General features: G+C 42.2%; 8 protein-coding genes across 8 annotated transcripts; all 8 read right to left on the reverse strand.

Annotated features, from left to right (window-relative positions):
- Nucleotides 1-19935: 19935 nt before the first annotated feature.
- Nucleotides 19936-23630, reverse strand: LOC309326880 (olfactory receptor 4Q3-like; the record flags this gene model as incomplete). Its single annotated transcript, XM_081835912.1, has 3 exons — nucleotides 19936-20891; nucleotides 22662-22805; nucleotides 23579-23630. 3 exons carry the CDS (start codon nucleotides 23628-23630, stop codon nucleotides 19936-19938), a joined length of 1152 nt encoding a protein of 383 aa, XP_081692038.1.
- Nucleotides 23631-27185: 3555 nt separating this feature from the next.
- Nucleotides 27186-28130, reverse strand: LOC309326881 (olfactory receptor 4Q3-like; the record flags this gene model as incomplete). Its single annotated transcript, XM_081835913.1, has 1 exon — nucleotides 27186-28130. The coding sequence occupies one exon, from the start codon at nucleotides 28128-28130 to the stop codon at nucleotides 27186-27188; it is 945 nt and encodes a 314-aa protein (XP_081692039.1).
- Nucleotides 28131-32369: 4239 nt separating this feature from the next.
- Nucleotides 32370-33293, reverse strand: LOC309326628 (olfactory receptor 4Q3-like; the record flags this gene model as incomplete). Its single annotated transcript, XM_081835498.1, has 1 exon — nucleotides 32370-33293. One exon carries the CDS (start codon nucleotides 33291-33293, stop codon nucleotides 32370-32372), a length of 924 nt encoding a protein of 307 aa, XP_081691624.1.
- Nucleotides 33294-39196: 5903 nt separating this feature from the next.
- On the reverse strand, nucleotides 39197-40141 carry LOC309326882 (olfactory receptor 11H6-like; the record flags this gene model as incomplete). Its single annotated transcript, XM_081835914.1, has 1 exon — nucleotides 39197-40141. The coding sequence occupies exon 1, from the start codon at nucleotides 40049-40051 to the stop codon at nucleotides 39197-39199; it is 855 nt and encodes a 284-aa protein (XP_081692040.1). The 5' UTR covers nucleotides 40052-40141.
- Nucleotides 40142-43921: 3780 nt separating this feature from the next.
- On the reverse strand, nucleotides 43922-44881 carry LOC309326612 (olfactory receptor 11G2-like; the record flags this gene model as incomplete). The annotated part of the gene is made up of 1 exon (XM_081835480.1): nucleotides 43922-44881. One exon carries the CDS (start codon nucleotides 44879-44881, stop codon nucleotides 43922-43924), a length of 960 nt encoding a protein of 319 aa, XP_081691606.1.
- A 3443-nt stretch (nucleotides 44882-48324) lies between these two features.
- On the reverse strand, nucleotides 48325-53868 carry LOC309326883 (olfactory receptor 11H6-like; the record flags this gene model as incomplete). The annotated part of the gene is made up of 3 exons (XM_081835915.1): nucleotides 48325-48330; nucleotides 48966-49001; nucleotides 52978-53868. 3 exons carry the CDS (start codon nucleotides 53866-53868, stop codon nucleotides 48325-48327), a joined length of 933 nt encoding a protein of 310 aa, XP_081692041.1.
- Nucleotides 49715-50674, reverse strand: LOC309326611 (olfactory receptor 11G2-like; the record flags this gene model as incomplete). The annotated part of the gene is made up of 1 exon (XM_081835479.1): nucleotides 49715-50674. One exon carries the CDS (start codon nucleotides 50672-50674, stop codon nucleotides 49715-49717), a length of 960 nt encoding a protein of 319 aa, XP_081691605.1.
- Nucleotides 53869-58654: 4786 nt separating the features above from the next.
- LOC309326624 (olfactory receptor 11H6-like) lies at nucleotides 58655-59593 on the reverse strand (the record flags this gene model as incomplete). Its single annotated transcript, XM_081835494.1, has 1 exon — nucleotides 58655-59593. The coding sequence occupies one exon, from the start codon at nucleotides 59591-59593 to the stop codon at nucleotides 58655-58657; it is 939 nt and encodes a 312-aa protein (XP_081691620.1).
- Nucleotides 59594-60948: the final 1355 nt, after the last annotated feature.

The following is a 60948-nucleotide window of genomic DNA, read 5'->3' on the forward strand; positions in this document are numbered from 1 at the left end:
CCTGAAACTGTTCTTAACCTGTAGTACCACATTAGCTAATGGGGCCTCCCCCTGCCACCGTACTATTTCTGTTCTCATCCTGAAGCAAAGTTCTTAACCCGAGGTACTATTTCTGGATTAGTGGGGTCTGTAACCTGAAGCATCTGTAACCCAAGGTACCACAGTATGCTCAATAAACAGGTCATCTGCAAGGGACCACGATCAACATTTCCCATGTGTCTAGTGGGGAATGCAGAAATATCAAGGGGCAACCCCATGGATGCTCTGTGGGAGGCTAATCTCAGCATTCCAGCTTGCCCTTAAACAGAGGTATGCTTGCTATGAGAGGGTCTTGTTTGTCTGCCCTCTTGCAATAAAATTGTGCATACATTTGGATCTGGAAAGCAGCTATGAGATGCTGCCCATCAAGATCCACAAGACCCTGTGTGTTATGGGCATGTGTGATTAGCCAGGGTCTTTCATGACCCATCTCTACAGCCGCTCACTGTGGCTATTTATGCAAGGTCTGAAGCCGCTCTGCTCACTAAGTAGAAGAAAGATGTTGCAAATCCTCTTTTTCCTGCTGGCCTGCCTATATGAGCAGGGGCTATCGGCCCCAAATCCAAAGGGTGAATATTGATGATCAGCCATGGATTGGTAATAAATTCTTTTAATACAGAACAAGAATGTCTAGTGCAGGGGTGGGAGGACCTTTGATTATATATACATATATAGTTCTTCATTTAAAGTCATTTAAAGTTCTATACACTAGTGTTCAAAATTCCGGAAACCGGTGCAGGGAGTACCTAAAAAATGGACACAGAGATTGGTATTGGGTTGTATTAGGCCACAATTTAATGATTACTGAAAACTGTTGGTTTGACTAAGGGCTGGGCATGTAGCCATCATCAGGCAACTTGCCTGCTACCTTATAGGAAACATATTTGAGGTCATCCTTGTGTTCAGGAGTCGTCGTCCCACGACATGTATTGGGTGCCATGACCCTCCACAGGCTGCCATTGGGAGAGGTGTATTTGCCCATGTGGACTCATGGACAGAGTCATCTCTCCTGCATCCCTCTAATGGTGTACCCATGTGACTAAGGATCCAGCCCAATGCCTTATCCACCCAAATTGTGGTAGTTGCTATGAGGTATGGAAAAGCCTGCAAAAGATTCAATTTGTTTCCCGGAGAAAATTCTGTTCTGGCTTCGAATATGGAGCCTTTGTTGTCATACAGCCTCAGACTGTTTTAGGAAGTCCGCTCTGGATTTGTGTAGGGTTTCCTCCTTAGCCTCTTCTTCCCACAAAGCTATCCTGCAGTAGAGGCAGTAGAGGTTTAGGATCAGAGATTTCCTTCTTTTAGATGGGCGGCATTCCCAGATTGATGTACCCCATTTTAACAGTTAAGGTCTGACCTTGTGATTACTGTAGAAGACCATAAGAATGGTTTACCAAAGGTTCTGTTGAGGATCCAATAATTTGGACAGGTAGCAGGCTTTAAATTAAATAAAAATAAAAATAAGACCTTGGTGAAGAATGTGACAGAACAATATAAAAAGGATTTACAACAATTTACAGATATAGGTATACATAAGAAAGTTAAATATCTGGGTGTATGACTGACATCTAAAATATTAATATATTTAAAGACAGATACATAAATACATGGAAAGAAATAGAGAGAAACTTAGAAATTTGTAGAAGGAAGAATGGGGGAAGAATATCAGTTATAAAAATGAATGAATTGCCATGTATGATATTTTTATTCCAGTCAATACTAGTGATCACCAGCACAGGAAGCCTCAAGGAATGGCAAAAAGATATTTCTAGATTTATCTGGCAGGGGAAGAGACGAAGAATAAATAAATATAAATTGTTAACCGATGCGAAAGAAAGAGGGGGCTTCACATTGCCAGATTTAACACTATATTAAATCTGGCAGAATTGTTTTGCAACCATGAAGGTCCGGTATATCTTCCTCTGCAGGTCAATGTGTTAATGACATACTTGATCTCTGCCCCATGGATGAATTTATTGGTCAACGGGGGGACATCCCCCCAAACCGTAACATACATTTTTCAAAAGGTTATTAATCTTAAGCATGAGCCACTCATAAAAAAACTAGTTTTGCTACCTTCTGCTGAAATTTCCCTGCTTTGCTTCCCTGCTTTCTCGCAACTGATTTTACAGCTTTTTGCTTTGTCTCTCATTTTCAGAATCTGGTCTTTGGCTGTTTTTTCCCCTTTTATTATTTATTAAACCAGTGGAGAACATCAGAAGAGCCCTGTTGGATCAACCACAATAGGTCAGCTTCCTGTTCGCAGAGTGGCCAACAGATGCCTGTCAGTGAATACTGGTGGCATAGAACCATAGCCAGGTGACTTGAGATTATTGAGTTCATGAAGATGTGAATTAATTATACAATGCATATCTATGTCCCATCCCTGAAGCCAGTGAGTTAAGTAACTAGATGACACAGGACATCTTCCAGCCCTATGTGAGGATCCTGGGTATTGAACCTGGGATGTTCTGCATGTAGTGCAGGCTCCCTGCCATTGGGCCATCACCCTTCTGGAAGCAGGAGGCAAGAGAGAATGTATGCTCAACAAGCAGGTCATCTGCAAGGGACCACAGGCAACATTTCCCATGTGACTAGTGGGGAATGCAGAAATATCAAAGGGCAACCCCATGGATGCTCTGTGGGAGGCTACTCTCAGCATTCCAACTTGGCCTTAAACAGAGGTATGCTTGCTATGAGAGGGTCCTGTTTGTCTGCCCTCTTGCAATAAAATTCTGCAAACCTTTGGATCTGGAAAGCAGCCAGGAAATGCTGCCTATCTGGATCCACAAGACCAGGTGTGTTATATGCCCATGTGATTAGCCAGGATCTTTCAGGACCCTCCTCTACAGCCCCTCACACCTGCTATTTAATAAATGGCTGCAGCGCTTCAGAGCTCTAAGTAGAAGAAAGATGGAACAAATCCTCTTGTTCCTCCTGTTCTTCATATGTGATCAGGGGCTTTCAGTCCCAGCTCCAAATGGTGAGTATTGAACAGTTTGAGCTTGGTAATGGTTTCTTTTAAACAGAACATTAGTGTCTAGAGCAGGGGTGGGGGAAAAACCTTTAAATTTATATAGTGTTTTTTAATTAAAAAACTACTAGACTGCTATTTCATAAATAATATCAAAGCAGTGATGGTATCTCAGAGGTGAATGTCATAGATCCTGTAGCGAAATAGCACAATTTGTGCACAAATAATCAGAAAATATCAAGAGGCCAACAGAATATCCTACATTCTCACAGTACAAATATCAGGAATGTGTGGGTTGGTGTAATTAATTGGGAGGGAAAACAACACCGTGAGACCTAAGCTTGCTGAATTGCCACAGAATGTTGACTGACTGTTGAGGGTGTGGGGAATGGAAAGCACACAGGAGATGGAATAGAATGGAGTGTCCTGCAGGAGGGCATTTAGAGGATGGCAGAGAAATATAATCTTTGCCTGACCTATGCCAGGTGAGTCAATTTCTGACTGGCTTTTGCTGTAACTAGATAAGAAAACAGGTTTTTCTCTAAGAAATATGCATTGGGAATAGGTTGGTGCAAGGACGCTGAACAACAATTAACCAAGTGAGAGAACTAATTAGCCATTTCTTCCTTCCTTCTAAAGAGGTCCATGGAATACTTCCCAAGAGCAAAACCAAAGGAATTGATTTCTGTGGTGTGGACAAGTATTACTACATTGTCCGTTCCGACCTGGGCTGCTACTTGAGATCTACTGATTTCCATGCAGGGAAAGACCTGGAGATATTTGGTCTTCACAACTCTGTCCGTGGTGGAGACCACTATCTGGCCGATAAGGATGACTTTTTTTACATCATCAAGGGGAACTCTTACCGCCGAGTGACCAACCTGAACACTGACGGTGATAGTAAGACCTACACTCTCCATCGCAACTGCCAAAACGGAGACCATTACTTCTCTTTTGATAAGTACTTTTACATTATATTCAAAAAGAGGGGGTGGTACCGCCGTGTCACCAATATGCATACAGACCAAAATGCCATTGAAGCTACTATTTACGCAACTCTCAAAGACGGTCTGTATTACTGGGGAATCAAGGACAAAATATACCTTGTGAAACCAAATAACAAATGGGGAGTTGAGTTTTACCGAGTCGAAGACATGATGGGTAAAAACCCTTCCACAATTTCCTTCCATGCTAATGTGCTCAACTTCCTCCCTGGAGGCGTGTCTATAAATCATGGTCAAGCATTTGGTGTATGGCAGTCTGTCAAAACTGTCAGAAATGATGCCAAAATAAGTGTTGCTTGGGAACAGCAAATTACCAAGAAGGTTGGATATGCTAAGAAAGAGATGCACAGCATGGAACACAACTGGAAAGTAGCTTCGAGTGTTACAGTTGGGGCAGAAGGTCTCACCAAATTACTGTTGACAGCACAATTCTCCCTGTCAGCTCAATATGGTGGGAAAAGTATTGACAGCACAGAAGAAACATGGAGTGATGCAACTGATGTCTCTGAAAAAGTCAGCTTCACTCTGCCTCCAAATACCAACATTTATTTCTGGCAATACAAGCTGGGTTTGGGCAAGGATGACATATTGTACTGCCGTGACCTGGCTTTTACTGATGATTCTAAGCCACCTACTTATGTCCCATTGCCACCGGCAGCTGCTTAACCCCAAATAACATACCAATAGGCTGCCAATTCTTTCCTCTGGTTTATGGTACTTTAAAATTGTCTCTGTCCAGGCTCTTGTACTTCACCATCAGTGTTTCTCTTTACCTGCTTTCCTTACTTTGGGGAAGGACCTAAGCATAATGGTAACACATATAATTCACATTCAGAAAGTCTCAGGTGCAGACTCTTTCTCTGAAACCCTTGAAAGCAGCTATCAGTCTGCATATGCCCAGTGTAGATTTTACTGAGCTGGACGGATCAACAATTTGACTCTGTATAAGACAGTTCCCTATATTCCTAAATTCTAAAGCTCCAAGAATCAGAATGGACTGAACATCCATTACTTTTTAGGTGGGGTATGGCAGAATTGGTTGACAAATGAATGCAAAGAAACCTCTTTTGAGATCCTGGATTTCATGGAATGATAGCTGCAGTGGTTTTTCTATCAGGGCAGCACTTCCAGTTTTGGGGTATGCCAAAAACAAATCACTAGTATTTTGTGGGTGGTTGGCCTGAAAGAAAAAGGGGTGCACTTCTGGGACTGCCACTTCCTCAGCCAGTGGTGGGGATTCTTTAACCCACAGGCCAAATTTGGCTTAAAAGAGGTCCTAATTCAGCCCACAAATCTATTTCCAAAAGTTACCTGCCCTATAACTGATGGCATATGTGGAAATTTTCAGAAGCCATAAAGCTCCTAGTGGTTGGCTTCTGATATTTTCAATTTACAGAATATTTAGTTGGCTACAGAGGAGTCCTCTTTGTCCTCTCCTGCTGGAAAACAAATGTCTACAAGGGACTGCGCCTTAGTGCAGGCCCAATAGTTACAATTTTTGATCTTACATAGAAATTATGCAGAGTATGATGCAGCCCTTTCATGGCTGTATGCTTATGGTTGCAAAAGTGAACATGTAAAATAGCACCAGTTTTGATTATCTGCTGTTAGGGCTCAACTAAATCTCTCAGCACCTCTCTCTGAGGGCTTTTCTTTTTTATTTTGAAAAATTGTTAAATGCATGCATTTGTTTCTGCATGCATATAATCAGGGAAATGATATGTTTAAGAAAAATATCAATCATTGTCTTTCTCTTTCAGATTCTAATTTCTTCATTTGATATTTTTCCCTCAATATTTAGTAAAGTCAGGATCTGTTACTTTGTTTTTTGGAAATTCAAATTTGCAACTAGAGTCATCTCCTCTGGTCTGCTATTGGTTTCTTTTAAATTTTAAATCCAAATGGAGCAGAGTTGGCAGGCAGAAGATTCCTGCCTCTGAACATCAAGTCTGCTAGTTTTGAGGGAAATTGGACAGAGGGCTCTCATGAGAGAGAAAAGGGAGGAAATATTCTGCCAATCAGGAGAATGTTATCCAGTGTCTGTCAGTGGTTGTTGGGCAGATTTTGCTTGGAAAAATCCTCTGGGAATCTTCTCAGCAATACTGACAGAGAATGGGTAATATTCATATGTCTGACAGTAAGAACCACTCAGCAGCTGAACCTTCTCCTTTGAGGGTTCAATGGTCATTGGTCACAGATTTTTTTAGCTGTGATTCCTTCATTGCACAGGGTTCAACTAGATGAAGCCTGAAGTCCCTTCCAACTTCACAATTCTGTGATTCTTCTGCTTGGCAGATTATACTTCCTCACTGAGAAATCAAAAGAAGTGTACTGGAGGACAGCTTCCTCTTTATGACAGCAGTGAGGAAACTTTTTCAGCCTGAGGTCCATCTTCCTTTATGAGCACACTTCCATGACCACATGACAGCAATGTGCAAGGCCAGAGCCCAAAGTGGGGTTAGTCAGTGACAAAGGTTGCAAAGCAGCAAATGGGAATGTTACCTTTGCATGACAGGATACCATCTAACACCTTCACCCATTCACCTTCACCCAGGGGTTGAATAACACCTGAGGTTTCAACCCATTTCATTATCTCTTAAACTGGGAAACATTACTGATGATGGCTTGATTGATTTCTCCTGGTGGAAGTTCCCCCCAAAATGATGTCATGTATCATGGGATGTATCATACCTCTGCTGTACTTGTTGCTGGGAAAAAATCAATAAAGCAAAGTTGGTGTTTCTGAAGTTCCTGTCTTTCAGCCCAGAGTTTGCTTGCCATTCACTGCAGAAAGGGATTCGAACTGAGGTTGTCTGGTTGTCTGGAACTGAGTAGCTTAAGACTCCCCGCCATGATGAACTCAATTGCAACAGGCAGTGTAGTTAGAAAATGTAAGAAATAATTGTTGCTGTGGGCATCCATCTGTCTTGAAAGACAACGAAGTGCACTTCCGGGGGTGAAGTAAAACCACTGTGTTATCAGCACGGAACTGACCTCTCTGTGGCACAAACCTAGGCAATGTGTATGGAGGTCCTGGGCTGCCCAGATGGGAAGACCCACGTCCTCGGCCTTGCTGATGTCGTCCAAAGGGAAGCGTGCAGAGCACCATCCAAATGTCTTAGGGACTTGACTCAGGATTTGTGCAGGCTTTACGCCTTAGCCTTTTCTTCTCCCAATTCCTGCAATTCAGCGGGTAAGTGTAGGTGTTGCCATACCAAAATATTGAGTTCTGCAGAAAGGGTCTTAATAGGCACCAGTAATAGTAGCAATAGAGCTGCATCCAGCCCATTCAGCAAAGAAAAAGGTTTGAACTACTTATAGCATCCACAAATGTGATCCAAAGGACTCCAACTCCCATCATCCTCAACCACTGGCCATCCTGGCTAGGGCTGATGAGAGTTGAAATCTTTGAGAATCTCAAAGCATCAGGTTGGGTAAGTTCTTCCTAATGCTTATTATTATCCTGCCATTTGTGTGGCTAAAATGTACCCCATTTGACAAAGGCAAGACTCCCGATCTTTGCTCCACCTGCTTTTGCCTGTGGCTATACCCATTACTCAAAGATGGTCCCGGGAGGGCTGCTCATGGAGAGATGTGGTTCTCTGCCTGGAAAATGGACCCCATCCCTGTTCTAAGCACTACATTATAAACAGGCTCTCATGCCAGCTCAACTTAAAAGGGTAGCTGTGAGCATTGCTCAGGTGGTGTTCTTTGGAGAGAGACAAAAACCCCATGACATTACGAGGCCCTTTTGCCAATGCAGGTTTCCAAGGCAAGTGATGGTCCCAGCAGCACCAGTAGAGAAAAACCCCTAGCACCCCTCAAATTGGCTTCCCTAGCAGGAAGCCAATTGGCTTTCTCCCTACCCACTGGCTTTCTCACCAGCAAACTCTCAAGAGGATGTCTGTAGAAGACCTTTGCATGGCAAGCCATGCCCCCTTATGCAAAAGGAGATTCTAAGGAAAAACTTTCTGAGAGTAAGAGCTGTTTAACAGTGGAACAGAGACCTTGAGAAGGTATTGGACTCTCCTTCCTTGGAGGTTTTTAAGCAGAGGTTGGATGACCATCTGTCATGGATGCTTTAGCTGAGATTCCTTCATTGCAAGGGGTTGGAGCAGATGATCCTTGGAATCCCTTCCAACTCTACAATTCTGTGATTCTATGCAATAACAATAGTGAAGATTATAATAGGCACTAATGATGATAACAAAGACATTCTCATTTTTTATTTTATTTTTTGCAACCAGCAGAATTAAAATGAAAAGTTATTCTATGCTATAACATGGCAAGTTGCCAGGGGATGGAGAAAGCTGCACGTCTGAATGGACAAACCCCTGCAAAAAAAACCTAGGTAAAGGTAAAGGTACCCCCTGACCGTTAGGTCCAGTCGCAGATGACTCTGGGGTTACGCGCTCATCTCGCTCTATAGGCCGGCGACTAAACCTACCAACAAACAAAGAGCTGGACACAGAATAACAGCATAGCAAGGAGAAGGATTTAGTGTAGTTTCTCAAGTTCCAAAGAGCCCTCTGCACAAGCTTCTCCTGTGGAAAAGCTGCAAAGATCTGTCTGTTTACAATGGAATAAAGCGCGCCAGCAAACACAAACTCACACACACAAATGAATTTTTCACTAACCTATTGCAGCTCCTTAAGTGAAGCAAATACACTCATACATATATACATTTGTATCCCACCTTTCCAAGTTCAAACCATGATGTTTGGCTCACCACATGAAAAATTAGTTGTAATGACAACATAATAGAAATAATCATAAGCAATAAACAAAACTCCCAAAAGTGCATAACCAAACTGTACGATTTCCATATAAATCGCAATAAGAGCTTTTTACAAAATTAATACAGTGGTACATTGGTTCTCAAACCTAATCCGTTCTGGAAGTCCATTCCAAAACCAAAGCGTTCCAAAACTTTCCCATAGAAAGTAATGCAAAACAGATTGATCTGTACCAGACTTTTAAAAACAACCCCTAAAACAGCAATTTAAAATGAATTTTACGATCTAACGAGACCACTGATCCATCAAATGAAAGCAATAATCAATGTAAGGTAAAGGTAAAGGAACCCCTGACCATTAGGTCCAGTCGTGGCCGACTCTGGCATTGCGGCGCTCATCTCACTTTACTGGCCGAGGGAGCCGACGTACAGCTTCCGGGTCATGTGCCCTGCATGACTAAGCCGCTTCTGGCGAACCAGAGCAGTGCACGGAAACGCCGTTTACCTTCCCGCTGGAGTGGTACTTATTTATCTACTTGCACTTTGATGTGCTTTCGAGCTGCTAGGTTGGCAGAAGCAGGGACCAAGGAACAGGAACTCACCCTGTTGCGGGGATTCGAACCACCAACTTTCTGATTGGCAAGTCCTAGGCTCTGTGGCTTAACCCACAGCACAGACCCGCGTCCCTCAGTGGTAATTCCAGAAGTGCAGCTCTTCACACATTTCAGGCTAGCTGCCCACAAAACATTAGAGGAGATGAAGTGATTCATTTTTTACATACCCCAAATCTGGAAATGCGGCTTTTGTAAAAATGTTACCCTGCAAAGGATGTCTGGAGATACGCTGGTTCTTTTAGCCAAATAAACACTTACAAGCACTGTGGAAAGAGATAAAGATTTATTGTGGTCTGCAGAAAGCATAAAATGGTCCCAAGGAATTATTTGCAGATTGTGGACCCAGGGCATAGGTGCTTACAAAGACAATTTATAGCACTTTCCCATACATGATTCCCTTGTGCCTGACCCTTTCCAATGCTCTGATTTGACTAATATCTGCTTTTACTCCAATAGATAGGGCTCTTAGGCTACTATCATTCCCTCTAATTCTGATGCTGAGGCTCTGGGTGTCATTCATTATGTAGCCACATGTTATAATATATATATATATATATATATATATATATATATATATAGCACTTGATTGTAAACAAAAAAACAAAAAAAAAAACCCAAAAAAACCCTGCAGGGCCACACTCAAGAGGGATGTATAGCAGGGATGAGGGGGAAATTTGCAGAAGAAGAAAAAAAAATCCTAAAGGTGGAAACGTTCCAAGGAACCCAAAGTAAATTTTGGGTACTCGATGGCAATGGATGAAAACTTGAAGGGGGGGGAGGGAGATAAATGAAATTGTGTACCTAATCATCAGCATTCAATACTATTGTTTTGTTGCGGATTCTACTTGTTAAAATAATTTTTCAAAAACATAGGAGCTAACTCCCTTGGCCCCCTAAATAAAATATTTGAAGGGGCTGCCCCTCCCACAAAAAGATTGATGGGCATTGCCATTCAAATGGTGTGCATGCACCACATCTTGTGATTGATCAATATTTTATTCAAGTTGGCACGCCTGCTCAATATGAAGTTCTGCTAAGAAATACATTGTACATTTTCTTCTTAATAAGCAATGAGTGCTTTAAGAATTGCTCTTTGAAGCATACTGAGGGAGGGGTAGGATTAATGAAACATTAATGAAACAATGTCAATTTCTTTCTCAGCATCTGTTTATTTGTTTGAGCAATTTAGATACTGCTTAACACTGTCATTTAATTAATGAAACATTGTTTCATTGTTCTACTTCCAGACAATACTGATAATAAGTAACACTTCATGCTTCAAAGAATGGCAAAAAGAGATAGTAAGATTTATCTGGAATGAGAAAAGTCCTCAGATAAAATACAAGATACTCACAGATATAAAAGAAAGGGGAGGCTTTTCTTTTCCAGCTTTCAAAATTTATTATGAGGCAGCATGTCTTACTTAGATTTGGGATTGGCTCAAACTGGAGAAGGAAGAGGCAATAGAATTGGAAACTGGGCCTTTCTCCCCAAACCCTCATAACTATGGGCCTGGGCCAAGCTAGATCCATGGTTAGGCAAAGAATCATGGACATAGAGAGACAACAGGACTGTACAAGGGTCCCCGATTATAAAATCATAGAAAATGCTCCAGCAACATATACCTATTTCCTTGCATCCAGAAACGAAAGACGGTATTTCACTCTTCCTAGAAACTTGGCCTTGCCCCACTGGTTCTGGAAGGCTCCTATAGAAGAGTCCCGTATGCACAGAGACTTTGCACCTGCCCATTAGGGAAAATAGGAAGCTAAATCTCTACATAAGTATCTCTTTCCTTAACTGGGCATGCTAACTCATGAAAGAGAGGGAGAGAGTGTGTGTTACATCATAGGTTAGACGTGGTTATCTTTCTTTGTACAGATCAGCACTTTATTGAAGTATTAACTGTATTAGCTTCAATTTTTTAAAAAATGCTAGTGAATTTGGCAGAAGTGTAACACTGTTTATCTTTTTATTTATATTGTATTTATATTGTAAATAGCATCTCCTATTTGCATAAAATAGAAAATATATGTTTAGATCATCGATAGGAAGCCAGAAGTTAAAAACAAATAGGAGTAAACGAGTAATCAAAAGAGTAATAAAATCAGCTGTTAAAATATACGTATTTAAGAAACACTTATTAGATACACGTGAGCTTCCTGCACTGCAGGGGGTTGGATTAGATGACCTTTCTTGGGGGTCCCTTCCAACTCTTATGATCCCTGAGATCCCTGGAAGACAAAGGTGGTATATAAATGTAATAAATAAAATAAAATACAGCAAAAAGGGAGGGGGAAAGAGCATAAAAATAATTTTTGGAGTTAAAGACAACCTGAGGACCTAATGGCATGTTTCATTAAGTGTGTAATGTTATGGTTTGGGTTTGTTGTTGTTGTTTAGTTGATATGGGGAGGATGGTGATTTTACAGAGGGGCTAAAGTGCTCGGGGAAGGAAAATTTCAACTTTTGTACCACAAACCATTTGGAAGGATACAGTTAGGCACCCTACCCTACACCTGATATCATATAAGATGTATTATGTCAGCTGTGTGTCAGGTAAAGATAAAAGTGGTGCTAAAGGATTCCCCCCCCCCAGGACAACAATAATCAGTGGTGCCCACAAACCCACACACTTTGCTTTGCAAGCACTGGCAATCAGCTGATGGTCATGTAAAGTATACTGAACGTCACCTCGGGGGGGATGACTATATTCAGCCGGGGGGGCATACAGAAACGCACACACATAATCTTGTGGCAAATAAATATTTCAGATTTATTGCATAGCCTTTAGCATGGGAGCGGGGGGAACATGTGCATTCTTCAGCTATGCCTTTTGGCATCCTCATTTTCTCTTAGCGGGTCTACGAGATTTGCAGTTTCATCCTTTTTTGAGTGTAGTGGAGAGCGGTAGCAGGCTGGAAGAAGGGTGCTCTGAAGTTCCCATACTCCCCAAGCCAAGCAAAGATGGCAGGAGACCCTGGAAATAGACAATCTACTGCATTACACACACATCCAGTGTTTCGTACATGCATGAGAAAATGCTGACACGCACAGAGCCACACAATGTTGGAGCCAGCCAGTCAAGTGGTGCTTAGCATAGCATAGAAAAAAGACACAATGAGGCAGTGAGTATTTTCATAATGCTGGAGAGCTGCTCCTTCCAGCCTTTCTCCTCCGGCAACTTTTTATTATCTCTTTTGTTCTCCCAGCCGCATGGCCGTTTTTCAAAGTCTCCTGTTACCTCATCCGGTCAAGGCTTGACACTCCCCTCTCCGTATAAGGTAATCATTGCCCAGAGGAATGTCAGGGGCCCCCTGCAGTTTTTACAAGCCTCTGCCTTAGCTGTATGACTCCCACATGCCCTCTTTCTTTATTTTATTAATCAGAGTCATAAATGTCCGTTCCAACACGATTATATCGAGCGCGATAAGCGACTCTTGTGAAACCGGAAGCGGGCCGCGGACTGGAGAACCATGCAGTACATATAGAGATTAAAGAAGGAATACATTGAATACAGCAACACAAAATAATGCAAATAACTACTATAATGATCACTAAAATTAATAAATGTTGAAGCCAACTTCCATCCGGAAGCCAAGAATATAACCATGCCCATGTATCAACGGAAGGAGGGGGGGCAAACGGATTGTGGGCTACCATAGTTTCCATATGGTCGATCGTCGCAGATATGCTGACATTATTATCAGGAATAAACATACAACAATGAGAATGAACAAGTGCACAAACTCCTCCTTTTGAGGCTAAAATCACATCTAAAGTATAACGATTCTGTAAAACCACTTCTCTCATTGCGGACACCTCCTGGTTGAGTTCCTTCAAAGCTTTTATGGTATCATTGAATAATCCCTCAGTCCAATTTGCTAGCTGATGGAGGTCCCTATAGTTCATTGCTGCACCCACTGAGGGCAGCAAGGCCCGAGAGATCTGGGTACCGATGTATTGATTTATGGGTGAATTAACCTCCCGACGATTTCTTAGTCTAAGAGAAGATGGTAACTTATCAACCTTATACAACAACGGAACCACGATACCTAAGGTACATGTGCTTGTGAGGTTTCGAGGAATGGCTTTGTATGCTTTTTCGCCACAAAGCAACCATAACTCTCTTTGGAGTAAATAGCTGATATTACTACTCTGTTGGGACCAATTAAAGGCTTCAGTAAATAAGGAACTGATATGAAATTGCTCATCTGCGGCATTTGCTAAGCCAGGGATAGAAGAATTCAGACTCCAATTTGCATGGTAGGTTTCTTTCCTAGTTTTTAGCCATGCACTCGTGTCACTCCTACAGCACTGAGATTGGTCACTGTATGTTCCTGTAAGAGAACAAGAGCTATTAAACATGAATTTCAATGTATATTGACAGTTTGGATATATGCCCCATGATTCTTTCCCCTCTCTAATTTGAAAACAAATGGGGGCAGGTTCATGGAGGGTCAATTGTACTGGAGGCCAAAAAGTATGCTTAGGGGATATAATATTTGTAAATCGAAAAGATCTATTGACAGGCACACCATGAAGCATTATGCCTGAATGGCTGGCAAAAGGGGGCATGTGCATACATAACCAACATTTAGAAGCATGCAATAAACTAGTAAACTTAATCATATCTTGCACAAAAATATTATTCCTCCATATCTTATGATAATTTTCTCCCCTAAAAGTCTTATTCAACAAAGCTGTTCTTTGTTGCTGAGCTGTGGATGCTGCCAGCCAGAGTAGGATTCTGACGACTGCGGCTTGCCAGCTGATAAGGTGAAATATGGTGGTTTCAACTGGACTGGGTCGTCTGCTTCTCTTCCTTGTATAACGGTGCAGCAAAGGATGGCAAGGCAAATGGTTAGGAAGGCGCTTCTGCGGTTGAAGATGCTCGCCATGGCCGCACGCATCGAGCTGGAACCCACAAAGGCTTGTCCTCGACGTCCACTGCCACGTATCCTTGTCCCCACGTAATCAGCGGGACAGGTCCATGCCATGCGGGATCAGGCAAGCGTCGGTACACCACCAAGGGGCGAGGGAGTGCCTCCTCCTTCCTAAAATGCAATTCCGCAGGCGTATGGGTCCTATTATGTGGATATAAAAGATGGTTAAGGACAAAAAGAACTTGGTGGACTGCCGAAGGGTTGTCTGCTGTTGGTATACTTCGGCCGCCAAGCTGTTTAAGCAATAGTGTTTTGAACGTCACATGCGCTCTTTCCACTATCGCTTGCCCTGTGGAGTTAAAGGGTATACCATGAGTTAATTTCACATTCCACAACATACAAAATTCCGAAAATGTTTTAGAAATATATGCTGGACCATTATCAGTTTTGATGCGCGCAGGTTTACCCATGACTGAGAAACAGCGAATGGTGTGCTGGATCACATGACGAGCTGTTTCCCCCCTCGTGGGCATAGCCCATATGAATCCAGAGTGGGTGTCCACCGTGAGGTGAACCTCGGAGAGTGGAGCCAACACAGGTGTGTGTGTGACATCCATCTGCCAACACGCCAATGCAGACGTGCCCCTAGGATTGACAGCATCAAAAGGAACGGCCAGCTGAGATTTAGAACAGGAAACACATTGGGACACAATATCCCTAGCTTGGGCCAAAGGAATAGAAAACTGCTTTGCCAACATTTTCGCAGGGAGGTGAAAGGTGTTATGACATAATACAGGGTCAGAAAAGAGAGAAAAGGCAGAAATGTCCCTCAACGCTGAATCTGCCCTTGCATTGCCTTCTGCTAAATACCCTGGGTGTGACGTGTGGGAGCGAAGATGTGCAACATAATAAGGGAACTCTCTGTGCTGAAGTAAGGCCTGCAGGGCAAGAAACAAAGAAAGCAAGTCAGAATCCAAGGAAAGAGTTGTATAAGATATTGGTAAGACAGCAAAAATGCGATACACATACTGAGTATCCACAATAAGATTGAAAGGTTGAGTAGGAAAGGATTGAAAGGCAAGAATCACAGCCGCTAGCTCAGCTCGCTGAGCAGAAGACTGTGGAGGGGTAAATAAACATTTCCATTTTCCTTCCTCCTCCCATGTCACTACCCCCCTAGTTCTTGTTCCATCTGTGAAAAGGGTCAATGCAGAGGGGAGAGGTGTGAGAGACAAGGGGGTAACCAGAACATAGGTGACCTGTGTTAGAAATGTCAAACGCTCATCCTTTGGAGGGTTAAAGGTGATGACACCTATAAAATCGGCCAAAGCGATTTGCAAGGCAGCATTAGTGATCAATAAATGCTGCTGTTCAGTCTGTGAAAAAGGCAAATAGATTGATGCAACATCAAAACCGCTCAAGGCCAAGGCACGAGAACGGCCTTTTATGACAATGTCTGAAGTGGATTCAATTACTGAATAAATGTTCTTTGGAGGGGTATGTGGTAGATGTAACCATTCTATAATGCATATAGTCTTCTTCTTGTCCGTCTGCGCATATAAGATCCCTGTTGGCAATAAGGCTGTAGCAAACACTGCCAGGTGAAGCTCATGTGCAGCGGCTTCTGTGATCCTGTCCACGACAATAGATCGCAGGTGCTGATTAACGGTTTGTAATGCAGTGATCATTACCGAAGTGACCTGGATTACATCTGCTGGATCCTTGTGTCCTGCGAGCGCTGAAAACAATGGTGATAATGTGCTGGTAGGTAATGCAAGGAAAGAGCGAGCCCAATTCAGATGCCCAAGAAGTTGTTGCAATTGCACAAGCTTCATGTTTGAAGGGATAGTCAGTTGGGGAACAATAGGCAGTGCTACTTGTGCAGAGACTTTATGTCCCAAGTAGGTGGCGGGCAACGTCAATTGAATTTTTTCAGGTGCTACGTAGAGTCCCGCTTCTGCTAACGTGGCAGAAAGTTCTTGAAGAATGCCAGGCGGGAGTTCCTTAGCAGCGATCAAAATGTCATCTGTGTAATGATAACATATGACCTCTAGGTGGCGCATGCGGAAAGGTTTCAATGCTTCATCCACAAAATGTTGGCAAAGTGTAGGGGAGTTCCACATGCCTTGTGGCAGAACAACCCACTGATATCGCTGGGGGGGGCTGCGAATTGTTATATACTGGCAATGTAAAAGCAAACCGTTCCCTGTCTGCTGGATCCAATGGGATAGAAAAAAAACAGTCCTTTAAATCAATCACAGCCAACTGATATTCTCGTGGGAGCATATTTGGATTTGGCATGCCAGGTTGTAACGTTCCCATTGGCTGTATTTGTTGATTAATTCTCCTCATATCCTGTAAAAGACGCCAATTTCCTGATTTTTTCTTAATAACGAAAATTGGACTGTTCCAGGGAGATGTGGACAATTCAGTGTGGCCAAGGGTCAATTGTTCTGAAATAAGCTGGGCCGCCGCTGCTAATTTTTCTCTTGATAAAGGCCACTGTTGTACCCATATTGGGGTAGTAGTGATCCATCGTAATGGCAGTGCCGTGCGAGGGAGTGCAGGGGCGGCCCTTAGAATAAATTTGACTCCAATTTGGTGTCTGCAATAGCCAAAATATCGCGCCCCCATAAGGAGATTGGAATGTCCATTATTAACGAATAGAGGGTGATCTGAACCCCGCTATCGCTTTGAATGAGTATTGGGTGGAGACTGCGCCGTGCCTGTGATTCACCTCCCACACCAATAACTTGTGAGGCTGGACAGGTGGGCCAACTGGATGGCCAAGCAGATTTAGCCACAACTGTTACATCCGCCCCTGTGTCCAGAACTCCCTCAATGCGTCGACCTCCCACTGTCAGAGACAAGGAAGGGCGTGAGGCTGTAATGCCCATGGCTGCTGCAATTAAGGGTGGTTGTTCGGATGGGGGGGAAATGATAATCTTCGCCACTGAGGTATTTGACTGTATTCTGCATGGGCGATCTGCGTATAGCGTGATCTCAGGGAAATTCACATATGGTCCATGTGTTAGCATCGGTACCGCATGAATTCCTACTGTTTGCACAGATAATAAAGGCAATACCAGACAAGTGGCATGATCGTCCAACCCTGTTTCAGTGAGGACATGTGTCTTTAAAGGGCAGAAAGTCAAATGGAATTCCACGTCCTGGGTCAGGCGGAGCCTTGGTGCTGTTTCTCTGTATTCCGGGGGGTCCCCTATTGGTTTGTCTGGGCCCGGGGTGGGCCCGGCTGCCGGTTTCCCTGCTGTTGTCCTTGCTGATTTTGGGCAGTGTACTGACCCTGCTGCTGGTTTTGAGGAAGCGATCTGCATTGATTGGCCCAATGAAAACCTTTTTTGCAGATTGGACATTTGGTAGAAGGACGCCTAGGCTGTTGCATGGATCTACATTGCGCCTTAAAGTGTCCTGGTCTGCCACACTGAAAGCATGTTTTATCGGTGGCTACAGGCTGGTTTTTATTTAACGCTGCCACCAGCAGATGAGCCTTGTGGGTGGCTGTACCTACAGACTGACAAATGCGAAGCATAGCTGCTGTGTCTGTGGTAGGATTGTGTATTATCGGGCGCAACGCAACCTTACAATCCTCATTTGCATTTTCAAAGGCCAATTGTTTGATAATTATTTGTTTGGCTTCAGGATTTTCAATTTGTCTACTCACTGCTGTAAGCAGCCTGTCCATAAAGGAAGAATATGATTCTCTAGGTTCTTGTCTGATTGAACCCCACCTAGACTGAATACTGGAGGGTTCCGGGATTTTTCTCATTGCTTGTTGAGCAGCAAGAGCAGTATCCCTCAATAAGATCTGCAACAGTGTGGCTTGTACTGAGGCCTGAGCGAAGGGCCCACGCCCCATCATAGCGTCCATCACATCTGCGAGGGTAAGATTAGGATTATTCCCTCTTGCTTGTTGCAGTAAAGCAGGAGCATAAGCACGACAGGTGATTTCCCATTCATGGGCAAACAATACACCTGCTGATGGGGGTAAAACTGTACGTGCCAAAAGCTTGATGTCATCTGGAACCAACAGCTGGGCTGATGTGGCTTCCAAAAGAGCTTGTGTAAATGGAGCTTGCAGTCCATTTGTCCTAACTGACAATTGAAGCTCTTTCAAGATTTTAAAGTCAAAAGGTTGGTGCTGGGCTTGAGTTCCTGCTGGAGCACCAGCAGGGGGCACAATAACAGGGAATGCCATGGTATCCTGTGATAAGGAACAGGCAAGTACTGCATGTTGAAAGGGGGTAGCTTGTTCTGCCGCTGAAAGAGCAGGGTCATTTCCAGCCAGACCACTGTATTTTTGCAGGATTGGGTCCTCTGGTGAGGCACTGTAATCTGGAGGTTTGGGGTCTGGGGCTGCTGGCAAAACAAGTGCTGGAACACATGGCATAGCAGCATGCTGAATGAATGAAGCTGAAGGTTGTTTTGGCAATGTAGCCATGGAGATATTTTTTGGTGATAGAGAGCCCATAGCATAACGAATTTTACACCAAGCATTTAAAATTTGAACACCAAAACTGGGATGTCCATGAAAATGTGCTCCGATCTTATCCCATTGTGTTAGCTCCCATGTGTCCTCTGCTGGAAACCAAGGACAATGTTCATCAATGGCTAGAATGAGCTGTATCAAATCACCCTCAGGAACTTCCAATTGGTTGGAGGACAGGAGAAATTGTAAGTCTTTTAAAAATTTCTGTTGCGGAGATGACAGGGAATTGCCCATATTTCTAAAATTAATATAATAGGGATCGACTCACCAGGGATCCGTAGATGCAATCAGCGCTGAGTAGCCCTTTCCGGGCGGGGTGAGTCGATGATCGAGAAGCCTCTTACGGTTTCCTTTGAAGTTTGAAGTCAGCGTCCCACTGCTTCCTTTATTTAGCCTTTGAAGTCCGTCTCAACTGCTTTCTTCAGTCAGCCTCCTTTCTTTTAAGTTTTCCTCTTCTTTTAATTGAGCCTCAGAGAGGGCACCACTTGTTGGAGCCAGCCAGTCAAGTGCTGCTTAGCACAGCATAGAAAAAAGACACAATGAGGCAGCGAGTATTTTCATAATGCTGGAGAGCTGCTCCTTCCAGCCTTTCTCCTCCGGCAACTTTTTATTATCTTTTTTGTTCTCCCAGCCGCATGGCCGTTTTTCAAAGTCTCCTGTTACCTCATCCGGTCAAGGCTTGACACTCCCCTCTCCGTATAAGGTAATCATTGCCCAGAGGAATGTCAGGGGGCCCCTGCAGTTTTTACAAGCCTCTGCCTTAGCTGTATCACTCCCACAACACACTTTTAAACTTCAATTTCCTCAATGGTCCCCTCTCCATTCTCCACAAAATTCTTTTGAAAGTCCCTACTGATTCAAAACTGGTTTGCCTTAAGATACAGGGCTCCCCTTTGAGGACATGGAAGGGAGACAGACCTCATAGGTCCTTATACAATATTCAAACTGCTATGACATATGCGCTCTCTTCCACTTGACTCAAGAATGCTTTCTTCCCTCCTTCTACTTTCTCTTTCAAATAGGAAACTCTAGGATGGCATCTTTTAAAATTTCACCCCATAACATGGCTAGGGAAAACTATTAGTAGACTCCAGTCACATGGCTATTCAGAAAGCAGGAAAAGTCTGAGGCACTCTTACAGCTGACAAAATACTCCTTGGAAGAACTACTTGTACATTACCTACTTTTACACAAGAATGGAAGAAAATGCAGTGTGTTTTTCCACCGCCCCATAGCCTTCTTCATTTCTCTGTTTCTTAGTGTATATATGATAGGATTCAGTGCAGGGGTGACAATGGTGTAGAATAAGGAAGCCATTTTGTCCACACTGGAGCTGGAGAAGGGTACAAGATATACAAAGAGGCAGGGCACAAAAATGAGGCTGACTACTGTCAAGTGAGAGCTACAGGTAGACAGAGCCTTCCATCCACTCTCCTTGAAGTGGCCTTGAAGGGTGGCCAGAATGACACCATATGAGAGTAGTAAAATAAGGAAGCAAACCAGGGAGAGGAGGCCACTATTAGCAGCCATAAGTATTTCAGTGATGTAGGTATTGGCACACGCCAGTCTCACCACCTGTGGGACATCACAGTAAAAATTGTCAAGTTCATTTGGTCCACAGAATGGGAGTTGGACAACCAGGATAAACTGGGTGGCAGAGTGGATTATGCCTCCAGCCAAACAGAATAAGAGGAGCCTAGTGCAACGTAGGCGGTTCATTCTGGTGGTGTATGTCAGTGGGTGGCAGATGGCCACATAGCGATCATAGGCCATGAGGGTGAGGAGGAACATCTCACTGCCCCCAAAGAAGTGAAGGAAGAAGATCTGTGTCATACAGCCACCAAATGAGATCGTCTGGCCAGAGCTGGCCAGGTCTGCTATCATCTTGGGGACAACGACGGAACCCACGGAAATATCAAGAATGGATAAACAAGCCAGGAAGAAGTACATGGGGGACTGGAGGAGGCGGGGCTCCGCATGTACAGTCACCACAATGAGGAGGTTGCCGAATAGGATTACAGTGTAACAGGTGAAAACCAGGACAAAGAGAAATATCTGGATGGAACGGGAATTGGAGAGACCCAGGAAGACAAACTCAGTGACGCAGGAGATGTTCATGGAGATGGATGGACCTGAATAGGAGAGAGATACAGTGGGTGTTACCATGAACAATTTTCATCAACCTATTCTACTATTCAAAGACAATACAGAAAAAGCAACTATTGTGATATTTTCATATGTCAGCTACTACTACTGCTGCTACTATTACTACTACCACTACTACTACAACACTAGTAATTGCAACCTTAGATAAGATTCAATTAAGTCATATCATCTTTTAAACTTTTTAATATGATATTGACTTTATAATTTAGAAGCATACATTGTGATGTTCCAATTATAACCATTGTCAATTATTTGAATATTTTTCTGTTTTTTGATGTAGTTCTAAATCATTCTAGATATAAAATATTAGGAATGTAAGAAGATCCTGAGGACTTTAATTATGTGTGTGGGTTTTTTAAAAAAAATTACCCATCAAGAGAGAGAGAGAGAGAGAGAGAGAGTTACATATATGCAAATGTACACCTTTATAATATCCATTCATTATTCATAATTCTCTTTTCTCACCGATAATAAAATATTTGTGAACTGTGGAGGAGGGATCTCCCTGTAATTAAAAAACAACACAAATTACATTGATGCATTTTTTTGCCAAATCATTTTTATTGATCTTCCAAATTTTACCAACTCAGCCACAAAGACAAGATGCATACAATTTTTCAAAAAAAAAAAATTGGTTTCCCACACTCTGTTCTTGATGTGTCCAGGTTTTCCTCTTGTTAATTAAAAAAAATGCTTTTTTTAAAAAAGGAGATCTGTTAATCTTCATAAGAGATCATATATTTAATATATCCAAGCAATATTATTAGCAGGACATGTTATCACACTGTACTTTTTGTTTAAATAATTATCTTTGAAACAAAAAATTCCTTCCAGTAGCACCTTAAAGACCAACTAAGTTAGTTCTAGGTATGAGCTTTCGTGTGCATGCACACGAAAGCTCATACCTAGAACTAACTTAGTTGGTCTTTAAGGTGCTACTGGAAGGAATTTTTTGTTTTGACTATGGCAGACCAACACGGCTACCTATCTGTAACTGTAATTATCTTTGTTTAATCTTTCAGTGATTCATTAGAAAAGAACCCAGAGTATCCAGTGGATTCTCAAACTTTCACAAGATACAAATTGGATGATTATGGAACATAATTAAAGATTCAGTCAGAAATATTCATTCAAATCTTTTATGCCAAACTAGTAATAAGGAAACTATTACCCCACCCCAAGAAACAGATGCATTCCTCAGTGCATTGCAGATATTTTGGAGAGAAAGAAAGGTGCAGATATCTGTATGATTCAGTTCTTCCATAGGCTGACTCTTCTATAGTCTACAAGCAGATCGGTTTGTATTTGCCACAATGTGCTTTAAATTTAAAAAGCAAAGGTGTAGTCAATGCATGAATGTCTTAACAGTGCTTAGCATCTGTCTGTCTCCAGAAAGAATGGAGTGTGCCTCTGGGGGTGAAGTCAAGCCACTGCGTTAGCAGCACTGATGTGACCTCTCTGGGCACAAGCCTGGGCAGTGTGTATGGAGGTCCTGGGCAATCTTTGCCATCTCTATGCAAAAGTAAGTCTCGTAGTCTTCAGGTAGGTAGCTGTGTTGGTCTGACACAGTCAATATATATATATAAATAATAATAATAAATGTCCAGTAGCACCTTAGAGATCTACTAAGTTTGTTCTTGGTATAAGCTTTGGTGTGCATGCACACTTCTTCAGAACATTGGGTAGTACTCATTCAGATGACAAGCATACCTAGCAGTATAGAAACTACTACATACCAAGCCAGACCATTGGTCCGTCCAGGCCAGCGTTATCAATAGTGACAGGCAGGGACTCTCCAGTGTTGCAGGTATGATTCTTTTTTCCTGTCCCCACCTTGAGATGCAGAGGAAAGAACCTTGGATCTTTCTTTTCTGCAATGCCTGATTAAAGCATAGAACCACAGAACTGTAGTGTTGGAATGGATCCCAAGGGTCGTCTTGCCTAACCCCCTGCAATGCCGGAATCGTAGCTAAAGCATCCATGGAAGATGACCATCCAACCTCCAAGGAAAGACTCCCAGGCTCCAGGTAGGATTTATTTCCCCCAGCCCCACTTTGAGATGCTGGGGGACAGAACCTTAAACCTTTTCTTATGCAAAGAATGTTTAAAGCATGGACCATAACACAGTGTTAGAGGATCTGTTTTGTATGCAGAAACTCCATATTTAATCCCTGGCATCTGGAAGTAGGGCTAGCAAAAAACCTGGTCTGAAACCCTGCGGAGACACAGCCTGTCCATGTAGACAATACTGAGCTGGATGGAACAAGAGACTGATTTGGTAAAAGGCAGCTTCCTATGTACCATTAAGTTACAGCCCCTCCCAACTATAAATCCATTTCAGCATGACTAACAATGCAACTAGGAACATTTCCCCATATTATCAGATTCAGAGGAATAGGCTCCCACAACAACTAGAACCAGAGATGCAAAGATACTGTCAAAGCAATTAAGCATGCTTGGGACATGGAATATACTCAGATCCAAATGATTTCACTCCCTTTTTAGCATCTACACCGCCTTCACTCAATATCTTCTTTTCATTAAAAGCAAGACATATATCAATGAGTGTATCTGCAATAATGAGCCCACCTCATATTCAGCAACTTGAGAAAAACCTGGATTTCCATGACACCTATCTCTGATGTCTACTTACCATTCGTGGATTCAACACTCTGTTTCTCGCATACCTTATTTTCAACCAGCATTGATCTGTCTTAATATATCCCCTGGGGTCACTGTTCTCCCAAGATGGCACTGCAAGGATAAAGAAAGATTCAGGGGGAAAGTGTTAAGCACAAAAGGAAAGAGATGGAAAAGTGATAAAGAAATTTGGAAAGTCTTCTCAGATCTCTGTGTAAGAAGAGCACCACCAGGGCTTAAGAGCAAGCATTGAAGAAATCACAACAGCATCAAGTAGGAAAGGTCTAGATGGAACTCAGAAATCCTGATGTCCAGTCTTTCCTTTCACTCTTAAGCACAAGCATAAGACCACTTATGCTTAGACCCAATGTGCATCTAGCCCACCAATAGGCTCAAAATCTCTCAAGCAGAGCATCATGGGTTTCTCATCTTTCCCTACACCTACCATCACTTCAGCAAACCCTATTCTCTTTCAAGAGCTCAGGGTGAGAGATCAGCAGTGCTGTCCATGCCATTGGCTCAGTCTATTTCTCATCCAAGGTTAGAGGTTCTGTGGAAAAACATCAGTAGCCATAAATACATTACTTTGCTCTGCTTCCAATTCCAGAAGATCCAGCAGGATCTGGCAAGGGAATGAGTCCTTCTCCTTCTCTCAATGGTGAGCCAAGAATATATCTAAGATATTTCAGCAACCCATGATTGCATCCTGGGGGGAAAGGCAAATCCCAGATCCCGATTCAGATACTTTTGCCAAAAGAGATAATTGTTGATTCATAGATGCTGGGCCAGGAGCCAGAACTCTCGTCCCTTTTATCTCCTGCATGAGAAAGAAAATGTACATCTGTGCTCAAAATCCAGAAAGTCCAGTTAATATGATTGTAACAGTGGTACAACCACAAAGTCACAGCCAATTCACTGTGTCATGCCACCCCAATCTCCAAGATACCAGGGGTTCCAGGTGTCTATCCAGGGATCAGTTTCCTTGGAATGAGGAGCAGCAGAGACCACAGACCTTGTGTTATATATGATTTATTTACACACATATACAACCTGAGCCTACAATGGAGGTGCTCATCACCTCAAAGGTCTTGCTTCTCGCCTTATCACAACCTTGGATTCAAGAAGAAATCAAGCATAGTAGCTCATGATGATGATAATAATAATAATAATAATAATAATAATAATAATATATTTATAACCCGCCCACTCCTGGCAGCTCCCAACAGAATATTAAACAGAATAAAACATCAAACATTAAAAATTCCCTAAACAGGGGTGCCTTCAGATGTCTTTTAAAAGTCAGATAGCTATTTATTTCCTTGACATCTGATTGGAGGGCATTCCACATGGTGGGCACCACCACCAAGAAGGCCCTCAGTCAGTAGAGCATAAGACTCTTAAACTCAGGGCTGTGGGTTGAAGCCCCATGTTGAGCAAAAGATTCCTGCTTTGCAGGGGGTTGGACTAGATCACCTTTGTAGTCCTTTCAAACCCTACAATTCTATGGCTCTGTCTCTCCAGTTGCTGCCTGCTTCTAAACCAGCTCTCTCACAGCACTCTGGCATCTTCTTTCTCATTAGCAGTCAGGTGAGGGAGGGGGACCCACCCACTTGCCCTCTAGCACGGAGCAGCTTCTTTTATTATACTAATGACCCGTACTTGGGGCCCTTGCCTGGCTAATTCAACAAGGAGATCCTTCATTAGATTTTAACACTGGATCCATGGATTAGATCCAGGAATTAGAAGGCACTCGGACATCATATAACCTAACCTGCTTCCCCTTGCCCACAAAACTTACAACTGTATTTTACTTGGAATTATAGGAAGAATATCGGTGCTTTTCTGTTACACTGGGTGTCTTGGGGTCTGTTTTAGAATTATGAGTCCAACTCCAATCCCATCCCAAGGAGTGCACTAAGGTATACCCACCCAAGTTGTAAACGGAAAACTTTTTAATGTTTAGGGGGCCTATTTTCTGACCAGATTTCTCTGCCAGGCATGCCCCTCATTTACAATAATAATTGCCCTTTGTACAAGGGCAAAAGGAGAAGGGGACGACAGAGGATGAGATGGTTGGACAGTGTTCTTGAAGCTACCAATATGAGTTTGACCAAACTGCAGGAGGCAGTGGAAGACAGGAGTGCCTGGCGTGCTCTGGTCCATGGGGTCACAAAGAGTCAGACACGACTAAACGACTAAACAACCACCACCACCACAACAACAAGGGTGTGGAACTGTGGGAAATGAGGTGAATGTTAGAAGATGGTCTCTCCATGGCAATCTAGCCAATGGTCCCTTATCTCAATTCCAGCATTGAGTAGCTGGGGTAATATGCAGATTTGGGGACCCAGATGTCAAGAGGCATTCATGGAAGTTAACAAAGTGTGCATTGATAATTTATTATTATTATTATTATTATTATTATTATTATTATTATTAACAACAACAACAACAACAACAATAATCCAATTATTATTAATGCACACTTTGAATTGGATGAGTATTCAATAATTCAGGTGTCCCCAAATCTGTAATCCAATCACATTGTGTCATTATCAATGTGAGATAGCATACCAATGGATGCCCATAGCCCCATCTCCATCCACATACTCAGCTCCAATGAGCTGTTGCTGAGAAATGCATGTCCTCAGCAGGATATGGAGGAAAGACTTGCCATGGAGTACAAGTGTGCAGCTCCCAAAAAGTGGGTATGGCCCTTGGGTTGAAAACGATTCCCCACTGCTGGTGTAAACAGCAGTGTAACCCTGATTGGTCGCAATGATGCAGAAAGGAAGCTTCCCCTCTCCCCACCATTGCACCCAGTGGGTAGGTGGATAACCTGATGTAAAGTCTCAAAAGACCTGATGAACTCATGACTTGTATCACTTTATGATAGCACAAACACATTCTCCCTGAATTCCAAGTAATATCCAAATGGGAGATCCTGAAAAGCAGGGATATTGACTGACAGACAACACGTTTCTCTATATCTGTGCCAGAGAGGTGACTGAGATTTTGAGATGTGTTCATTTCTGACAATACAGCAGACTAGTCCATGTGATTTTGTCTCATTCGAAGAAAGCCATTGCTTTAAAAATAAAATAAAATAGTTACTTAAATATTGTCAACCTATTTTGTATACCAACAGTTCAATGTTAATTTTATCTAAACATTTAGGCAGGGGTGGCTAACCTCTAGCCCTCCAAATCTTGTTGGACTACAACTCCTTCAATCCTGACCATTGGTCATGCTGGCCACAGTTGGTGGTAGTTAGCATCCAACAACATATGCAGAGCAACAAATTAACCATCAGTGGTCTAAGCGATGCCTGTACTTTGTGGTAGGCAAGATAAAATTGTGGAAGGAACCAACATTTACGTTCACTTCAAAATTCAGATCTAACCACTACAACCACATGGATTCAAGGAGAACATTTCTTTCTATCTGTGCATATGTAGGCTTTGCACAGCAGCTCCTGGAACACTAGCCATAGAATATGCACCGCCAAAGACCTCTAATTATACAGAGAGCTAGTTTTCCATTTGCTTCAGTGACAAAGCCATTCATAAATCAGGAGAGGAATGTGCGACTGTAGTAGGTATAATATTTTGGGGGAGAACTCATTTTTGTCCATGGACACAAGAACGGAAGAAGATGCAGTGGTTCTTCAACCGAACCATAGCCTCCTTCATTTCCCTATTCCTCAGAGTATATATCATAGGGTTGAGAGCAGGGGTGACCATGGTGTAGAATATGGAAGCCATTTTGTCCACACCAGAACTGGAGAAGGGTACAAGGTACACAAAGAGGCAGGGCACAAAAAAGAGGCTGACCACGGTCAAGTGAGAGCTGCAGGTGGACAAAGCTTTTCCTCCACTCTCCTTGAAGTGGCCTTGAAGGCTGAACAGGATGACACCATAGGAGACTAGCAAGATAAGGAAGCAAACCAAGGAGAGGAGGCCACTGTTGGCTGCCATGAGTATCTCAGTGCTGTAAGTATCGGCACAAGCCAATCTGACCACCTGTGGGACATCACAGAAGAAATTGTCCAGTTTATTTGGTCCACAGAATGGGAGTCGAAGAACTAGGACCAGCTGGGTTCCGGTGTGGATGACGCCTCCAACCCAACAGGATGCCAGGAGCCTCCTGCAACGTGGGCGATTCATTCTGGTTGTGTATGTCAGTGGGTGGCAGATGGCCACATAGCGATCATAGGCCATAACGGTGAGGAGGAGCATCTCGGTACCCCCAAAGAAGTGAAGGAAGAAGACCTGGGCCATACAACCACCGAATGAGATTGTCTGGCCATAATTTGCTCGGCCTGCCAACATCTTGGGGACAACCACAGAGCCCACAGAAGTATCAATGATGGATAAGTTAGCCAGGAAGAAGTACATGGGGGTCTGGAGGAGATGGGAATCTGCATGCACAGTCACCACGATGAGGAGATTGCCCAGTAGGATTGCTGTGTAGGAGACTGAGACCAGGACAAAGAGAAGGATTTGGATGGAGTGGGAGCGGGAGAGACCTAGGAAGACAAACTCAGTGACACTGGAAGTATTCATAGAGGTGGCTGGATCTGAAGAGGGAAGAGACAAAGACAAGTTAAGAGTCAGTAGCTCTCCTCCATCTTTTCCTCAGTGTTCAAAGATATCACAAAATACCCTATTGTTGGGATTTACTTATAAGTATGACAAGAAAGATTAACCTCAGATAATGATATTCAGTAGACTTAATATATTTTATCACATTGCACAGTGATAAAGCATGTTTTTATTGCAATATCTTAGTTTAAATTATTAGCGTTGAGCGCAGAATACTAACTCAACTAGGCAGTGGATCCTCAAAGTTCCACAATGCATGACTTTATGGAACATATTGTCAGGAAGATTCATTGTAGTCTTTCCTGCCACACCAGCAATAAAGAATTTTTTTAAAAGGAAAGGAAAGAAATCACATGGACCCAACCCCTTTCTGTGTTCTGATAATCTTCCCTTCTCACCCTAAAGCAAGTAACACCTTCACCATGCTTTCAGCCACCCCTCTCTTTCCCTGACAAACCTAATCATGTCTTAGTTCATATTTAGTGTGTTTTCAGGCATAAGTTTAGAGAAATGGGTGTTTAAGTCTTTCTTCTGTTCCAACTATTTTATTAATTTTGCTCAACATCTCTAGTGAATGCACTCAAAAGAGTACCAGAACTGAGTATCAGAGCCATGTTAACATTGCCAGCTTTCATGCAAACCAAACACTGTGTAACACTGACAAAGCATTTTCGCCTCTGTAGATCTGAGATCCCACCAATTATATCTTACCCCGGGGAAAAAATGAAATCATGGCTTGGACTATCAGCCTCCATAGTGCCTAGTCTTCTGTGCTTCACTTGACCCTGAAGCTATCATCAAAACCTGTTTGCTGCTCAAGGAGCTACTCTTGGCCATCAGAAAAAGCAAATACAAGAACCAAGAGATTAATGCAATAAATTATTTGACTTGTGTCTTGCTGTCTTGCTGTGTGTCTTCCTGTGTCTTGCTGTGTGTCTTCCTGTGTGTATCCTTGCTGTGTGTATTTCTATCCATTTCTACTTAGAAGTCCCATTGAGTCCAGTACTCCCAGGAAGTTTGGATCAGATTGTAGGCTTAAAAACCTGCAATCTATACTCAAACTCAAGACGAAAGGGAGAAATGTGCTAGGAGGAAGGCACGCTTGGCAAACCCTCACCATGATAAGCTCCTGCCTGGAAACTATGTCCCTACTGTGGAAGAACGTGTGGATCCAGAACTGGCCTCCACAGTCACTTTCGGACTCACTTTTAAAACAGTGTTCATGGAAGACAATCTTACTCAGCTACCAGTGATCACCAAAGAAGAAGAAAAAGAAGACTGCCATTATTGACACACATTACACAAAAACCTATCTATTTATATTCTGCAACTGTTTGGTGGCTATTTGACTATTTTGCCAATTTAAAAGTTGAGGGGAGTCCTCATTCAGATACTAATACAATAGATTCATGCACACAGACAATTGCTTCATGATATGTCAGTCCATTTGCAATATCGCCAGCACTGACTGGTTTTCATATAGGTGCCTTCATACAGGAGTGTTTCCAAGTAATACCTTGAATAGAAACTGGAAACTTTCACATACAATATGTGCACTCTACACCTGAGTTTCAACCCCTGCCTAGTATCAACCCATTTTAGTGTAACTAACAATGCAAGCAGTAGCAATTTATGGGAAGGGGTGATAATGCTTACCTGACTTTCCATCACTAGAATCACTGTAGCTTACTGGGAGGGAGAGGAGAGTGGAGAGGGGCCTGGCGGGTCAGTGTGGTGCAAACAAACCAGCAGAACTGCCAGAATGCATCAGCAAAACTACTGTGCATTGGTACCATGCATTGTTCCTTGCTGTCTTTCCCTCACACCTTCTGGTGAAGCTGATGGAAGCTCAAATAACCACTCCATCAGTTTATTATGGTTAGAGACCCTTCTTAACATTTCTGAATGCAACAAATAAGACATTTCAGAGTTAGAACTTCATTGGAATGTGTCCTTACAGCCACACATATACCGTATTTTCCTGTGTATAAGACTAGGCTTTTCCCCCCAAAATACCGGTAATGTCAAAAATTAGGGGGTGTCTTATACATCGATAGTGCCGAGGGTGGATTTTCTTAAATCTGAGTCCCCCAAAATAGGGGGCATCTCATACATGGGGGCATCTTAATACTGTTACTTAGGCATGCAAGGACACCGCCAGAGCAATGCTGCATGTCTGGGTTACTGAGCACACTAAGATCCAAATCTCTTTTTTGAAATAAGCAGATATGTCTTCTCACTAAGTTCATGTATCCAGTACTTTAGTGATCTAGTGCTCCCACAATGAAGCCCTCACCTCATATCCAGCAGCTTGAGACGATCTTGGAACTCCAAGACACCAACCTCCAGAGCCACCTCAATGGTATCTTTCTTTCATTCAACATTCTGCTCCTTTTCTCACATACCTTGTTCTCGGTCAGCATTGATCTGCTTTAGGGTGCCCTCCTGTGCTGTTGGTCTCCAGAGATTGCACTTCAAAGGTGAAGAAAGATTCAGAAGAAAAATGTGAACGCTAAAGGGAAATAGGAGGAAAAAAGGGAAAAAAATATTACTAGTTTTCTATGATTTTTTTATAACATGACCAACATCAGGGCTTGAGGGCAAGGAATGAATTACCTTATATAAGCATTAAGTGTGGACTATCAAAACAGAATTCAGGAATCCAGATTCCCAGTCTTTGCCAAACACAAGCATAAGACCAAAGGTCAATCTACCATCCAATCTTCTTACAGCAATAGGCAGGCGGATGCCTTCAAAAGCTCAAGGACAGCATAATGGGTTTCTCAGCTTTGTTCGAACCTACCATGTCATTTTAAACCCTATTTTTCTTTCCCTCTATTCTAAAGATCAGCAAAGCCTGTTCATTGTAGCAGCTCAGAGTATTCCTCACCCAGGGCTACTGGAAAAACCTCCAGACTGTAATTTAGAGAACTAGATGTAACCATTCATTGCCTTTTTCTGCTTCTAGTACTGGACACCCAGCAGTCTCTCTAACTATGGAACAAAGTATCCTGCAGTTTCTCTCTATAGTGGGAGTAGAAACACATCTATAATATTTCAGGAGCTTGTGATTATACTCTGGGGGGCAAGGGGCAGATCCCTGGTCCCTTTCGGATACTTTTGCCAAAAGAGTTTATTGCTGAATCAATCATAGAGGAAGCACTAGGAGCCAAAAATCTCAAGTCCCTTTTGTCTCATGTATTTCACAGAAAATTTAGGAAGGTGGCCAAAATCCAAAGAGACTGCCTAATGCAATTAATATAACTATGCAACATCAAACTCACAGTGGTGCTATGCTATCTGGAATATCAAAAAGTTGGCGCAGAAGGCACCCACTGAATCTCTATTGGCAGGATGTCCCAAAGGACTGGGCTGATGACTGTAAAGGCTCAATTTCTCATTGTTCTAAAACAAGACTCATCAACTCTGGGAGAAACCAAAGATGCTCCTGCATCTTGTTGGAATAATATAGCTCCAAGGCAATTGGACCAATGATTCTTAGCCTAATACAACAATGCATTGTTGCCTAGTTGCAGCAATATGTGGATATCAGAGCATCGCCAGAGCAAGGGTTACCCAGTGTCCCACTCAGAGATTGGGACATTGTTCAACAATACATTTCAGGTCTGTTTGCTCCAGACCATTGCAGTTACACTGTTCTCAGCTCATCAGTGAGCCTGGTGCTCTAATGCAAACTGAATTCTACTTTTGAATGTTATATAATGAAAAATACAACTTTACCAATATAATTTTTCAAAGAAGACAAACAACTTTATTAAACAAATAAAATAATGTCATTTATAATGTTTTTAAACCATGAATATGCACAATATTTTTGTCATATCAACAGTTCAAATACCATTGCGTTCAAACAATAAGGTAAGAATGGCTAAGCAGTGGTCCTCTGAATATTGTTGGACTACAATTCCCATCACAGTAACCATGGCTACACTGGTTGGACACCTAATTTTATATTTCATATCCGACCCATCTGGCTTGGTTTCCCCAGCCACTCAGGGTGGCTTACAGCACATAAAATATTCCTGCCACTACCAGGAATGCCCTCTGCCTGGTTCCCTGTAACCTCACTTCTCGCAGCTTATCAACCAACCACACATCCATCAAGAAAGCAGGAGAGGTCTGGGAGTTATTAACAGATACATGTTTTGGGGAGAGAGTTCAACTTTCTCCCATCACAGATCAATGTAAGAAAATGCACTGGTTTTTCAACTGGCCCATAGCCTTCTTCATGTCTTGATTCCTGAGAGTATATATAATAGGGTTGAGTGCAGGGGTGACTACAGTGTAGAATGTGGAGGCCATTTTGTCCACGTTGGTGCTGGAGAAAGGTACAAGGTACACAAAGAGGCAGGGCACAAAAAAGAGGCTGACTACGGTCAAGTGAGAACTGCAGGTCGACAGAGCCTTCCCTCTACTCTCCTTGAAGCGGCCTTGTAGGCTGACCAGGATGACACCATAGGAGACTAGCAAGATAAGGAAGCAAACCAAGGAGAGGAGGCCACTGTTGGCTGCCATGAGTATCTCAGTGACATAGGTATTGACACAAGCCAATTTGACCACCTGCGGAACATCACAGTAGAAATTGTCCAGTTCATTTGGTCCACAGAATGGGAGTCGGAGGACCAGGATGAGCTGGGTGGCAGAATGGATAAGACCTCCAATCCAGCAGGATGCGAGAAGTCTCATGCAACGTTGGCGGTTCATTGTAGTTGTATATCTCAGTGGGTGGCAGATAGCCACATAGCGATCATAAGCCATGAGAGTGAGAAGCAGCATCTCGCTACCCCCAAAGAAGTGAAGGAAGAAGACTTGGGCCATGCAGCCTCCATAGGAAATGGTCTGGCCATAGCTAACCAGGTCTGCCAGCATTTTAGGCACAGCCACAGAAGCCAAGGAAGTATCAAGAATGGATAAATTAGACAAGAAGAAGTACATGGGGGACAGAAGGAGGCGGGGCTCTGCATGTACAGTCACCACAATGAGGAGGTTGCCCACAAGGGTTGCTGTGTAGCAGGCAAAGACCAGGACAAAGAGAAGGAGCTGGATGGAGTGGGAATGGAAGAGACCCAGGAGCACAAACTCTGTGACACTGGAAGCATTCATGGAGATGGCTGGACCTGGGTGGGAGAGAGGCAAGAAGGTGTTACTATTAGCACTTCTAGACAATCTATTCTATACTGTTCAAAGACAGCACAGAACAACTTACTATTGTGATCTATAAGTATTACAATCAAAAATAACACCATATAATTATATTCAGTAAAGTTAATTCATTTTATTGCATTGCACAGGGACATATTATTACAATGTATCTATTTAATGGATTATAACACAGAATACAAACTCAATTAGACAGGGCATCCTCAAAGTCTTGCAACATATTACTTGGATTATATGGATAATATTATTTTACTAAGCAAATCAGGGAGACTCAGTCAAGTCTTTTCTGCCAAACCAGCCATAAGGAGACAAATATTAGAAAAAGGCAGGTGGAATTATCATTACCAATGCACTGTAGTCCTTGGGGGGGAAACAAATATGCAGAATTTCATTCATGCTTACAAACACAATTTCCAAGGAGTTGTGGTTTTTTTAGCATAACTTCATAATGAGAAGTTCCTTTTGCAAGGGAGACCTGAATCAAAATGTTGCCATGTGCCGGTACTTAGAATTCTAGCTAAACCATTCTATTTCCCTCTCACCATTGTTTCCTTACATGACCATTGTACACCATCAATGCTCTTTGGGTTGTTTAGAGCATCCCTCCCACCACATTGTGGAGCTTCTTTCTTCTTCTACAAATTTCATGCCTACCTCTTGGCTGGTGTCATCTGACTATATAATGAATGACACTCAGCCTAAAGTTCAGGGAATGATAATAGCTAATTTCCCCTATCCACTAGCATCAAGTTATACATTAATGGAAGATTCAAAACTCAGAAGATTCAAAACTCAATCTTCAATTAATCTTTTTTTCCCTACCCCCCAACCCCCCCATATCAGCCCACCAGCCCCTAGATGAAGTTTCACTTGGCCCTGAAGCTATCTTCAAAATACATTTGCTGCTGAACCAGCTAAAGAGTGAATATATGGCTCAAGATTTACACACATCAAGAGACTGATGCAAGCAGGGCTTTTTCCAGTTGGAGCTAAACCAGAACTCAGTTCTAGCACCTCTCAGGTGGGCACCATTGTCATGATAAGCGAACAAGGGACGCCTTCATTGTGAGTTTCAGCACCTCTTTTCCTAGAAAAATAGCACTGGATGCAAGTAATTCTTTGATTCAAGTGTCTTGCACTGTTGCAAACCTTTCCATCTCTACAAAGAAATATATCCTAATACATTCAAGCAGTGTGGATAGGATAGAAGCTTGGATTATCTGATGGATAAATAATTCATTGTCACTTACTACCATTGTCAGTTACTACCAGTAAACGCACATTAAATTAGAAGCTGTTTATATTCCGTAATTGTTTGGTGGCCAATTGTTATTTTGTCAAAATGAAAACTGGGGAAAGTTCTAATTCAGATGCTCAATGCGGCAGGTTGAGGTACATGGGAACATAGGAAACTGTTCCATACCAAGTCAGGGCATTAGTTCACTCAGCATTGGTTCACCAGCGATTTAAATAGGATCCCCCCCCCCATCCTTACCTTGAGATGCCAAGGAAAGAACCTGGGACTTTTTTCATGAAGAAAATATTCTTTACAAGCACATCCTAACAACCCATGTCAACATTATCAGGTTCAGAGCAATATGCCATCCCAACCACAGCCAAGAGCTAAGAATGCAGTGACACTGCCCAAACAACCCCTGGGACACTGAACATACTCAGCTCCAAATATCTTATTTTCTGTGAGCATTATCCCTCAATACCTTCTTCTCACTAACGTCAAGACATACATCAATAGCCTAGTGCCCCCCTCCCAAAATGAAGATCCCACCATCTCCAGCAGCTTGAGAAGATCCTGCAGCCCCAATACACAAACATCTGATGCCCACTTAAGAAAACCTTTCATGGCTTCAAGTCTCCCTTCCATTTCCCATGTACTGTTTTTCATTAACCAGCACTGATCTGTCTTAGAATTTTCTCCAGGGTTGTTTGTCTCCTGAGATAGCACTGCTGGGAGGAATAAGGAAAAAAGAGGTCCTTTTGGAGGGAAGGACCATAGCTCAGTGGTAGAGCTTTTCATGCAGAAGGTCCCATGTTCAATTCCTGGCAAAACCAAACAGGGCTGGGAAAGACTCCTGGTCTTAAACCCTGGAGAGGAGCTGCGAGTCAGAGTGGACAATACTAAGAAAGACAAACCAATGGTTTGATTTAGTATAGGTCTGCTTCCCATGTTCCCTCTGCTCCTGGTCTTCTTGGGCTTTTTTCCACAACAGGGCCACCATCAGAGCTTAAGAGGAGGCAATATATCACTCACAAGAGAATCAAATCCGAAATGTTGAAATCCTGATCACCCAGCTTTTCTGTTCACTCTTAAGCAAAAGCATAGGAACTGGTCTGTCTTCCTGGATTCAACCAAAGGTCCATCTCGCTGAGCAGTCTGTTGACAATAATGGGCAGGCAGATGCCTTCAAAAGCTGTCAAACACAGCATTTTCTTTCTTTGTCCCTAATCATTCCTACCATCATTTCCAATACCCTCTTTATTTCTAAAGCCATGAGTCAGAGATCAGAAATACTTCCTCATGGTAATAGCTCAGATGATTCATTATCCAGGGGTGTAGGTAAAATACACAGACTATTCTTTGGAGAACCAAGAACACCCATAGCAGTTATCTTTGCTGTAGTCTCTCTACCAAGGAAACTGGTGACGTGCTCATTTTCTCTACGGTGAACCAAGATACACACCTGGAATATTTCAGTGGCCTATGATTATGCCCTGGGGGAAAGGGGTCACAGAGGTAGATCCCGGATTCCCATGCAGATGCCTTTGCCAACAGAGATAATTGCTGGATCACAGAGGTCAGGCTAGGAGACAGAAATCTTGAGTCCCTTTTGTTTTGTGTACTAGGAAGACAATGTAGGTTTGAGATCAGAATCCAAAGAGACTACCTGATAAGATGACTACAGTGGTGCTATCTTACCTGGAATAACAATCCCATCACACTGGATTTTGTGAGTTGTGGTTAATGTTTCTCTGAGTCCAATCCCTTCCCAGGAGATGTACTAAGATGCCCCGATGCCAGTACAGGTCATTTTAATGTTGTACCAAAATGGAGGGCACATTTTGTCACCCAATTTCCCTGCCAATGCTCCTGGTTTTCTATTACATCTTTCATTCATTCCTTTGTAAAAGCAGTGCTTTTTTCTGGGGTACCCCTAAACATTTGTGTTGCCCTGACGGACCGACCGACATGCCAGCTGTCTCCATAGTAGCAGTGCAGATTGGAGCTCCATCATTCTCCCCGTCGGTGCCCAGGGAGGGGAGTCTGGGGTGGCTGCAGTGGAGGAAAAGGCCCTCCTCCTCTTGCCAGGCTACAGCCAGCTGGCGAGTGCTCACCCCACCTTGCTCAAGCTGACCCTGCCATCGCCATCACCAGGGGCCTTCCTGTCCTCTCAGCACCTCTGCTGCCTCGAGTCCCTTGTCTGGGGGTGGGGGGAGTAACCAAAATGAGAGTACCCCTAAACATTTTTAAAGAAAAAAAGCACTGTGTAAAAGGATGTGTAATTGTGGGGAGAGGAGTGGATGTTGGGCAAAGGTCTTTCTAAGGCAATTAATCCAAGACGTTGACAATCAAATCAAGCATAGATAGCTAGTTGGGGCAAAGCCCACTTCAATGTCCTTTCAAATATCATTTCTATTGAAAATAAAGCACTGTGTATGGATAATAACTAGATGTGTATTAGATAATGCAGCTGCCAGACAACTACACTGCTTTTCTTTCAGTGTGATGGTTATCTCCATCCACACTCGTCTCCAATGAATCATGACTAAGAAACTACTCTCTTCAGCTGAATATGGAGGGAAGTTTTGCCCTAAAGCTGAGATTCGCAATGCAACTGCCATAGCAAGACAGGGAGTGTTGCCTCATCATTCCCCTTTCCATCCCCACAGATGGCCAATGAAAATATATCATTTATGGATTATCACACATGACGTTGTTGGAATTCAGTTTGCAGGGGTCCAGAATTTCGGGGTCACACATTAATGAAGCTGATATAATATCCATCTACCACTACTACTACTACTACTACTAATAATAATAATGATAATAATAATTTATTTATTATTTATTTAATGAATATTTATTAGCATTTTCAATAACAAAACATAACAAAAAATAGAGAAAAAATAACAAAAAATACAATTAAAAACACATAAAACTTCAATTGCTTATTTTCATTTAACTTCTTTCTCAGACCTCCTCACACCTCCCCTTCTTGTATTCCAGTTTAATTTGTTAACTCAGCAAGTCCTTATTACTTATTTCTCAACTTTAACTTAATAATTTATTTTAGCATGTTGTTATTTTACATTTCCTCTTTTTTCCATTTCCTCAATTTATTTTTGCAAACCTTATTTTCATTTCATTTTGACCATTTTAAAAACCAATTTTAACTTATCCAAACTTAAACATCAATACTTATACATCATTACTCATTCTTGAAACATATTTCCTAAAGTCGACCAAAATTTCCCTTCCATGGCTTTCCCAATTTCCATACAAATAACAAAGCAAATTAGTACAAAGCAAATTATAATTATATACCCTTTGGATTCCCAGATTCCACCCACCCCTTTCCAGGTTTCAGTCCCCAACAAGTGTTCATCAGTCTAATATACTGTTTAGCCTGGAGATCTCATGTCCGAGGCTCTTAAATCTCTTTCAGTTCCTCTCTGCCGGCCTTTTTGATAGTCTTTAATGTTAAACCCCAAATCTCGGAGGGGCTCCAGCCCAACAGGATCCATGTTTTTTCCAATCAGCCCTCCATGCTTAAAAGTAAAGCCTATGGGGTACTCCAAATCTTGTTTCATCTTCCTTTCAAATCCAAATGTCCCCAAAGCTCCAACTTCCACCTTGGTCAAATTTGTAATCCTTAGGTCTATCCCACATGAGGAGATGTCTCAGTTTTACGCTAATATTTTATTATTTATACCCCGCCCATCTAGCTGAGTTTCCCCAGCCACTCTGGGCAGCTCCCAATTGAGTGTTAAAAACAATACAGTGTTAAAAACAATACAGCATTATTGACTGTGACTATGTATGAGTATAGGATGCTTTTTCTGTTAGAGGCAGCAAGTGCACAGAAAAAGGCTGAAAATGGCAGAACATGGAAAGTGAAGTCAAGTTTGTTTATTAAAAGGCTACATTTGTGTTCAGATGGTAAATGATGATGTGTTCACCCTTTACTAAAACACACACATATACTGCCTATATAAGCACATCTGTTTGGAGTTTCCATTGAATTATTTTTTGTTGCATTTATAAAATTTCAGAAACACACACAAATCACACTAGTGAGTTTATCACTTTAGGAGGAAAAGCACACCCACAGATAATCTTTTTAATGTACTATTTCCAGTCAGTTTGCAAAACAGATTATTCGTTTTACTTTGTTTTATGACATATTTTCAATGGATTCTGCCAAAATGAAATTATAATTTAACTGCATTCCAAAAGCATAGTTGGACATCTTTGGAACGTTGTGTGCCAAGCATTGAGGTCCTCCTTGATCCTGCGTAGATACTGGTCAACCTGACTGGTCATTAAGGGTTATATCCAATGCTATCTGTGCAAAAACAGATCAGACTTCTGCTAGCACAATGGGACTTTACCTTCTTCTCCTCAAAGTCTGCTTTTGATGGTTCCTCTGGAGGAGATTTTGGGGGTTATGCAAGGGGAAAGAGAGGAAGGTTAAGTTACACTATACAAATAGATGTCAATTTATGCAGTGTTGGATTCTACCCTATGGACTCCAACTGTAAATACATTCATTTTAATAGATTTGAATACATGCTTGGGTGTTTTGTGACACTTGTTTCCTTCAGCCTTATTAAACTACCATCTTTCTCCTCAACCATCTTTCCTTTTTCCTCAGCAACCTGCCCACGGCTTCTTTCACCTGATCATTCCTCAGGCAGTAGATCAAGGGGTTAAGAAAGGGTGTAATTGCCGTGTAGAAGAGTGTGACTGCCTTAGTGACTGCTGAATGAGTTTTTCCACTTGGAATCAAGTACATCGCTGCTACTGAGCCATAAAAAAGTGTGACCACAACTAGGTGAAAAGATATGGTAGCAAAAGCTTTCCTACAAGTGCCTTGGTTAGAGGTTTTCATCAGGGTGAGAATCACAATGCCATAGAATAGTAGAACAAATAAGACATTGATTAAAAACAGAGCATGCATGAATATCTGGCAGACAAGGGGAACATTTCCGAGTGGAGGGCAGGCCAGGGACAAAATTGGCCCAGGATCACACAAAAAATGGTCAATGATGTTAGGTCCACAGAAGGACAACTTGGAGATCAAAATCACTGGGATAGGGTACCACATGAAACCAACAACCCAACATGCACCTACCAGAGCAGAACAGGAATATTGGGACATAATTTGTGGGTAGCGAAGTGGGTGACAGATGGCCAAGTACCGGTCCCAAGCCATGGCTGAGAGGAAGAAGCATTCAGTGTTGCCAAGTGAGAAGAAAATGTAGAACTGGAGGAAGCAGGCATGGAAAGAGATGAACCCAGGGGGAGACACCAGGTCAAAGAGCAGTCGGGGCACAGTGGTGGACACATAGCACATCTCCATCCAGGAGAAGCTGCTCAACAAGATGTACATGGGGAGCTGAGCCAGGTGGTTATCTAGGAAGACCACTGCAATGATGGTGATGTTCTCAGCCATAGTGACCATGTAGAGAATGGCAATGAAGACAAAAAGCAAGTATTGTTTCTGCTGTTCAACTTCAAATCCAAGCAAAATGAATTCTTGCACCGCAGTCCCGTTGGCCATCTCTACCTGGAGTCAAATAATATAATCACTATTGCACAGCATAAAGAGGTATACAGTTGTTTAAATACCATTAGCTTACAATGAAAAACAAAGGTTGTTCAGACTTGCCATTTCAGAACGCTTTGGGGCATTTCTTCTGCCCACCCTATGTTACAGTTCACAAGTTATTATTCACCCAAAGTACCTGTTTTTCCTGGTTAAGTATAAAAATAACATAATGCACTTAAAATATAGTGCTTTGAGGGTATTTAATTCTGATATCCAAGAGCTTTGCAGAGAATAGCATATCCCCAGTTCTGCTAAAGTCTCTCTCCTCTCACACACCACTGAATCCAGAAATAACACCAAACTGATATTGTGCCCAGCTTACTTAATTTTAAAAGGATAAAGCAAGTGCAGCACAAAACCTTGATTTAAATAACATATTTGAGATTAATTGTACAATATACATGGGAAAGAGTTTGTTCTTTGAAATATATCTTAGAACCAATGCTGCTGCTGTTTTACAGAAGTTAGATGTCATTCTATTGTTATGCATTCCCAAATGCCTTGCCCATCCTTTTGATGGGAGAACAACAGGTATTTGAGTTGCAGCTTCTACATTTCCTTTATTTACAAGTATAAAAGCAGAATTGAAATAAATAGGGTCCTGTAAGAATGCAAAGTAACTGGAACTCCTGCTTCAAGTCCCCTGAAGAAGACAACTAAACCACAATAATGCTTCTTAAATTCAAACTCCAACTCTACTCAATGCCCCTCTAACTACAAATAATATTACCTTCCGAAAGAGATATTTTCTAGCCATTAGAAGTGCACCTATTTCACCTATTCACAAGTTATCAGTCACACAAAGGGGGGTTTCCAGCCAATAATTTAAGCAATGCACATGCACGTTGTGGAGGGGGTCTGCATGAGGGGAAACAGTTGGCTCAAACCCTTTGACTTAATAAAATCTGGGATCTAAAATCCAGGATGTAGCTTAGAATCATTGGCATGTCCCATGATCCTCTCCTCTTACTCTAAATTCTCCCCACAGTCATTTTGCAATGTTTTCTCAAAATTCCTAGAGGAAGCCACCCCACGAGAAATGACATTCAAATCCACATCCAAGTTTCCCACTCAAGTTCCCACCTGTTTCTTTTTTGCTGGCAATGACTCCCATAAGAAGATCCTTACTGGGTCACATCAATGGCCCACCTAGTCCAGCAGGTGACCTATAGCAAGCCCACAAGCACAACACAACTACAAAAACCTCTCCATATCAGTAGGAGTCAAAATGCTGCTCTGTCATCCAGGAAAAACTCACTAGACGTTCATGCCATGATTTGAGGGAAAGGTTGTCAATAGGAGTTAAAACATTGACCCATAAAGTAGAAGGCTCATCAGAAGTAAAGCAACAGAATCTGGGGTGGAGGTTAGTCTTCTCTGTGCATTTAACTGGTAGTTGTCTTCCAGACAGATGGTGTGAAGGACATAAAGGACCATACTGCACTTCTGGAGGAAATTAAAAGTCACCAGATATATGTGCATGCAGACTAGAGTTCAAATACCCCGATCAGTGTCGACTACAGCTTTAATCAGAAACTGAAATGAATCTTGGGAATATCTCCTTCAGGAACAATTAAAACAAAAACAAAAACAAAACAGCACCCTTTGGGAGTGGGATGCAATTTTATGCCACAGGCTGCCTCCCTCCACTTTGGTATGATGCATGCCTCCTGTTTTTCCAAAACACTACCTCTTCCAAATGTTCTTAAAGAACAAATCGAATGGCCAAAGCTTGGAGCACATGAACCAGAGCTGGTGTGATGTATTCTTCGTAATATTATGATCATTAGTTTATAGAGTGCCAATAATTTTCTAAATTCTGCTTACTGATTGGAAATAGTTTTGTCTCTGCCAATAGGCTTCCATTTGAGAAGATGTGACACAAAAGGGGAAAAGGAATGAGGAGGGGAAAGAGAAACAAGCCAACTCAGTTACCAGTTCTAAACAATTATGTAATTGGACTTGCTGTAGCAACTTCATGTTACAGTACCAGCGCCTTTTTTTCTAAAAATAAAGCACTGCAATTAGCTAACTTTTTAGTTCCCATGGAAAAACCAGCTCCCCTGGGCCATTACTCTAGGATGTCATATATTGCAAAGAAGATCTGGTATATATTGTTACAAAAGTTAGGTGTATCTCCTTCTCTTTGTGGAGAGTGGCGTAGCAGGGTCAGGTGGTACCCGGTGTGGAATTTTTTTGCCACCCCCCACATTGAAATTCCCCCTTCCTCACTCTACCCCCCTGTGAAAACCAGCCATGCAGGCAGCTATTCGATTTAGATTCTGGCTTCTCCTCTCCCCCCCCCCAGTGAAAAACAGCTGCGCAGGCAGCTATCCAATGTAGATCCCGGCTTCTCCCCCTTCCTCCGGTCCAAGTCATGTAGCCTCCCTGAGAAGAGAAGGAGGAGGCAGAGCCACGGCCAGGCTCAAGGGTTGATGACGGTGTCCTGGAGGTTCGGGCTCGCACTGACCTCTCCCCACCCTCAGCCGCCCTGCCCCGCCCGGTTCTCCTTTCCCACCAGGGCAACCTGTGGCGGCGGAAGGAGCATGGCGTCATTATTTGTCTGAAGGAACTGCTTTCTTTTGGGGTTCGGGAGTGGGCATGTTGAGCATTTTGTCACCCCCCTCATGATGACACCTGGGTCAACCCACCTCTACCACACCCACCTTCCTCCTCCACTGTGGAGTGGTAGCAAGAGTCCATGGGGCTCCAGGCACTCACCCAGGATCTGTGTTGCTTTGGAGAATTGAGACATGGTGGGAGACTGCTGTAGCTTTAAGAAATATGGTTTATTTACCTATTTACACCTTCTGTCTACATGGAGGGAGTCCAAGTCTTATATCAAGTTCATTTCAAGAGGAGCTTATCCCCCACAGAAGTGCAACCAGCCTTCAGCCAAGATATTTCCCTGTCTCTTTTCCCCTTTCTTCTTCTCAGCAACCCCTGCTCAAGACTCTCATTTCCTGTTCCTTCAAAGGGCAAAGGGTTCTTCTCAGATGGCCCATCAACACCTTTTGCCATATGAACAGATTTGCTCTCCACTAAGCCAGCCAAGCTGATTTGTTATGAGGAATGTTCTGCAACTAAAAGTTTTAATTAAACTTATGGGCCTTGACAATGCTTTATTTCCAAAAAGGAGTCAGTTTTCTTGCATCTACAATCGTGGTGTGGTCCCCCTTTCCATAAACAATTATTCATTCCAGAAATACCTTAATCAGAATCAGTTTTGTTTGAAGGAGAGGAAATCAGACATTTGTGTGTGCTATTTTGGCAATATTTGATTTATTTCCATATTTGCAAGTGAAGAATAAGTTGAGGCAAGCAGCAGAAACCCTGGGAGAGGCACCCTGTACCACAAGGCCTACACTTCCCTCCATGATGGACCTTTCTGCATCTCTCTCTGCCGCTGCTATTTCTTCACACACTCCTACACTTCATCCTTTCAGAGTGGGAACATTAACAGATGGACTTCCTGTAACATCATCAAACCCCTTAAAGGGCTTAAGCGATTTGAGAGGATATGTTCTACATACACTACAATGTTGATTGATTTAACTTAAAAGAGGGATGTGTACCCCGCTTGTATATCTTGGGATAAATTAACTTGATCTGAGGTTGGTCAAAATGACTCTCAGGGTGCCTTCCAACTCCATGATTCTATGATCTCTTCAAATGGACATGTTGCTTTGTTTTAACTTTATTTCCCCCTCCTACCAGCAATTTTTATACCATGCCCTTTGTCATCAGCAGTCTTGACATTCTCCTTAGCAACTTGCCCAGAGCCTCCCTCACCTGATCATTCCTCAGACAGTAAATCAGCGGGTTCAGAAAAGGCGAAATAGCAGTGTAGAAGAGTGTGGCTGCCTTTGTGGCCTCTGGTTGGCTTTCTCCATGTGGAATTAAATACATAGCTGCCACTGTGCCATAAAAGAGGGTCACCACTAAGAGGTGCATGGATATGGTGGAGAAGGACTTCTGACGACTACCTTTGTCAGAGGACTTTATCAGGGTAAAAATGACTATGCCATATGATAACACAACAAATAATACATTGACTAAAAACATGACATGCATGATGACCTGGCATATAAAGGGAACACTTCCAAGAGGAGGGCAAGCCAAGGACAGAATTGGCACAGGGTCACACACAAAATGGTCAATGATGTTAGGTCCGCAGAAGGTTAGCTTGGAGATCAAAGTAGCTGGGACAATGTAGGCCAGAAAGCCAAGGACCCAACAAGAGGCCACCAAGGAATAACAGGAATTTGGGGACATAATTTGTGGGTAGCGTAGTGGGTGGCAGATGGCCAAATATCGGTCCAAAGCCATGGCTGACAGGAAGAAGAATTCAGTGTTGCCAAGTGAGAATAAGAAGTAGAACTGGAGGATGCAGGCATGGAAGGAGATGAGCCCAGGAGGAGACACCAGGTCAAAGAGCATATGGGGCACAGTTGTGGTCACATAGCATATCTCCAGCCAGGAGAAGTTGCTCAGCAAGATGTACATGGGAAGCTGGGCTAAGTGAGCATCAAAGAAAACCACTGTGATAATGGTGATGTTCTCAACTAAAGTGACGATATAGAGGATGGTAAAAACAATGAGGAGCACTAATCGCTTCTCCTTCTCAACTCCAAATCCCAACAAGATGAATTCCTGCACTGTGGTACCATTGACTATCTCCATCTGGAATCAAAAAACAGAAGCAGTATCATACACCTTCAGAGAAGTATCGGTTTCTTCACCTACCCTGAGCCTGTCTGCCTGTTTCCACCAACATATAAAGGGTAAAAAGCTATGAAATTTAGGGAGTGCAGTAGGGCCTTCCTTCTTTGCACTGTGTGTATCAGATCACAACTGAACAGTGTTCAGAAGCCATTATTTTTTTCTGATTAGCTATAAATTTAAAATGGAATAAGAGCAAATGCACTTAAAAGCTGACAACTATGGGGAAATATAATTCAGGACCTTGCTAGTTTTCCATTTTTGGGCTAACAAAACACAATTGGGCTAACAAAAAAAAATTCTGCCACCTGAAATAGCCTTTGTCGCTTTGCTCAACTGTGGGGCCAGCCCTATGATAACAAAATAGCTCCTAAAATATACATTAATTTGATTTCATTAGATGTAAATGCATTTAATCTCAAATTCCTTTCCCTTATAATTATCGGAGGGTTTCAGCATCTAACTTTTTACTTATGCTGTGTTAATTGAAAACAACAGGAATATTTAGAAAATTAAATTTCAGATTATGTTTCTAAATTAATTTTCATCAAAATAATGTGTGTCAAAATATTACACACACACACACACACACACACACACACACACACACAAACACACACATAGACACTATTAATTAAACTACAACAGGCTTCAAAACATCTCAGATATTTGTTGTATATTTGTTTGACGCTGCTGTTTTCCTGGACACTTAATGTTGAATGATGGTCCTTGTGGAGCTGCAATTTGACATAGTGTGTTGGTTGCCCCATATAATCTATAATATTAGGAACTACCTCCTTCTTGGGTTGGCATTCTACCTCTGATGCAAGTTCCCACCCAGGTATCTTGTGCTTCCATCAGAAATCCAGTTTATCTCCCTTAATAGCTAGCAGTTTGTTTTCACCATTCGTCAGAAATGCTCACCCCAAGTCCTCTCTCTGAATTTGGTAAGGAAGTATGCTTCTCTCCTTGTTTTATATTGTCACACACATTCGGCATTGCAGGAGTGAATGAAATAAATGACCATAATGTGGGTTTGGAATCAGAAAGAGTCCAAATATCTCTGTGTGAATTCAGGCACACCAATGCTTCAATGCCACTGATTATTTCTGGCTGCAGTTTTAATCACTGACTGGCTCAACCCTTGGGAACACCTCTCTCAGGAACTAAGCTATCTGCCAACACACAGTAGCATCTCTTGAGAGACACAATGCCACCCCATTTCTCCTCTCCTTACTATGTTGCATAATTCTACTCTGTGTTCATTCTTTGTTCTATATTATGCTGTGCTGCTAATTCAAGTCGTGGTGTGGTCTCTCTTCCCATAAGCAAAGATTCATTCCAGAACAGTTTTGTTTGCAAGTAAGGATATCAGACATCAGATATGTTGTTGTTTTTACTTGTTTTATTTCCATATATAGAAGTGGAGCATGTTGAGGCAGCAGGACACTCATTTCTACCAAGCCACAAATTCACTACACACCCTCCCCTATCTTCCATCCAGGAAACATAGACAGATGATAAGAGTTCAAGGGCACAGCCAAGCCAGGCAGGGAGGGTATGAAGTAGGCCTGGTCAAGGGTTGTCCTTGTTAGAAGTGGTGTGACCTATCACAGAGTAGGGGGCATGGCATTCACAGAGTACCAAGAATCAGACAGAACGACCCAGAGGACCACATTTTGTCCCTGGGCTTCAGATTCCTCCATCTTGTTTTAGTCAGCACCGTCTGCCCTTCCTTATGTTTATAAGGGAGTGTGATCTTTACAACCAGCAAATGATGTATTGATATAATACAATGAACATGGTTCCACCAAGAGCAGAAAACAAAACAAATACAAAGCATGGCCAGAGTACATTCCCCTGGTGTCCTGCTTACCACGAGAATGGGTTTAAAGCATCCCCCTCCCTTGAAGAAAATGTTGTGGCTCTGGAAGATCCAGACTTTGGGCTGACTAGTTGTCTTTCCCTTCTGCTACCTCACCTTGGGTTCTCAAATTTCAGTAGTGCCCTGTGCAACCCCAAAATTCAGCACCCCTACCTCTCACCCTCCCTCCCAGTGGGATAAACAGTCTTTTTGCAAGATCTGAGACCTACTGAGTATGCATCAACTTGGCCCTCCTCTATCAGTTACCAAGCAATCTGCCTGACAAAAGACTGGCTAGACAGATTCTATAGCAATACTGCATGATGTGTTTAGTTTTTCCACCAGTCCAGAGATTCTTGATCTATCTACCCCTGTAAGTGTAGCTGACAGTTTACACACAACCACAGGGTTACTATTGTATAAACATCCCTACACCAAGAGAAATTAGGGAACAGTCTTTGCTTCAGAGAGCCAGTGTGGTGTAGTGGTTAAGAGCGGTGGACTCATAATCTGGGAAACTGGGTTTGATTCTCTGCTCCTCCACGTGCAGCTGCTGGGTGACCTTGGGCTAGTCACACTTCTCTGAAGTCTCTCAGCCCCACTCACCTCACAGAGTGTTTGTTTGGGGGAGGAAGGGAAAGGAGAATGTTAGCCGCTTTGAGACTCCTTCGGGTAGTGATAAAGCCGGATATCAAATCCAAACTACTACTCTTCTTCTTCTTCTTCTTCTTCTTCTTCTTCTTCTTCTTCTTCTTCTTCTTCTTCCCTTTTCCCTGATGTGCTGCTGTCTAAAAGATTGACATTAGGAATTATCCTACCCCTGGGAATTGAATTTGAAGCAAATCGAGGCTTTGTTCACACTCCCATTTACTGTGCACTCACCACCTTTCCACCGCTTGGTTTTTTTTACATGTTCACACATTATACAAAATAGTATTCTGGAAAAAAGGTAAAGGGACCCCTGACCATTAGGTCCAGTCGTGGCCAACTCTGGGGTTGTGGCGCTAATCTCTCTTTATTGGCCAAGGGAGCCAGAGTACAGCTTCTGGGTCATGTGGCCAGCATGACTTCTGTACTTAGTTATAAAATACTGCAGATGGATGCATTGTTTCTCAAACCAGCTTCAAACCCTTAAGCTGTTCCCAATTCATCTGAACCAAGATTTGAACTCCTTTGCGTAGGTTAAAGACATCCCCACCCTATCAATGCCCCCTAGTGCATACACAAACAGAAACAAATCTGACACTAATGAAGCCATGCTGATGTGAATAGTTAAGGGAGAAACATTGTGCACAAACAGTCCAAGAAACTCGGTGCTGAACTATAATGTGGTAATGAATGCACTCATAGACCTTGGGCTTTGTTTTCCTCTCTTACTGCAGTGATGATACTGAATAATGGCTAGCTGTTGGAAAATCCTTCTCCTTTCAGTGGACCGAACTTGCCCCTTTTTGCTACTTTGCTGCTACCTTGAAAAATGTGTGTGATGACAAACACAATGTTACAGCCAGTCTCCATAGCCATGCAGTGAAAGGAAAGTTTACATCTTTAGAAACAAGCAAGGAACAAACAAAAATCAACAGACAAGAGGCCCAAACCTTACAAAAAAGTTAAAAGATAATTAAGATAATGTTCTTGATATTGCAGAATAGTAGAATATTGCAACAAAGGAAGGTGAAAGTTTGCACTAAGCAATTAAGAATTCTAATTCATCATCAAATACACAGACACATAAACATATAAACACATTCAACATGTACACACATAAGTTGAATATCACTGGAAATGTAAAAACAAATGGTATTTAAGGTTCAAATCTAATTAGTTTTAGTGTGTATATATTTCATTTGATGGAGCACACAAAAACCTTTAGGAAATAATTTTAACTCTGATGGTTACCTCAAGTGTTTTAGGCCTAACATTCCAGTTCCTAAATGGGAAATGGAGTTTCTTGTGGTGTGTTGACAAGACTATATAAATTAAAAATTAATTTTGATTTCTAGTCTCAGATAGATTGATTGTAGGCAACCCTGAGGTGTTTCCTGGCTTGAATCTTGACTGGACAATATAAAATATAGGAGAGGAGATGGTCTGTCTTACTTAACTTGAAATATTAAAGTTTGGAGAGAGTTCTGAAAGACTCGTTTTGTCCTATTTTGTCTCAACACCTCATCTTATTACCTTTCTTTCCTGAAACCTGCCCATAGCCTCTTTCACCTGATTGTTCCTCAGATAGTAGATTAGAGAGTTAAAGAAGGGCGTAATAGCTGTGTAGAAGTCAGTCACTGGCTTCACAACCTCTGACTGACTTCCTGTACCTGGTATACAATACATCTACAATCGTGGTGTGGTCCTCCTTTCCATAAGAAATTGTTCATTCCAGAAACACCTTAACCAGAATCAGTTTTGTTTGGAGGAGAAAAAATCAGACATTTGTGCTATTTTAGCAATATTTGTTTTACTTCCATATATGCAGGTGAACAATAAGTTGAGGCAAGCAGGACACATGTTCCTCCCGAGCAGCAGAAACCCTAAGAGAGACACCCTGCACCACAAGGCCCATTCAGCCTACACTTCCCTCCATGATGGACCTTTCTGCATCTCTCTCTGCCGCTGCTATTTCTTCACACACTCCTACACTTCATCCTTTCAGAGTGGGAACATTAACAGAGGGACTTCCTGTAACATCATCAAAACCCTTAAAGGACTTAAGCGATTTGAGAGGATATGTTCTGCATACACCACAATGTTGATTGATTTAACTTAAAAGAGGGATGTGTACCCCGCTTGTATATCTTGGGATAAATTAACTTGATCTGAGGTTGGTCAAAATGACTCTCAGGGTGCCTTCCAACTCCATGATTCTATGATCTCTTCAAATGGACATGTTGCTTTGTTTTAACTTTATTTCCCCCTCCTACCAGCAATTTTTATACCATGCCCTTTGTCATCAGCAGTCTTGACATTCTCCTTAGCAACTTGCCCAGAGCCTCCCTCACCTGATCATTCCTCAGACAGTAAATCAGCGGGTTCAGAAAAGGCGAAATAGCAGTGTAGAAGAGTGTGGCTGCCTTTGTGGCCCCTGCTTGGCTTTCTCCATGTGGAATTAAATACATAGCTCCCACTGTGCCATAAAAGAGGGTCACCACTAAGAGGTGCATAGATACGGTGGAGAAGGACTTCTGACGACTACCTTTGTCAGAGGACTTTATCAGGGTAAAAATGACTATGCCATATGATAACACAACAAATAATACATTGACTGAAAACAAAACATGTATGATGACCTGGCATATAAAGGGAACACTTCCAAGAGGAGGACAGGCCAAGGACAGAATTGGCACAGGGTCACACACAAAATGGTCAATGATGTTAGGTCCGCAGAAGGTTAGCTTGGAGATCAAAGTAGCTGGGACTATATAAGCCAGAAAGCCAAGGACCCAACAGGCAGCCACCAGGGAATAGCAGGAATTTGGGGACATAATTTGTGGGTAGCGTAGTGGGTGGCAGATGGCCAAGTATCGGTCCAAAGCCATGGCTGACAGGAAGAAGAATTCAGTGCTGCCAAGTGAGAATAAGAAGTAGAACTGGAGGATGCAGGCATGGAAGGAGATGAGCCCAGGAGGAGACACCAGGTCAAAGAGCATATGGGGCACAGTTGTGGTCACGTAGCATATCTCCAGCCAGGAGAAGTTGCTCAGCAAGATGTACATGGGGAGCTGGGCTAAGTGAGCATCAAAGAAAACCACTGTGATAATGGTGATGTTCTCAACTAAAGTGACGATATAGAGGATGGTAAAAACAATGAGGAGCACTAATTGCTTCTCCTTCTCAACTCCAAATCCCAACAAGATGAATTCCTGCACTGTGGTACCATTGACTATCTCCATCTGGAATCAAAAAACAGAAGCAGTATCATACACCTTCAGAGAAGTATCGGTTTTCTTCACCTACCATCAGCCTGTCTGCCTGTTTCCACCTGTTTCCACCAACAGATAAAGGGAACACTTCCAAACAGCTATGAAATTTAGGGAGTGCAGTAGGGCCTTCCTTCCTTGCACTGTGTGTAGCAGATCACAAGTGAACAGTGTTCAGAAGCAATATTTTTTTCTGATTAGCTATAATTTTAAAATGGAATAAGAGCAAATGGACTTAAAAGCAGAATGGTATAGGGAAATATATTTCAGAATAGTTCTAGCAACTTTGCCATGAACAGCTTGTCCCCAAATGCACTGAATTCTTTCAACTGCCCTGCCACAAACACACACTGAGAGACACACAGAGAAAGAGAGAGGCAGGCTACTAAACCCAGGAATGGCATTGAGCCAAATCACAAAATTCAATACAGTGGTACCTCGGGTTAGGAACTTAATTCGTTCTAGAGGTCCGTTCTTAACCTGAAACTGTCCTTAACCTGAGGTACCACTTTAGCTAATGGGGCCTCCTGTTGCCACTGCCGCTGCCGTGTGATTTCTGTTCTCATCCTGAAGTAAAGTTCTTAAGCCAAGGTACTATTTCTGGGTTAATGGAGTCTGTAACCTGCAGCATCTGTAACCCGAGGTACCACGTATATAGTATTTTTTAAATGTGGGTGTGGGGGGGGTTGTGTGGGTGGGTGTGAGAGGAACGAGACTGATAAATACTTTATCTAAATCTGGTTATGAGTGAAGTATGTTAAGGGATGGTGCATTGATTCTCTGGGACATTTTACTGTTTGAAGAACATCAAATTACCTCACCCACTATGCTAGGGTCAACACTTTGATTTTGCATATAATTCTTAATAAATTTTTGCTTTACAATTTAAAGTACTCATTTTTACATCCTTAAGATATCAATGACTTCCCTTCTTCTCTTTCCATGGCTCATTTTACATATCATAAATCCCTGCATATTCTACAGAAACTATACCATTCAGTATTCCATTATTACTTCCATCATAACTTATTTACACTGTTGAATTTATCTTAATGCTGCCAGTGTTTTCAGCTGTACACAGTTATTTCCCATATCTTCAATAAACGTTTTCCAGTCTTCTCTAAACATATGTTCTTCTTGTTCTCTTATTCTGTATCTGCAAGCTGCTCATATTCTGTCAACTTAAGTTGCCACTCTTCTTTGGTCGGGACCTTGCTAGTTTTCCATTTTGGGGCTAACAAAAAAAAAAATCTGGCACCTGAAATAGCCTTTGTCGCTTTGCTCAATTGTAGGGCCAGCCCTATGATAACAAAATAGCTCCTAAAATATACATTAATTTGATTTCATCAAATTTAATTAGATGTAAATGCATTTAATCTCAAATTCCTTTCCCTTATAATTATCTGAGGGTTTCAGCATCTAACTTTTTACATGTGCTGTGTTAACTGAAAACAACAGGAATATTTAGAAAATTAAATTTCAGATTATGTTTTTAAATTAATTTTCATAAAAATAATGTGTGTCAAAATATTACACACACACACACACACACACAATTAATTAAACTACAACAGGCTTCAGAACATCTCAGATATTTGTTGTATATTTGTTTGACGCTGCTGTTGTCCTGGGCACTTAATGTTGAATGATGGTCCTTGTGGAGCTGCAATTTGGCATAGTGTGTTGGTTGGCCCATGTAATCTACAGGATTAGGAACTATCTCCTTCTTGGGTTGGCATTCTACCTCTGATGCAAGTTCCCACCCAGGTATCTTGTGCTTCCATCAGAAATCCAGTTTATCTCCCTTAATAGCTAGCAGTTTGTTTTCACCATTTGTTAGAAATGCTTACCCCAAGTCTTCTCTCAGAATTTGGCAAGGAAGAATACTCCTCTCCTTGTTTTATATTGTCACACACATTCGGAATTGCAGGAGTGAATGAAATAAATGACCATAACGTGGGTGTGGAATCAGAAAGAGTCCAAATATCTCTGTGTGAATTCAGGCACACCAATGCTTCAATGCCACTCATTATTTCTGGCTGCAGTTTTAATCACTGACTGGCTCAACTCTTGGGAACACCTCTCTCAGGAACTAAGCTATCTGCCAACACACAGTAGCATCTCTGGGGAGACACAATGCCACCCCATTTCTCCTCTCCTTACTAGGTTGCATAATTCTACTCTGTGTTCTTTCTTTGTTCTATATTATGCTGTGCTGCTAATTCAAGTCGTGCTGTGGTCTCTCTTTCCATAAGCAATGCTTCATTCCGGAACACCTGATTGTTCCTCAGACAGTAGATTAGAGGGTTAAGGAAGGGTGTAATAGCTGTGTAGAAGACAGTCACTGCCTTCACAACCTCTGACTGACTTTCTCCACCTGGAATACAATACATCGCTCCTACTGTGCCATAGAAAAGTGTTGCCACCATTATATGAAAAGATATGGTGGAGAAGGCCTTCCTTCGACTGCCTTGGCTAGATGTGTTTATAAGATTAAGAATCACTAAGGCGTAGGATAGCACAACAAAGAAGATGTTGCTTAAAAACAGAGTATTAATGAAAATTTTGCAGACAACAGAAATGTTCCCAAGAGGAGGGCAGGCCAAGGATAGAATTGGACCAAGATCACACATAAAATGGTCAATAACATTAGGACCACAGAAGGACAACTTTGAGATTAAAATAACTGGAATGATGTAGCCCAGGAAGCCTCCAGTCCAACATGAACCCACCAGGGCATAACAGGAATGCCGGGACATAAGTTGTGGGTAGCGCAGAGGATGGCAGATGGCCAAATACCGATCCAAAGCCATGGCTGAGAGGAAGAAGGTTTCTGTGCAGCCAAATGAGAAGAAGAAGTAGAACTGAAGGAAGCACTCATGGAAAGAAATTGCCCCATGATGGGATGCCAGGTCAAAGAGCATACGGGGCACAGTGGTAGATACATAGCACATCTCCATCCAGGAAAAGTTGCTGAGCAGGATGTACATGGGAAGCTGGGCCAAGTGGTTATCGAGGAACACCACTGTGATAATGGTGATATTCTCAGCCAAAGTGAGCATGTAAAGAACGGTGAAAAACACAAAGAGCAAAAATTGTTTCTGTGACTCAACTCTAAATCCCAGCAAAATGAATTCTTGGACTGTGGTTCCATTGGCTATCTCCATCTGGAAACACACAACAGAAGAATTGTCACATACTGTATGGAGGTGTTAAAAGTATGTGTACCCTTTTGGTTTCTCCTGAAAGACAAAGGCTTAAGCAGGCATGTCACCAGGTAGCACAGTGTGGTGTTCCTTCTCCACCTACTTGTGGTACAGATCTTTTGTGATTACTCCTCAAGAGCAACTATTTTTCAGATTGACTCTAAATTATATCAAAAGTCTAACTCCCAAGAATGAATTTACAAAATACTCAGCTATTTCCTATCAGATTTCTGAGAGAGATTCTCCTTGAACCTGGGATGTGTTTCCATGGGAACTAGATATTAACTGTATTCCTTAAAATATAGATGGGATAAACTGTCAATTTTGGTTTCTCCATTTCTTTTTTTCAAACTTACATTCAGTTTTCCACATTTTCACACCAGTTTGTGATTATTATTTCTAAGTCCTCGTGAAAAATCACCAGCATTTTAGTGCTAATATTTCCTAATATATACTTTCTATCAATTGTTTCTTAGCATGCACATTTTTGCAAAGCAATTTCACCCAATATAATACATGTTTGCATCTTATTTCCACTAATATATGCATTTTATATGCACTTTACCCTGGTATATGTATTTTTCTACACATTACTTGTCCAGATTGAACTGCAAAATTTGGTTCATTAAAAGTTCTCCTTTTAATGTACATTGAATTGAATTTTTCACCCATTCCTAACTGCTGCCCTTAAATCCTTAGGGATATCTAAAAGGGGGCATAAGGCAGAGCTTTCCCTGCCAACTAAGAAAGGGGTAATCCTGGTGCCTTTGAAGGAAACAAAGGGATCAGCTTTCTTCCCACCCAGCTTTCCATTATCTTGGTAATAGGCCCCATATCTGAACTTCCGTAGGTCGCAGTATGTTTCCTCCGTCCAGCAAAAGGCTTACCCTAAGTCTTGTGTCAGAATCTTGTGAGAGGAATGCTGCTCTCTGAACACTATTGACACTCATCTACAGCATTGATGGAGCAAAAGATGTAAAGACATAATGGTTTGGTGAAAGAAAGCTTCAAGATACATGTCCTTGGGCATGCAGGCAGACCAAAGCTTCAATCCCACTGAATAGTTCTGGCTCTATTTTTAATCACTGACTGACACAACCCTTGGGAAGATCTCTCTAAGGAACTAAGCTATTTCTCAATAAAGCATCTCTGGGAGATGCAATTCCACCTTATTCCCCCCTCTCCTAACTATGTTGCATGGATTCTTCTCTCTGTTTCTTCTTTGTTCTATATTAAGTTGTGTTAATTCAAGTTGTTGTTTGCTTCCTCTTTACCCAAGCAAAGAGGCATCTTGACTGGGACTCATTTCCTTTGGGGGAGAGAACCCTACCAATTATGATGTTTTGGCAAGGTCTACTTTACAAATGAAGGCAAGCAGGCATGTTGCCTACAGCCCTTGCAATGGTTTACTTGGTTGCCATATTCAGGGCCAGGGAGGAATTTTCTCCAGCAAGTAAATTGGCTGGCTTGTACACTTTTGCATATCTCAGCAAGCTCCACAACTTAGTTGGATAAGGCATTGGGCTGGATCCTTAGTCACATGGGTATCCCATTAGAAAGGGATGCAGGTAGCACCGTAGTCTAAACCACTGATCCTCTTGGGCTTGCAGTTCGAATCCTTGTGAAGGGGTAAGCTCCCGTTGCTCTGTCCCAGCTCCTGCCAACCTAGCAGTTCAAAAGCACACCAGTGCAAGTGGACAAATAGGTATCACTGTGGTGGGAAAGTTAATGGCGTTTCCATGCGCTCTGGTTTCCATCACGGTATTCTGTTGTGCCAGAAGTGGTTTAGTCATGCTGGCCACATGACCCAGAAAACTGTCCATGGACAAACACCAGCTCCCTTAGTCTGAAAGCGAGATGAACACCGCAACCCCATAGTCGCCTTTGACTGCACTTAACTGTCTAGGGGTCCTTTGCTTTTACCTTTTTATCCAGGAGGGTTGTTTCTATCTGGGGGTCCACTGGGGGACCGATGGGCCAGTACAACTTTCCCACTGGCAGCCTGTGCAGGGTTGTGACATCTAGTCTATATTGGGGGTGACATCCCACTGCAAGGTTGACTCCACCAGGTTCCTATCAGGTGGGCTGCTTGATGCTGGATACATGTCCAATGCCTTTTCCAAACCTATTCTTTCCCGTAACCAATAAAGTTCTGACCCAGTTCAACCAAATAGCAGTCTCCTGTGTTCATTCTTTTGGCCCTCCCTTCCCCTATTACGGCTGTTATACCCTTGTGCTGGCAATCCAAGGATACATTCTAGCCAGACAAAAATATTCAAGAAGGGTATGAGACCATATAACACAGGTGCTGAAAGACCTACATTGGCTCCCAGTTTGTTTCCGGGCACAATTCAAAGTGCTGGTGCTAAATGGCCTCAGCCCAGTATACCTGAAGGAGCGTCTTCACCCCCATCATTCAGCTTGGACACTGAAGTCCATCTCCAAGGGCCTTCTGGCAGTTCCCTTCCAGTTAGAAGTGAGGTTACAGGGAACCAGGCAGAGGGCCTTCTTAGTAATGGCGTCTACCCTGTGGAACTCCCTTCCATCAGATGTCAAGGAAATAAACAACTATCTGACTTTCAGAAGACATCTGAAGGCAGCCCTGTTTAGGGAAGTTTTTAATGTTTGATATTTTATTGTGTTTTTAATATTCTTTTGGAAGCCGCCTTGTTGTGGTTGTTGTTGAGCAGGGGTGATGTAGGGTAAGCGCATAGGGTAAGGGTTGTGGCTAAAGATGACTGTGGCCTACAGAGAGTACCAGGGACCATATAGCAAGTGTTTCCAAACTGTGGTCTGCAGACTGTTGCAAACACTTCCCTCACTCCTTCACCCAGTGAGATTCACACTGATTCCCAGAGAATTGCTAATGAAGGACTTGGGGGAAAAGCAGTCAACAAAATAAAAAGTGGCATAAACATCACTGAAAAGCATTCTATTTATTGTTTCATTGTTTTATTTTTTTTCTGCCCCACTTTGATATTAAATATCAAACTTTATTACAAAAGTAAATATATATTACTCCCATGAATAATATTCCAGGATTCAGATTACATTTATTTAAAATACAATGTAACATATACATAGAATTAAGAGTATCTTATTTAACATAATATTCAATCTACTATAATATATAAAATTAGTCTTTCATTTACAACATTCATTACTTTCTATAACCTATAATCAAAACAAACAACCCCATCCATTTGATCCACATTTCATTTTTTCTCATTTCATGCATCCCTTTTTCAATCAATTCTGTTTGCCCTTTAAAAAGACCAATAACTGAATGTTGGCCTACCCAAAACTTGTCCAGTTTTCTTTGACCTTTTATTACTTGAAGTCTGTGGCAGTCTTTCCAATACAGGCATTAGCCAAACTTTACATTAGCAATGTTGAAGACTTATGTACTTAATTTTGTTGAGCTTTTCCTTCCCCTTCAGTTCTTTATTACTATATTCAAATAAGTTGAGCAAGACCAAGATAGGCGCAATTTTATTTCTTGTTTTACTGTTTCTGAGATTTCTGCAAAAACTTTCTTCAATTTTTTCAACTTCTGGGCACTGCCACCACATGTTTAGGTAGTTGCCTATCATTTGTCACTCTCCAGCATATTGGAGAGGAGCCTGGGTTGACGAAAGCCAATTGCCTACATGTCAAATACCAAAAATGTGTTAATTTAACAGCCTTGCAAATGCTGCTATTGATATGTAAGGTGTGGTCCATCACCTAGCCCTCTAAAACTTCTACCTCATCCTTTCTTGGTTTGGGAATGATCCAATATTTCTGTATCTCAAGGGCTCACAGAAAGCTGTTCCAGCCAACCAATGACCTGATGCAGAGTCATTGGTGCAAGGAGGTTTCATTATATTTTAAAGGTTTGCTCAAGTTTTAATTCAAAAAAGGAGGACTCATGGGATTTTTTTCCCCAAATGAGGGCCCCATCTACTGATATTAACATCCAAGAATGTTTTAGAGTCATATGAGTTCTAAAGGCAACTGGATTTTGAACCAGCTGAAGTTGCAAAGTCTTCAAAGGCAGCCCTACTTTAGTGCTTTGTTGCTGTAATCCAGTTTAGAAATTACCAGAGCACGGAGTATCATGACCAAGTCATTTCTGTCCCAAAGGGCCCATACCTGATGAACTAGATGGAGCAGTAGATAGGCACTTCTAGCTGCTGGTGGTACCTGGGACTCAAGTGACAATGGTGGATCCAGGATTTGCTTAAGAAAGAGATGCATTGCCATTTCCTTCAAGGGAGATGGCACTCTGCCCTCCACCAGCATAGCAGTGATTAGTCCTTCTACCCACCCCAGTATAAATCAATAATAAATTTACCCAACTCCCACCTCAATTACACAGTAGCAGCAATAGGAACATTTAAAGCTACCTTAGACTAAGTCAGATAACTGGTCCATGTAATACATTGACTGGCAGCAGCTCTCCAGGATTTCAGGCAAGAGTCTCTCCCAGCTACATGGAGATGCCAGGAATAAGGCAGAATCCCTTTGCATGCAAAAGCTAGAACCCTTCCCCCAAACAAAGTGGCAGTAATAAAATAACATGGATCACAAAATGATTGCTCTTCGTCTTGTTACAGTTAATTTATATATTGAATTCTATACCGCAGTCTCGAAACATTCTACACATGAGATAATTAAAAGAAGTTAAAAACACAAAACAACAAATAAACACTCCTACCTTTGGCTTTTATTCCAGATAAAATACCTCCATTTCTCCTCCACTTTCCTACATCACCCTCTTTGTTCTCAAGAACCGGAACAATGCTTCCTTCACCTGATCATTCCTGAGACAATAGATGAGGGGGTTGAGCATAGGAGCAAAGGCAGTATAGAAGAGGGCCATCACTTTAGCATTGTTGCTATGACTCTCTCCACTGTGCCCTATATACATAGCTGCGACCGATCCATAAAAGAGTGTCACCACTGCTAGGTGGGAAGACACTGTAGAAAAACCCTTGATACCAGTGCTCTCCTTGGATCTTTTTGCCAGGGTGAATACTACACATGCATAGGAGACCACAATGAACAGGAAAGTAACCAGAATCACAGAAGAGCTGACAAGGAAGCAGAAGAGGGGGAGGTGTCCCAGGGGAGGACAGGCCACAGCAAGGAGTTGACCAGAGTCACACACAAAGTGATCAAGTATATTGGAGCCACAGAAGGACAACCTGGAGATCAAAAACACTGGTACAATGTAGCATAGGAAACCGAAAATCCAACATGCAGCCACCAGGACATAGCAGAAATCTGGGGTCATAATTTGTGGGTAGCGCAGTGGGTGGCAGATGGCCAAAAACCGGTCCAAAGCCATGGCTGAGAGGAACAGGCATTCAGAAGTACCAAGGGAGAAATAGATGTAAAACTGGAGGAAGCAAGCATGGAAGGAGATGACCCCACCTGGGAAGGACAAGTCAAAGAGCATCCGTGGTGCAGTGGACGTCACATAAAACATCTCCAGCCAGGAGAAGTTGCTCAGCAAGATGTACATGGGCAGGCGAGCCAGGCGAGCATCATGAACCACTATCATGATGATGATGAAGTTCTCAGCCAACGTGAGGGTGTAGACTGCTGTGAAGAAGATGAGAAGGAGTAGGCGTCCTTGTGGTCCAACTTGGAAGCCCACCAGAATGAATTCCTGCACCATGGTCCCATTGGCCAGCTCCATCTGGATCACACACAAAAACGCCTGGACGCTAGTCTTGCATTTTCAGTGGTAAACTAAGGCTATCTAATGTTTGGAATGGAGAAAGCCTTTGTGCTGGGTGGACGAAGGGAAAGTTAACAATTTCGTTTACCTATCATTGAAGTGGCAGGGGAGGGCTGACTTCACTTCTGAGTGATGTATTCCTTTCGAATCCTTTTTTAATCTACTAATATGCTTTAAACATTGAGGTGGCAGGGGTGGGCTGACTTCAGAATCATTTTTTCCTTTAGATTCCTTTTTAATCTACTAATATGCTTTAAATATAGCAGGCAAAGTTCACATTGAGGATCTCTGGACAATTATACAATGGCTTTCAGGCACTCCTGAGAATGCAGTTTTGCTTGAGAATATAAATAACTTTCTGAATCAGTAGTCAGGTCCAGTATTCTTTACAAACCTCCTAGTAATCAACACTCACTGATGGTCAACGCGAAACTGACCAAAAATCTCTCAGCCTTCTTTCTACCCAAACATTGTTTATGTTAAGCAAGTAGAATATAACAATATGAATTTGTTTCAGCTGTCTTTGTCCTCTGAAGCATCAAAAGTACTGGAATTGTCACAGGATGCATCTTAAAAAACCTAGCCTTCTAAAATTCTCACCACACCCTTTCTTGGTTTGGGAATAACCCAATGTTTCTGTACCTTAATAGCACACAGAAACCTCCTCCAACAAACCAAAGACCTGGTGCAAATAAAGTCCCAGTATTCATGGTGCTCAGATACTTCATTCTTTAGCTCAGGGCTGACTTTGGTAGTTGAGAAAGAAAAGACTGCATTTATTTTAAAGGTTTGCTGAAATTTTCATTCAAGATAGGAAGGACTCTTGGGAACTTGCCTATCAAGGCTAATTGTTTCCCTTCAAAACAAGGTCTCCTTGGGGATTTCTGAAGAATTTGTAATGTATAGTAGCTTTGTTTACTTACGTGCTGAATCCTCCACATTGGATGAATTGGGAACTACTGGTATTTGCTCTCTTTTTCTTTTTCTTTTTTTCTTAAGTAAAATTGATTTCTGTTTAAATAAAGCTTAAAATACAGACAGCAAAAAAGGTAGAACACAAACAACAAATAAAACAAGACCACTGGTTAAGGGAAATAAGAAAGTCACTGATTAGACTCCTTAGAGAATTGTGTGGAAACCTGGGGGACAATTAGAGTAAAACAGTCTAAGGAGGAATTTGCAAACTATTGAGGATGTTTGGTTGTGTAAGTTATATAGCCAGATCATTGTCTGAAAACAAATGTTTTGGGGTTTTTTTTAGGTGAAGGGGCAAGGCTCAAAGGCAGAGTACATGCTTGAATGCAAAGGGTCCC

This window comes from Podarcis erhardii (assembly GCF_964252035.2).
Source record: "Podarcis erhardii genome assembly, chromosome: 13".
Classification (NCBI taxonomy): domain Eukaryota; kingdom Metazoa; phylum Chordata; class Lepidosauria; order Squamata; family Lacertidae; genus Podarcis; species Podarcis erhardii.